The sequence below is a fragment of the Canis lupus genome, chromosome 18, assembly GCF_011100685.1.
Source record: "Canis lupus familiaris isolate Mischka breed German Shepherd chromosome 18, alternate assembly UU_Cfam_GSD_1.0, whole genome shotgun sequence".
Lineage (NCBI taxonomy): Eukaryota > Metazoa > Chordata > Mammalia > Carnivora > Canidae > Canis > Canis lupus.
In genome coordinates this window covers 38,389,068-38,461,156 of record NC_049239.1, presented here as the reverse complement: position 1 = coordinate 38,461,156, position 72,089 = coordinate 38,389,068, and the positions used below count along the sequence as shown (strand labels likewise).

The window sequence follows — 72,089 nt, the reverse complement described above, 5'->3', positions numbered from 1 at the left end:
TTCTGTGTTGTTTTCCATAAGTGTTGTTGGGAATCACACAGAAAGCCCTGTAGCAATGAGAAATAAAGGAACAGAGTCAAAAACAAAAAGGCAATTTAAGCCCAATTGAAATAGATACCTGGAGAGAGAGAGAAAGAGGAAGAGGAAGATGAAGAAGAAGAAGAAGAAGAAGAAGAAGAAGAAGAAGAAGAAGAAGAAGAAGAAGAAGAAGAAGAAAGAGGAAGAAGAAGGAGGAAGATGTAGGAGGAAGAAGAAGGAGGAAGAAGATGGAGGAGGAGGAGGAAGAGAAGAAGAAAGAGGATAGATGTGCATTTTGTCATTATAGCAGTGATTCTTCAAAATTACTTAAGTGTCTAATATGAGCTAGACAACAAAATTTAACGCAAGAATTATCTATATAGTTACACATTGCTGAAACTAAAGGATCTTTGTGGATTATCTCCCATCTTCTAAATTTTGTAAATTTGTAAACTGAGATGTGGAAAAAGGAATGTCTTGATCAAGATGGCAGGTCTGGAATCAAATATATCAGTCATTTCAGTAACATGAGCTTGTAAATATTGACACTTCTGTGTTGCTCATGTGCCAGGAATTGTTCTAGACACTAAGTGTGTATTCATTTATTTTTCTCAATGACCTCACAATACTGACTAGTAATTACCTTCATTTAAGTTATGAAGCACAGAAGCTGAAAAATATATCTAATTTATAAGAATGATTACTGCCAAGGCTAAGTTTTATACCCAAAGATTGGTTCTTTAGTCCACTGGTTTTAATTTTTAAAACATTGAAATTGACTCATTTTGCAATTACTCATTGTCTCCCTTATCCTAAACTCAGTGTTTGGGGCTTTATACTTAAGTAACTGAGGCATATAAGCAGAGTGGATGTAGGGGGGTAACTGGAGCAGTAGGGGCATATACAACCAGCAGAGGCAATTCAGAGAGCAAGGCACAGTGTCTGGTGTAGAGCTTGGGCTCTAGCAAGAGGTGTACATCAGCTTTATCGTTGACTACCCAAGGATCATTGTTCCAACCTCAGTACCTGGACCTGATTTTTTCCATATGCAGAATGAAGATTGTCATGAGATCTACCTCAAGTATTGTTGGGGGGAAATAAAAAGATAATGCATAGTAAACAGTGAGCAAAATTCTGGGTGCTTAGCATGGCATGATACAGGTTAGCTGTAGCATTATTTTTAGGATGGAATGATAGTCTTTATGTTTGTTGAGAAGAGTGGGTGGTGACATGCAGGGATTCAGGGGGGGTTGAGGTCTGAAGTCTTGTAGCCTCTCTTTGATTTCCTTGTTCTCACACACTTGGTCCACTGATTATTTGGTCCCTTCCACTGGTCCTCAGTCTATCTGTCCTCTGCCAGCCTGAGTGGCTGTTCTAGCCACTGCAAAGGAGCCATTCTTTTACTTAATTTCTTTCTTAAAATCCATATTTTAGTATGATTCAAAGAATGTCCATCTGCAACTCATTCTTCTTCTCATTACTATCATCTAACAGTTGAATCACCAGGATCAAGGGCTGAAAGGTCCTGGTTTGTTGGCTGCCTTTCACCTGTAGGTCTGTTTTGGTGGTGAGTTTCATGTTTAAAATTTTTTTATGTGATATGTTCTTGTGTAGGAAGAGTGTCTTACACTAAATTCTTATCTTTCAATAGTAACTCTGAACGTGAATGGGCTTAATGATCCCATCAAAAGGTGCAGGGTTTCAGACTGGATAAAAAAGCAAGACCCATCTATTTGCTGTCTACAAGAGACTCCTTTTATTTATTTTTTTTTTTGAGACTCCTTTTAGACCTAAGGACAGCTACAGACGGAAAATAAAAGGTTGGAGAACCATTTACCATTCAAATGATACCCAAAAGAAAGCAGAGGTAGCCATCCTTATATCAGATAAATTAGAGTTTATTGCAAAGACTGTATGTAGTAAGAGATGAAGAGGGACACTATACCATACTTAAAGGATCTAACAATCATGAATATTTATGCCCCTAATGTGGGAGCTGCCAAGTATATCAATCAATTAATAACTAAAGTAAAGACATGCTTAGATAATAATACAGTTATACTGGGAGACTTGAACATGGCACTTACTGCAATAGGCAGATCTTCTAAGCACAACATCTGTAAAGAAACAAGAGCTTTAAATGATACACTGGACTAGATGGATTTCACAGATATTTACAGAACTATTTTTTTATTTATTTTTTATTGGTGTTCAATTTACTAACATACAGAATAACCCCCAGTGCCCGTCTCCCATTCACTCCCACCCCCCGCCCTCCTCCCCTTCTACCACCCCTAGTTCGTTTCCCAGAGTTAGCAGTCTTTACGTTCTGTCTCCCTTTCTGATATTTCCCACACATTTCTTCTCCCTTCCCTTATATTCCCTTTCACTATTATTTATATTCCCCAAATGAATGAGAACATATAATGTTTGTCCTTCTCCGATTGACTTACTTCACTCAGCATAATACCCTCCAGGATATTTACAGAACTTAATATCCAAACACAACCGAATACACATTCTTCTCAAGCGCACATGGAACTTTCTCCAGAATAGATCATATACTGGGTCACAAAACAGGTCTTAACTGATACCAAAAGATTGGGATTGTCCCCTGCATATTTTCAGACCATAATGCTTTGAAACTAGAACTAAATCACAAGAAGAAATTTGGAAGGATTTCAAACACATGGAGGTTAAAGACCATCCTGCTAAAAGATGAAAGGGTCGACCAGGAAATTAAAGAATTAAAAAGATTCAAGGAAACTAATGAGAACATATAATGTTTGTCCTTCTCCGATTGACTCATTTCACTCAGCATAATACCCTCCAGTTCCATCCACGTGGAAGCAAATGGTGGGTATTTGTCATTTCTAATGGCTGAGGAAATACCAGAAAGGGAGACAGAACATAAAGACTCCTAACTCTGGGAAACGAACTACGGGTGGTGGAAGGGGAGGAGGGCGGGAGGTGGGATGAATGGGTGACGGGCACTGAGGGGGGCACTTGACAGGATGAGCACTGGGTGTTATTCTGTATGTTGGAAAATTGAACACCAATAAAAAATAAATTTATTATAAAAAAAGAAACTAATGAGAATGAAGATACAACCACTCAAAATCTTTGGGATATAACAAAATCAGTCCTGAGGGGGAAATACATCGCAATACAAGCATATGCCCAAAAGCTGGAAAGAACTCAAATACAAAAGCTAACCTTGTACCTAAAGGAACTGGAGAAGGAATAGCAAATAAAACCTTCACCCAGCAGAAGAAGAGAGTTAATAAAGATTCGAGCAGAACTCAATGAAATAGAGACCGAAGAACTGTGGAACAGATCAACAAAACCAGGAGTTGGTTCTTTGAAAGAATTAATAAGATAGATGAATCATTCGCTGGCCATACTAAAAAGAAAAAAGAAAATACTCTAATTAATAAAATCATGAATGAAAGAGGAGAGATCATCACCAATACCAAGGAAATAAAAACGATTTTAAAAACTTATTATGAGCAGGTATATGCTGATAAATTAGGCAATCTAGAAGAAATGGACACATTTCTGGAAAAAACCACAAACAACAAAAACTGGAACTGGAAGAAATAGAAAACCTGAACAGGCTGATAACCAGGGAAGAAATTGAAGCAGTCATCAAAAACCTCCCAAGACACAAAAGTCCAGGACCAGATGGCTTCCTAGGAGAATTCTATCAAACATTTAAAGAAGAAACAATAGCTATTCTACTAAAGCTGTTTGGAAAGATAGAAAGGGGAGGAATACTTACAAACTTGTTCTATGAGGCCAGCATCACCTTAATTCCAAAACCAGACAAAGACCCACCAAAAAGGAGAATTATAGACCAATATCCCTGATGAACACAGATGCAAACATTCTCAACAAGGTACTAGCTAATAGGATCCAACAGTACATTAACAGGATTATTCACTATGACCAAGTGGGATTTATCCCTGGGATGCAAGGCAGGTTCAACACTCAAAGCAATCAATGTGATAGACCATATCAACAATCGAAAAAACAAGAACCATATGATCCTCTCAATAGATGCAGAGAAAGCATTTGACAAAATACAGCATCCATTCCTGATCAAAACTCTTCAGAGTGTAGGGATAGACGGAACATTCCTCAGCATCTTAAAAGCCATCTACGAAAAGCCCACAGCAAATATCATTCTCAATGGGGAAACACTTGGAGCCTTTTCCCTAAGATCAGGAACATGACAGGGATGTCCACTCTCACCACTACTATTCGACATAGTACTAGAAGTCCTAGCCTCAGCCATCAGGCAACAAAAAGAAATAAAAGGCATTCAAATTGGCAAAGAAGAAGTCAAACTCTCCCTTTTTGCAGATGACATGATACTGTACCTAGAAAACCCAAAAGATTCACCCCACGATTGCTAGAACTCATACAACAATTTGGTAGTGTGGCAGGATACAAAATCAATGCCCAGAAATCAGTGGCATTTCTCTACACTAACAATGAGACTGAAGAAAGAGAAATTAAGGAGTCCATCCTATTTACAATTGCACCCAAAAGCATAAGATACCTAGGAATAAACCTAACCAAAGAGGTAAAGGATCTATACCCTAAAAACTATAGAACACTTCTGAAAGAAATTGAGGAAGACACAAAGAGATGGAAAAATATTCCATGCTCATGGATTGGCAGAATTAATATTGTGAAAATGTCAATGTTACCCAGGGCAATTTACACATTTAATGCAATCCCTATCAAAATACCATGGACTTTCTTCAGAGAGAGTTGGAACAAATCATCTTAAGATTTGTGTGGAATCAGAAAAGACAGGGGAATATTGAATAAGAAAGAGCCAGGGGAATATTGAAAAAGAAAACCAGAGCTGGGGGCATTACTATGCTGGATTTGAGGTTGTACTACAAATCTGTGGTCATCAAGACAGTGTGGTACTGGCACAAAAACAGACACATAGATCAATGGAACAGAATAGAGAATCCAGAAGTGCACCATCATCTTTATGGTCAACTAATATTAGACAAAGCAATAAACACTTTACACTGGAAAAAAAACAGTCTCTTCAATAAATGGTGCTGGGAAAATTGGACATCCACATGCATAATAATGAAACTAGACCATTCTCTTACACCATACACAAAGAAACTCAAAATGGATGAAAGATCTAAATGTGAGAGAAGAATCCATCAAAATCCTAGAGGAGAACACAAGCAACACCCTTTTTGAACTTGGCAACAACAACTTCTTGCAAGATACATCTATGAAGACAAGGGAAACAAAGCAAAAATGAATTATTTAGACTTCATCAAGATAAAAAGCTTCTGCACATCAAAAGAAACAGTCAACAAAACTAAAAGACAATCTACAGAATGGGATAAGATATTTGCAAATGACATATCAGATAAAGGGCTAGTTTCCAAGATCTATAAAGAACTTATTAAACTCAACAGCAAAGAAACAAACAATCCAATCATGAAATGGGCAAAAGACATGAACAGAAATCTCACAGAGGAAGACATAGACATGGCCAACAAGCACATGAGAAAATGCTCCGCATCACTGGTCATCAGGGAAATACAAATCAAAACCACAATGAGATACCACCTCACACCAGTGAGAATGGGGAAAATTAACAAGATAGGAAACAACAAATGTTGGAGAGGATGTGGAGAAAGGGAAACCCTCTTGCACCATTGGTGAGAATGTGCACTGGTACTAGAAAACTGGAAAACTGTGTGGAGGTTCCCCAAAGAGTTTAAAAAAAAACCTGGAACACTGTGTGGAGGTTCCCCCAAAGAGTTAAAAATAGACCTGCCCTACAACCCAGCAACTGCATTGCTGGGGATTTACCCCAAAGATACAGATGCAGTGAAATGACAGGATACCTGCACCCCAATGTTTATAGCAGCAATGTACACAATAGCAAAACTGTGGAAGGAGCCTCGGTGTCCATCGAAAGATGAATGGATAAAGAAGATGTGGTCTATGTATATAATGGAATATTCCTCAGCTATTAGAAACGACAAATACCCACCATTTGCTTCCACGTGAGTGGAACTGGAGGGTATTATGCTGAGTGAAATAAGTCAATCGGAGAAGGACAAACATTATATGGTCTCATTCATTTGGGGAATATAAAAAGTAGTGAAAGAGAATAAAGGGGAAAGGAGAAAAATGAGTGAAAATATCAGTGAGGGTGACAATACATGAGAGACCCCTAAGTCTGGGAAATGAACAAGGGGTAGTGGAAAGGGAGGTGGATGGGGGGTCGGGGTGACTGGGTGATGGGCATTGAGGGGGGCATTTGGCAGGATGAACACTGGGTGTTACACTATATGTTGGCAATTTGAACAATTAAATTTTTAAAAAGGAGGAAGAGTGTCTTAAATCTTTTTAGTTTTAATTTGAAGCCTTTAGAAGGACATCTATCTTCTGCTAATCATGCTCTACCACTGTCCTCCCACTTCTTCACATCTTCCCTCTATAAGCCCAGCCCCTAAAGTCATTAGGTTTGTCAACCTCTGAGAATTGTGACCACATTTAGAATGTGGCATGTTCTACAAACAGTAGAGCTATGTGAATATATATTTCTCTTTATGCGAATCTGTACATATATATTTATGCATGCCTAAAAACATTATTTCATTTCAATTCATGGTAATATTGTGACGGAAGAATTATTACTCCCCTGTTATTCCATTAAGAGAACTGAGGATTTAAGGAGTTATGTAAAGCCCTACAACCATAGGGCTCAGATAAAGAAGATTAGAGATTCAAATCCAATGCTGACCAAATAAGCCTCATAATCAGCATTTGTAGATGAGCTAGCAATGATAATAAAGATGATATTACATTATGGGAAAGATTACAATGGAGTATTGATCTGGTTAATTTAATCATAATGCTTTTGTAGTTTATAGAAAGGTCATTTCACTGTCTTCGATTTATCTCAACCTCCAGTAAGAGGACAGAGATAGCAAATAAGATGAATTTAAAATTTACTGAATAAGAGCATCACCCATCTTTTTTGTTTGGCTGATCTTTTTAAAGACAGAAGCATGATGATATTTCATAAGTATCACTCCCCACTGATGGAAGTTTTGATATTTAAAACCCAGCCTCAGCTCACTGCTTTAGAAATAATGTTTAACTCATCTATTTCTATACTCAAATATATAGTAGGTAGAGCTGCCCCACAGTTTTTGCATGAATTATACTTCTCACTAAAAGTCTATATGGATCATAGAAGCTTACCCTGCTGCTGGAAAAGAAGGGACTGGTAATCTTGAACAGTGAGTCTGAAATCAGACTTTCTCCATAAAATAATGCATATATACTGGTAGACATGCTCTCTATTAGGTATCAGTCAAATATTTCAAGACATCTAAAGCAGGTAATCATTAATCCTCCATTAATTGTTACTATGCTTTTGGAGGAGTCACTTGTCTTCTCTTTACTTGTAAAATAAAGAATAAAATGACCTCTCCCCCATCATTCACAGAATTGTGTCTGTGAGAAGCAAAGGAGGGAAGCTCTATAAAACACCTTGCTGAGGAGTTATCACTTGAAACTCCATCAATAGAATTTTTCATGTTGAGATGTTTTCCCTGCCCATGATCACAGGCTTGAAGCAAATTCTCAAGTCCAGGGTCAAGAAGGAAGGTCTGCATGTACTAACAACCATTAACAGTCAGAGGAATAAATGATGGCCAAAGGGGCTCAGCACATGGTCTGATCCCTCTTAAAATGTTGCCATGCTGAGTCATGTTGGGATTTCAAGGGCTAATTCATGGAGTCAGGAGGGAGTTATCTAGACAGGAGTTCTCTGCACATGTCTCCCACGAGGGCACCTGTAGCTCTCATCCATCTTCTCAGGGAGAAGCAATTAAACAGCCTGCAGGGATATAACAGGATGTGATCTGGGTACACATATTACTAGTTACTTCTTAATTTTTCATTTTAATTTCTAAATTTTTTTTAATTTTTAATTTTCCCCACTTTCTAATTAAAGTGAAATTTACAAACAATCACATCCTTAGTTTCTATTGTATCAATCTAAGAGTTTGGTCACATTGACAAGGTCATGTAACCACTAGCATGATCGTGATATAGAAGAGTTCTATCATCTAAACCAAACCCTCAAGCTTCTTTGTGGTCAACCCCTTCTCCCACCTGCCACCCCTGGCAACCACTACACTGCTTTTGTCCATGTAATTTTGTCTTTGCAAGAATGTCCTATAAATTGAATCCCAGTGTGTGTAGATTTGTGTCTAGATTCCTTCCCTTAGCATGGTGTGTCTAAGATTCATCCATATTGTTACCTCTATTAATTTCCCAGGACTGCCACAAAAAGTAACACAAAATGGGTGGCTACAATGGCAGAAATTTATTGTTTCACATTTCTGGTCCTAGGAGTCTGCGGTCAATGTGCTGATTGGTTGGTTCTGCTGGTGGCTTGTGAATTCTGTAAGGGAGACTTTGTTTCACATCTGTCTCTGAGCATCTGGGTGATGTGCTGGCATTCTTTGGCATTCAGGTTCTGCTACACCACCCTGACCATTATCTTCATTTTCACATGGTGTTCCCCCCTCATGCCTGTGTCTGTCTAAATTTCCCTTTTTAAAGGGACATGAGTCCTATTAGATTTGGGGCCGATCCTACCCCTATATGACCTCATTGTAAGGAGTTAAACCTGCAACAATCCTGTTTCCAAATAAGATCACATTCTGAAGTACTGAGGTTAGAACTTCAACAAATGAGACGGTGAACTGGACTTTGGACTTTTCATAAAAGGGTTTTGTTACTTACAGTGTTAAATCTGTGTTTCTATTGGGGAGCTTGGTTTGGACTTTCTCAATCTTGCTAATCTCACTTGGGATCATTTATTTGTTTATTTTGTTTATAAGTAGTATAGTTTTTAAAACTTAAGTATAGCTGACACACAATGTTACATTAATTTCACACGTATGACATAGTCATTAGACAAGTCTATATGTTATGTTGTGCTCACCACAATTGTAGCTACCTTCTGACCCCATACAACACTATTACAATATCCTTGACTGTATTCCTTATGCTGTGCATTTTATTCCTGTGACTTTTTCATTCCCTAAATAGAAGCCTTATCTCCTACTCTCTCACCTCTTTTGCCTATTTCTGCACACCCCTTCTCTTGGAAAGTATCAGTTTGTTCTTTGTATTTGTGTGTCTGTTTCTTCTTTTTATTTGTTTGCTTGTTCATTTGTTTTTTAGATTAAACATGTAAGTGAAATTATATGGTACTTATCTTTCTCTGATTGATTTAGTTCACTTTGCATGATATCCTCTAGGTCCATCTATGTCAAATGCAAGATCCCAACCTCTTTTATGGATGAGAAATATATATATATATATATATATATATATATATATATATATACACACACACACACACACACTACTTCTTATTTAATCATTTCTTTATTCATTTCTCTATCAGTGGATACCTGGTTTGCTTTCATATCTTGGCTGTTAAATAATGCTGCAACAAACTTTTAAAAATTTATTTATTTATTATTTTTATAAATTTATTTTTTATTGGTGTTCAATTTGCCAACATATAGAAAACACCCAGTGCTCATCCTGTCAAGTGCCCCCCTCAGTGCCCGTCACCCATTCACCCCCACCCCCCCCTCCTCCCCTTCCACCACCCCTAGTTCATTTCCCAGAGTTAGGAGTCTTTCATGTTTTGTCTTCCTTTCTGATATTTCCCACTCATTTTTACTCCTTTCCCCATTATCCCCTTTCACTATTTTTTATATTCCCCAAATGAATGAGACCATACAAACTTTTTTTTTATATGAAGTTCCATATTATTTTACACAGTGGCTGCACCAACTTACCTTCCCACTAACAATGTATGAGTGGTCCTTTTTCTCCATATTCTTGCCAATTCTTGTTATTTCATGTCTTTTTTATTTTAGTCATTATGACACGTGTCAGGTTATATTTCAGTGTGATTTTGGTTTTCTTTTTCCCAATGATGAGTGATATTGAAAATATTTTCATGTGTCTGTTGGCTATCTGTATGTCTTCTTTGGGAAAATGTCTATTCAAGTCTTCTGCCCATTTTCAAATCAAATTATTTGAAGTTTTTTTATGCCAGTATCATACTGTTTTGATTACTAGAATTTTGTAGTAAATTTTGAAATTTGGGATTGTGATACTTTCAGCTTTGTTTTTCTTTTCCAAAATTCTTTGACCATTTGGGGTCTTTTGTCGTTCCATACAAAGTTTACTATTTTGTTCTATATTTACTATTATTTGTTCTGTGAAAAATGCTTTTGGTATATTGATAGGAATTGCATTGAATCTGTAGATTATTTTGGGTAGTATGGATATTTTAACAATAGTTTTTTCAATCTATGAGCATGGAATATCTTTTCACTTGTTATTGTCATCTTCAATTTCTTTTATCAATGTTTTGCAGTTTTCATAGTACAGGTGTTTTACTTTCTTGGTTAAGTTTATTCCTAGGTAGTTTTAAAATGATTTTATTTATTTATTTTAGAGAGAGAGTGTGTGCATTGGGGGGCAGAGCAAGAGGGAGAAAGAGTCTAAGTAGACTCTGCACTGAGCACAGGGCCCAACACAGGGCTCAGTCTCACAACCCTGAGATCATGACCTGACCTGAAACCAAGAATCAGATGCTTAGCTGACTGCCCTAGCCAGGTGTCCCCCTAAATATTTTTTTTGGTGTAATTATAAATAGAATTAATTTCTTAATTTCTCTTTCTGCTACTTCATTATTAGTGTACAGAAATGCAATAAATTTCTGTGTATTAATTTTGTATTCTGCAACTTTATTGAATTCATTTATTACTTCTAATATTTTTAGTGGTGTCTTAAGGGTTTTCTATGTATAGTATCATGTCATCTACAAATAGTGACAGTTTAACTTCTTCTTTACCAATTTGGATGCCCTTTATTTCTTTTTCTTGTCTGATTACTGTGGCTAGAACTTCCAGAACTATGTTGAATACAAGTGGCAAGCATGACTCATTTTTTTAATTAGGACTCTTAGAAAAGTTATTCAACTAAAGAAATCAATGGGACTAGACTATAATTCAACTAATTATTCTAAATTATTTTATTAGACACTTCATAGATTCCATTTACCTCTGACAAATTTCTCACCATCATGAGTATGTGCCCACATGCCCATTTGGAGCATGTGCATGTGTTTCTGTCCATGGAATTCTTTGTGTTCCTGTTTAACATATATATTTGCATTGATATGTAGTAGAGGACATGCATGTGGAACAAATGAATAAATCAAAAGCCATTAGTAAGTATTTATAAGAACAGAATCCAAAACTTCTTATGAGTTCCCTGTGCCTTCATTGTCCAGGTATTGTATTTGTGGACATTTACTTTTTACTAGATAATAGATATTTAAAGGGATAAGGATATAATTTCAGGAATTAAGTGTAGAGTGGGACTTAAAATATGACTCACAGTATGGGTAAGTTCTGAGAGAACTGAAATTAGATTATTGCACAATCTCCAACATTAAAATCCCAATTCTAGAGACAACTTTAACTCTTACCCTTCTTGAATGCACTCTTGACTTTTTTTGTTCCTCAGACTTTTGAAAATAGAGTTCAGCATGGGAATAAATTTAGTGTAGAACATGAATGGGATTTTGTTTCAGTCCATGGAATGATGGACCTGGGCTGTAAGTTCATGAAAATGATTGTGGAGACTGCAGTGAAGTGGGAAGCACAAGTGGACACAGGTAGTTGTATAATATAGGAAGCCACACACTGTTGTGTAGTAGTCATAAGCCATTGATGCCAAGAGGAAATTTTCTAATGAGTCAAGGCTACAAAAGAACATCTGAGAAGCATACACATTGTATAGATGACCTTGTGCCCTATTAGGAACCCATCTGTCATTTTTGGGATAACTATTGAGAAGTCACAAAGGTCTATAAGGGACAGGTTATTGAGGAAAATGTATGTGGGAGTATAGAGATAAGAGCCCAACAGGCTCAGCATGATTATCTCTGGTTCCCAATCAGAGCAATGAGATAGATGAGGGGGAATATAATAAAGAGTAAAACCTGAAGTTCTGTGCCATTGAAAGGAGAGAAAATGAGTGAAAATATCAGTGAGGGTGACAAAACATGAGAGACACCTCACTCTGGGAAATGAACAAGGGGTAGTGGAAAGGGAGGTGGGTGGGGGTTTGGGGTGACTGGGTGATGGGCACTTAGGGGGACACTTAGCGGGATGAGCACTGGGTGTTATGCTATATGTTGGCCAATTGGACTCCAATAAAAAAATTTTTTTAAAAGTTTTGTGCCATTGGTTAGTCCTAGCAGGATGAATTGATTTGCCTCTGCACTATTTTTTCATAGATATGATTTGAGAATTATGAGATTTTCTGTAGTGAAGGAAAGTAAAGGAACAGAATAGTTAGTAAAAAAAAAAGTTTGCAGAAATGAAAACATAGAAGCATAATTTTTAGTATAGCAATAATTTGTTCTCCAAAACTCTCCAGATCTAAATCATGGGCATGACATTGCAATTTAAGGTATAATTTATCTATAAAGTAACAGATATTTAAAAAAATTTTAATTGTGGTAATAAATAGATTACTAACACCCAATAAGTGAAATATATATATGCAACAAAATATATACAATGTGTATATAATAAAACTACTAAATTCTGATGAATAAAATTTAAAAAAATCTCATAAATGAAGAGATATTCCATATTCAGGAATAGGGATACTCAATATTGTAAAAATATCAGTTCTTGCAACCTGACATATAGCTCTAATGTAATCCAAATCAAAATCTCAGCACACTAATTCTGAAGTTTATACAGAGATGCAAGAGACACAATATAGCTATCGCAATATAGAAGAAGAACAACATTGGAAAATTGATCCCATCTTACTTCAAGATTTTCTGTAAAGCTACAGTGATCAAGACAGTTGGTATTGGGGGAGAAAAAGACAAATAGTCAATGTAATGGACTAGAAAGCCCAGAAATAGACCTCTACTAATAAGGTCAATTGACCTTTGACAAAGGAACAAAAGGCAATCCAATGGAACAAAGATATTCTTTTCAACAAATGGTGCTGGAACAACTGGATATCCACATACAAAACTGAATCTAGAAACAGACCCTCTTATGCTCTTCACAAAAATCAAGTCAAAATAGGTCATAGACCAAAATGTAAAATGCAAAACTATAAAATTTCTAGAAGATAACATAGGAAAAATAGTTTGAATGACCCTGGGCATGAGGATAATAACTCAGTAGATCTAACATGTACAACACCAAGAGAGAACCCTAAGGTAAGCTATGGGATTTAGGTGATTCTTTTATCTTTTTGAAAACTATAATGTGAACATTATATATGTTGATTCTGCAAGATGAGTCAGTCAAGACAGAATATTAATTCATTTAGATCTTATCTCTATGTATCTCACAATAAAATGTGCCCCAAAAGTATAAACTCTCATTTAAAAGTACATGACTCTACTATTTAGAATCTTAAAACAATTATTCAATAAGAGAAATAATTATAATTAGGCATAACTTTGTATTTAATATCTCAATTAACTATTTAAATTATTTTTATTAAAAACTAGCCACACAACGTTTGCCTCTGACAAATTTCCCACTCCAGTGTGTATGTGCCTACATGGGGTACATGCATGTGTTTTGTTCATGGGCTTGTTTCAGCACCTGTTTAACATGTATGTTTTTGCATTAGTATGTAGCACAGAAAAAGTAAGTGAAACAAGTGAATAAATCAAATATCATTAGTCAAGTTTGACAAGTGGGTCCCCAGATTTCTAATGCTTCCTACTAGCCACCCTCATTCAGGTATTATATTTCTGAATAAGTTTTCTTTTAACCAGACAATAGATTTTTGAAGAGATTTTTGCCACAAATAGTAGCATGACTGTCTTCAGAAATTTAAATGCAATATGGGACTTAAAAAGTAACTCATTGCATGGGGAAAGTCTGAGTGAATTAAACAAGGTTATTATGCATACAGTAATGTTAGATTGCCAATCCTATTGAAAAAATTGCCTTTTCCACCACCTTCTTGAATGCACACTTGACCTCTTTGTTCCTCAGGCTATAGACCAGGGGATTCAGCATGGGGATGACCATAGAATAGAACACAGATGCGATTTTGTCTGTGTCCATGGAATGGCTGGAGCTGGGCTGTAAGTACATGAAGATGACTGTCCCATAGAAGATGGACACTGTAGTGAGGTGGGAAGCACAGGTGGATAAAGCTTTTTGATGCCCTTGAGCTGACTGCACCTTCAAGATGGTTATAAATATGAAAAGGTAGGAAATCAATATAACCAGAAGAGCAAAAAGGGCATTAAAACTTGACATAAAAACAAGAAACACCTCACTAATGTGTTTATCAGAACAAGAGAGAGCCATGACCGCTGGAACATCACAGAAAAAGTGATGGACTGGATTGGAATTACATAAAGACAGACTAAATATGTCCCCAACATGGAAGGAAGCATTCAGGAAACCACAGATGTAGGAGCCTATGGCCAGACGAGCACACACCCCTGTCGTCATGGTGGTGGTGTAATGGAGGGGTTTGCACACGGCCGCGTAGCGGTCATAGGCCATTGAGGCCAAGAGATAATTTTCCACAGTGGCAAAGGCTACAAAAAAGAACATCTGAGCAGCACATGCATTGTAGGAGATGACCTGGTCTCCCCTAAGTAACCCAGCCATGACCTTGGGAGTGACAGCTGTAGAGTAACCAAAGTCCACCAGAGACAGGTTACTGAGAAAAAAGTACATGGGAGTGTGGAGACGGGAGTCCAAGAGAATCAGCATCATCATGCCCAGGTTCCCAGCCAGAGTGATGAGGTAAATGAGAGTGAACATGATAAAGAGGGGGATCTGGAGCTCTGGGGCATTGGTTAGTCCCAGCAGGATGAACTGTGTGCCTTCTGTCCTATTATCCATCAGTGTTATTTGAGAATTATGAGATGTCCTGGAGCAATGATAAATAAAGGAGAAAAGTAACAATCAAAAAAGAAATTCTAGTGAAACTGAAATGTATAAATACCATGTACATTATTTCATTAATAATCTGTACTTCAAAATGATCCCTGTCTAATGTTAATGGCTTTACATGTAAACATGTGTGTGTTTGTATACAATGGATAGTGTTATTTTTATTTTACCATTAAAGGAATTAAGGTTTTGGGAAGTTCTGATATTTTACAATTATATTGCTAGTTTGGAGAAGATTCAAGTTTGAAACTCAATTTTGACTTATTCAGAATCTGTGTGGTTTAAGCCCCCTGGCAGACAGCATATTTAAAGGTGTCAGAGAGGGATGCCTGGGTGACTCAGTGGTTGAGCCTGCTTCTTTCTCTGCCTCTCTCTGTATCTCATGAATAAATAAATAAATAAAATCCTTTTAAAAATAAATAAAGATGCCAGAGATAAAATGGGTATGATTATAGGGCAAAGGTTAGACTGCAGTTAAATCTTGATAATTCATTTTATTCCCTTTGTAGTTTAAAGAAGAACCACTTCACACTTACTTCCCCTTTCTTTCTTTTACCTCCAATGAGAGATCAATGGATAGAGAATAAAACGAAATTATTATGTACTCAAGTAGAGTGTCATCTACCTTATTTTTTATGGGGAATCAGCAGGATATTTCACAAGTATCATTAAAACACCTATTAATGGAAGTTTTGACACTTATTCTCCATCCTCACCTTACTATTTTAGAAAAAAATGCTCAAAACAGCTATTTCTCTTCTCAAACCGCTCATTGTATGTATGGCTCTCCCACTCCTTTTGCATGAATTACATTTTTCACTAACAGTGTCTATGGAACATAGTGGCTTACCTTGCTCCTTAAGAAGGGTCAGTCAGTCCTGAATAGTGAGTGTGAAATGAGAAATTTCCATGAAATAACCCATAAATAACATAAAGAAGCTATATCTTAGGTAGTGGTCAAAAGGATCCAAGTTCTCTAAGGCAGGAGAAGATGGATGAAAACACACTAGCAAGGACCCAGGAACTTGGGCCCAAGCTCCAAATCTACCATTAATTCCTACTGTGCCCTAGGAGAAGTCACTGACTTTCTCCTTATTTGTAAGATAAACATAGTAAAAATACTTCTTCCGCGTATTTTACAGAATCATGTCTGTACATAGCAAATAAGGAAGTCTACAAAATAACTCAGTTAAGGGTTACCATTTTTGAAGCCACTTAACACCTTTATCTTGAAGTGAGTTCCTTGGCCATGGTTGCAGGCTCACAGCAATTCTTCAGGTACAGAGAAGGCCCAAGTGCAATGACAACTACTAACAACCAGATGGATGTATGATGATCATGGAGCCCAGTGTGCAATATAGTCTCTCTAACATGATGTGATGAGGACAGTTTTCACTATTTCAGAGGCTAATATAAGGGCACCCACAGTGAGTTACAGAGATATGGGGCTCAGGGGAATGCTCCCTCAAGAGCATCTACAGCTCCTCAACCCACCTTTCTACAGAAGAAGCAATTAAAGTACCTATGGGAACCTAGCTACATGTATTGAGTGGACATGATCACTTGTTGGTGTTTCTTTTTTCCCCTAAATGTGTGACTTAGCTACTATTCAGCCTACACAGGATCATATGGGAGCATTCTGCACTGTCTTTGAAATTTCTGTAATTCTAAAATAATAAAATTAAATAATTAGGGGCACCTGGGTGGCACAGTTGGTTGAGCGACTGACTTGATTTTGGCTCAGGTTGTGACCTCAGGGTCATAGGTTTGAGTCCTGCTTCAGGCTCTGTGCTCAGTGTGAGTCTGCTTGAGAATCCTTCTCCTTATGCCTCTCCCATTCACGCTTTCTCTCTCATTCTCAAGTAAATAAATAAAATATTTAAAAGGATAAAATTAAATAATTAAATTTCAAGAAGAGAAGCATCACTATAAAGACAGAGGGAGTCTTTTGATACATCACAGTGTTCCACAAATAGTAGCATGACGACCATCTTAGTACATTCAAGCAAAATCTTACAAGTAATAAGATGTCAAAGTCTATAATTAGAGAAAGACAAAAAAAATTGGGCCATGAGTGCACATTCCCAGAGGTAGCTTTAGGATAGAATTGGGATCCCTGAGGAGTAAATTAAATGCATAAAGATTGTGCATTGCTTTGGGATTTTGAAAGCATGTTGTGTTTATTACTGACAGATATTTTCTGGTTTATATTCTATATGGACATTTTGAATCATTTCAGTTGGGCATATAATCAGTGTGTATGAAGTAATTTTCCACATTAAATCAGACAGCAAACTGATTTAATATAATTAAATCAGACAGCAAACATTAATATAATTTCATATTAATGTATTTCTACAATTTACTAACTAGCACTTATCTGATGTTTACTTGGCAGTTTACAAGCTATTACTCCTGAGTGATATTAAAGGATTTGAGGATACCCAGCTGTTGAGATTTCCAGGAAATCAAGCCAAAAGTGAAGAGTGAAGGCACTGAGTGAGAACATAGATCACGGTATTTCAGCAAAGCAGAAAACAAGCTATAACTCTGGAAATGCTCTAGAAGTATGTCTAGACTGTTACTTCAAGGAATAAACTATAATCATCAAAGACTCAAAGATTTCACATATGGCACAACTGGACTCAACTTTCTTCATTCATTTGATTATTATTTATTGAGAATCTACAATGAATCACATACTCATTTAGGTATTGGTGATCATGTGGTGAATAAAACATGTGATCACACAGTTAAGTTTACTTAACTGTGTGATCACATACTTAACACACAGTTAAAGTTACTGTTCTTATGGTGTTACATTCTAGTTAGGAAGAGATAGTTAGATATCAAGGCAATAGGCAAAAAATATACAATTGGTGAGTGTTATAAGGACTACAAAGAAAAATACAGGGTGAGAAGTTGGTGGATGTGGGAAAGAGAAAGGGACTATTTGTTAAATTTTTAATTTAAATTTAATTAACATGTAGTGTGTTACTAATTTCAGGGGTAGGATTTAGTAATTCATCAGTTACATATAATACCCAGTGCTATCACATCATGTGCTCTCCTTAATGGCCTTCCCCCAGTTACCCCATTCCTCCACCACCCTCCAGCAACCCTTAGTTTGTTTTCTATGATTAAGAGTCTCTTATGGATTGCCTCCCTCTCTGTTTTTATCATATTTTTTCTTTCCCTTCCCCTATGTTCACCTGTTTTGTTTCTTAAATTGATTATTTTAAAAAAGTGGTCAGAGAAGGCCTCTGTTATAGGGTAACATTTAAGGAGACCATGAAGGGAGTAAGGGAAGACTCCATTTAGAGGGAACAGCAAATACAAAGACCCTGAGAGGGAAGCATACTTGAGTTGTCGAGACATAGCAAGGAAATCAATGTGAATGAAGCGGGGGAGAAACCTGAGGGAAAGATAAGAGATGACCTAATACCGCTAAAGTACAAAAAAAAAAAAAAAGGGGGGAAGCATTAACCATTTCAAAGCATTTTCTTTTTCTTTTTTTTTTAAGTTCTAACATTATCTGAGGGGTTTTCTTTTTTTTTAATTTTAAAAAGAAAGAGAGAGAGGCAGAGACACAGGCAGAGGGAGAAGCAGGCTCCCTGCAGGGAGCCTGACATGGGACTCGATCCCAGGACTCCAGGATCACAATGCCCTGAGCCAAAGGCAGCACTAAACCGCTGAGCCACCTGGGATGCCTTCAAAGCATTTTCAAATGGAAAAGTGTGCATTATTGATATTCTCTGTGCATTTTTAAAACATTACGAAAGTTTGAGGTTACATAATAATAGAAAATGCTTTTGTTTTCCTCCTTCTTTTTTGTATTCTAGACCTTTTGTCCTTTTGAAAATTGTACTGTGAACATGCTTCTACAAAATGACTCAGTTGAGACAAAACTATAACTCTGTTTAGGGGTGCCTGGGTGGCTCACTCAGTTAAGTGTCTGACTCATGGTTTCGACTCAGGTCATGATCCCGGGTCACGGGATCCAGCCCCAAGTCGGGATCCCTGCTCAGTGTGGAGTCTGTTTCTCCCTCTCCCTCTGTCCCTTCCCCTGCCTGTGCTCTCTCTCTTTCTGAAATAAACAAAATCTTTAAAAATAAATAAATAAATAAATAAATAAATAAATAAATAAATAAGGCAGTAAAGCATACACTTTTATTTAGAATTACCTTTTTCTTAAAAGAAAAACTACAGATATTCAGCTGAAGAAACAAATAATATTGGACATAAATTTATATTCTAACCTCAAAATTATTTTAAATCATTTCATTAAAAATTGCCTAAAATTTTCTTACCTCTAACAAATTTACCACTGCCATGTGCCTGTGCCCTCCTATCCACAGAGAACACTTGTATGTGTCTCTGTTCATGGACCTGTTTGTCCCACTAATCTACATGTATGTTTGCATAGGCAAGTGATAGAGGAAAAGCATGTAGAACAAGTGAATAAATCAAATACCATTCATAAGTTTTTTGAGAAGCAAGACCCATGCTTTTTATGGCTTGCCTTGAGCCACATTAGTTCAAGTATTATATTTTTGAACATATTTTGTTTTTATAAGACAGCAGATTTTTCAAGTGTTGAGTATATAACTTCAGGAATGAAATGTAGTGTAAGGCTTAAAATGTGAATGGGATGACATGAGAGAAATGAAACTAGATTATTAGGCATAATATAATATTAAAATCCCAATACTAGAGATGATTTTGCCTTCTCTGAAAATTTCTTGAAAGCACTCTTGACCTCTTTATTTCTCAGGCCGTAGACCACAGGGTTCAGCATGGAGATGGCCATGGTGTAGAACACGGATGCTATTTTGTCTGTGTCCATGGAATGGCTGGAGCTGGGCTGTAAGTACATGAAGATAATTGTCCCATAGAATATGGAGACTGCAGTGAGGTGAGAAGCACAGGTGGACAAAGCCTTTTGGAGCTCTTGAGGTGATTGCATCCTTAATATGGTTATAAATATGAATAGGTAAGATATGATTATAACCAGAAGAGCAAAAAAGACATTAAAACTTGACACATACACAAGAGCCACCTCACTAATGTATTTATCAGAGCAAGAGAGAGCCATGACTGCTGGAATATCACAGAAAAAGTGATGGACCAGGTTGGAATTACAGAAAGAAAGACTGAATGTGTTTCCAACATGAATGGAAGCATTCAGAAAACCACAGGTGTAGCAGCCTATGGCCAAACGAGCACACACACCTGTCGTCATGGTGGTGGTGTAATGGAGGGGTTTGCACACTGCTGTGTAGCGGTCATAAGCCATTGAAGATAAGAGGTAACTTTCCACTGTTGCAAAGGCTGCAAAAGAGAACTTTTGAGCAGCACATGCACTGCAGGAGATGACCTGGTCTCCTCTAAGTAACCCAGCCATGACCTTGGGAGTGACAGCTGTAGAGTAACCAAAGTCCACCAGAGACAGGTTACTGAGGAAAAAGTACATGGGAGTGTGGAGACGGGAGTCCAGAAGGATCAGGATGGTCATCCCCAGGTTCCTAAAACACTGATGAGGTAAACAAGGGTGAACACAGTAAAAAGTGAAATCTGAAGTTCTGGGGTACCAGTCAGACCCACCAGGATGAAATCCATCACTTCTGTATTATTCTCCATGGGAATTGCTAAATTCTCTGTTGTAACGAGAAAGAAAGGAACATTTGGTAAACAAAAAATAGATTGCCATGAAATTTAAATATATATATAACCTGTTTACTTCACCTTTTCGTTATGGCAATAATTTATTCTTCATGACTCTCTGATATACAGAATAGATTTGAACAAAATATTTAATAGATAAATGATCTACAGGTTACACACTGTTGAAACTAAAATATCCTTACAAGTCACACAGCCAACTTCTTACTTGTGCAAAAGAAAACATTTGCAGAAAGAGGTGATGGTTTATCCAAGGTCACATGCATTTCCCAAATCAGATCATCTGAGTCTATTGACAGTTTACATTTATACAGTGCTCTTTTCAAGTATTCACTCATGTTTTGATATGATTAATCCTCTCATCAAACCCACAAATGATAGTTTGTGCAAGTTTACACAAGTATTAACAGACAGAGTCAAGCTCTGGGCCCAGATAATATGATTTCCTAGACCTATGTTCTTAACTGAAATTATTGGGCTTATTTTAACTGAGTTCAACATGTATTCATTGTTCCATTAGACCAAAGTCAATGCATGTAGGTCCATAGTAGACTAGCTAAGATTATGTATATGTATATCTTACATATATATGATTTATATAATATATATGATTTTAAAAAAATGTTTATTTATTTGACAAAGAGAGAGGGAGAGCACAAGCAGAAAGAATGGTAGGCAGAGGGAGAGGAAGAAGTAGGCTCCCCATGGAGCAGGGACCCCAATGTGGGGCTCAATTCCAGGACCCTGAGATCATGACCTGAGCAGAAGCAGACACTTAACCTACTTAGCCATGCAGGCACCCAAAAGGGATTATTATAAAAGTTAAATGAGATAATGCATTTTTTTGTGGAAGTTCCTCAAAGAATTAAAAATAGAAGTGCCCTACCACCCAGCAATTGCACTGCTGGGGATTTACCCCAAAGATACTGATACAGTGAAATGCCAGAACACCTGCCCCCAGTGTTTATAGCAGCAATGTCCACAATAGCCAAACTATGGAAGGAGCCTCGGTGTCCATTGAAAGATGAATAGATAAAGAAGATGTGGTCTATGCATTCTCTTACACCATACACAAAGGTAAACTCAAAATGGATGAAAGATTTAAGTGTGAGACAAGAATCCATCCAACAAAATCCTAGAGGAGAACACAGGCAACACCCTTATGGAACTTGGCCACAGCCACTTCTTACAAGATACATCCATGAAGGCAAGAGAAACAAAAGCAAAAATGAATTATTGGGGCTTCATCAAGATAAAAAGCTTCTGCACAGCGAAAGAAACAGACAACAAAACTACAGAATGGGAGAAGATATTTGCAAATGACATATCAGATAAAGGGCTAGTATCCAATATCTATAAAGAACTTCTTAAACTCAACAGCAAAGAAACAAACAATCCAATCATGAAATGGGCAAAAGACATGAACAGAAATCTCACAAAGGAAGACATAGACATGGCCAACAAGCACATGAGAAAATGCTCTGCATCACTTGCCATCAGGGAAATACAAATCAAAACAACAATGAGATACTACCTCACACCAGTGAGAATGGGGAAAATTAGCAAGACAGGAAACCACAAATGTTGGAGAGGATGTGGAGAAAGATGAACCCTCTTGCACTGTTGGTGAGAATGTGCACTGGTGCAGCCACTCTGGAAAACTGTGTGAAGGTTCCTCAAACTGTTAAAAATAGATCTGCCCTAGGACCCAGTAGTTGCACTGCTGGAGATTAACCCCAAAGATACAGATGCAGTGAAATGCTGGGACACCTGAACCCCAATGTTTATAGCAGCAATGTCCACAATAGCCAAACTGTAGAAGGAGCCTCAGTGTCCATCAAAAGATGAATGGATAAAGAAGATGTGGTTTATGTATACAATGGAATATTACTCAGCCATTAGAAACGACAAATACCCACCATTTGCTTCCATGTGGGTGGAACTAGAGGGTATTATGCTGAGTGAAATAAGTCAATCGGAGAAAGACAAACATTATATGGTCTCATTCATTTGGGGAATATAAAAAATAGTGAAAGGGAATAAAGGGGAAAGGAGAGAAAATGAGCAAAAATATCAGTGAGGGTGACAAAACATGAGAGACCCCTAAGTCTGGGAAACGAACAAGGGGTAGTGGAAAGAGAGGTGGGTGGGGAGTTGGGGTGACTGGGTGATGGGCACTGAGAGGGACACTTGGCGGGATGAGCACTGGGTGTTATACTAAATCTTGGCAAATTGAACTCCAATAAAAAAATTAAAAATAAATAAAAATAAAATGATACATGCATATTTAAAAAACTACATAAAGTTCAATTATATACATTTCCAAGTGAATAATCTGATCAACTATTTTGCTTTTATGCGTTCTAGTCATAATTGTTTGCTTTCTATTGACTTATTATATTTTAAAACTCTTACTAAATTAAAAAAAATAAAATTTATTTCTAACCATTATGGGATGAGCACTGGGTGTTATTCTGTATGTTGGCAAATTGAACACCAATAACAAATAAATTCATTATTAAAAAATAATTATTTATAATAGTGAAAGGGAATATAAGGGAAGGGAGAAGAAATGTGTGGGAAATATCAGAAAGGGAGACATAACATAAAGACTGCTAACTCTGGGAAACGAACTAGGGGTGGTAGAAGGGGAGGAAGGCGGGGGGTGGGAGTGAATGGGTGACGGGCACTGGGGGTTATTCTGTATGTTAGTAAATTGTACACCAATAAAAAAAGTAATTAAAAAATAAAACAAAAAAGAAAATGTGGTCTATGTATAGAGTGGAATATTACTCATCCATTAGAAATGACAAATACCCAGCATTTTCTTCAATGTGGATGGACCTGGAGTGTATTATGCTGAGTGAAATAAGTCCATCAGAGAAGGACAAACGTTATATGGTCTCAATCATTTGGGGAATATAAAAAATAGTGAAAGGGAATAAAGGGGAAAAGAGAAAAATGAGTGAAAATATCAGTGAGGATGACAGAACATGAGAGACACCTAACTCTGGGAAATGAACAAGGGGTAGTGGAAAGGGAGGTGGGCAGGGGTTGGGATGACTGGGTGATGGGCACTGAGGGGGGCACTTGGCGGGATGAGTACTGGGTGATATGCTATTTGTTGGCAAATTGAACTCCAATTAAAAAAAAGATAATGCATTTTTTAAAAGTACAGTATGAGCGGGGGGTGCCTGAATGGCTCAGTCAGTTAAGTATTAGATTCTTGATTTCAGCTCTGGTCATGATCTCAGGGTTCTGAAATAGAGCCCTTTGAAGGGATCTGCCCTGGGTATGGAGTCTGCTTAAGACTGTCTCTCTTCATCTCTATTCCTACCCTCTCCCTCTCCTTCCCTTAAAAAAAATAAATAAAAGCACAAACTGGGTGTTCAGCACAATCCTGATGAATTAGTATGTTATTAGGATGGATTGTTTGTTTCTTTGGTGTTGAGTTTAATAAGTTCTTTATAGATCTTGGAAACTAGCCCTTTATCTGATACATCATTTGCAAATATCTTCTCCCATTCTGTAGGTTGTCTTTTAATTTTGTTGACTGTATCCTTTGCTGTGCAAAAGCTTCTTATCTTAATGAGGTCCCAATAGTTCATTTTTGCTTTTGTTTCTTTTGCCTTTATGGATGTCTTGCAAGAAGTTACTGTGGCCGAGTTCAGAAAGGGTGTTGCCTGTGTTCTCCTCTAGGATTTTGATGGAATCTTGTCTCACATTTAGATCTTTCATCCATTTTGAGTTTATCTTTGTGTATGGTGCAAGAGATTGGTCTAGTTTCATTCTTCTGCATGTGGATGTCCAATTTTCCCAGCAACATTTATTGAAGAGACTGTCTTCCAGTGGATGGTCTTTCCTCCTTTATCGAATATTAGTTGACCATAAAGTTCAGGGTCCACTTCTGGGTTCTCTATTCTGTTCCACTGATCTATGTGTCTGTTTTTGTGCCAGTACCACACTGTCTTGATGACCACAGCTTTGTAGTACAACCAGAAATGTGACATTGTGATGCCCCCAGCTATGGTTTTCTTTTTTAAAATTCCCCTGGCTATTCGGGGTCTTTTCTGATTCCACACAAATCTTAAAATAATTTGTTCTAACTCTCTGAAGAAAGTCCATGGTATTTTGATAGGGATGGCATTAAACGTGTAAATTGCCCTGGGTAACATTGAATAATGGTCTCTATCCTGGCTCAGGAAAGGTGAGGGTGAGATACAGGGCTTCAAGGTGTGTAGTGAGTCTGAAATCTGGCAACTCCATCGTTTACTGGCCTTTCCTCATGCATTGTGTTCATGTAGTCCACTCTGATCCCTCCTGTATTCCTCACTTTATGCTAGCCATTACATGAGAATCCAGGGTAATTCAGTCTATCTTGTTTAATTTTCCTGCTGGCCCATATTTGAAGGCATTTCCTTCTCTAAAATCACTCTTCCTCACTTTACTCTCATTCTCTAGTGCCATCACAGAGATTCAACTGAGGGTTGAAAAGTCATGGACCAAGGGTTTGATTCAAGCCTACCTATCTTTTGTGGTAAGAACAGATTTTTTAATTTTTAATTTGAATTCAGAGCTTTTGGTAGTATACCCATTCTCTGGTAACTACTTTTCTCTGCCTCCTGTCTACCTGTTTTTCCTTCTGGCCATTTTGCAACTTCATTTTCCATTCCTATCTCTAAAGGCATTTATGTTTATAAATTTTTGACATGCTTGATAATATAACCTATAACTTTTAGAACAAATAGAATATGCTGTGTTCTATGATCACTGATAAGGGAATTATATATTCAGATATTGATATGTTTCACTTAATCTTCATAACAACATTAAAATTTGGCACTGTTGTCACTATTTTACAGATAAGAAAGACAAAATTTACTTCCTAAAATTACATGTCTAATATGAAGCAGATTCAAGATTCAAATGTATCTATGATTAATTTTACAACCTATCCTCTTAATGACTGTTCTGCCAACTTTTCCAGATATGAAAAGGGTGAGATATGGGGGTAAAAAAATATTAAAGGAGTATTATGCTAAGCGAAATAGTCAGAGGAAGATATATACCATATCATTTCACCCATATGTGGAATTTAAGAAACAAAACAGAAGAACATAGGGGAAAGGAAGGAAAAATAAAACAAGATGAAAATTGAGAGGGAGGCAAATCATAAAAGACACTGAACTCTAGGAAATGAACAGAAGATTGCTTGAAGGGTGGGGATGAGGGGTTGGGGTAAGTGAATGATGAGCATTAAGCAGGGCACTTGATGTAATGAACACTGGGTGTTATATGCAATTGAAAAATCACTAAATTCTACCCTGAAACCAAAAATAAAATAAGATAAAAAGTTTAAAAAAGAATATTAAAGGGGAGTGCAGATTTAAATAATATTATGAAGATCCTTCTGGACTCTAAAGAACTGCCAATTCAAACTTTGCTCATGAGGATCCCCTATAATGACAGGGTAAGATACTAAATGGTAGGAAATTACCACCTGTTCAACCAGAGTGTCACCCATGCTATGTCTTTGCCCATCCTCTTTAGGAACATAACATAGTGTTTCATGAGTGCCATTGAACTTCCTTCTAAGGGAAGGATTTTATAATTGGACATAAAGTCCCAACTGATTCAGAAAAATGTTCATGACATCGTATTTTGAGCACAAATAACTCATAGCATCAGCTTCACTGCTCTTTTACATGTATTACACTTCTCACTAAAATTGTCTATGGAAGACAAAAGCTTACTTACCTGCCCCTTGAAGACATGTGCTGGATAACCTGAATTTTTAGTCATTAATCTGAAACTCTGCCAGGGAAGAATATATCAGTACAGTTGCAGAAGTTCCCTCTTGGGCAATAATCAAAAAGTGCTCTTAGAATTGTCACTTACCTCATACCAAATGTAGTTTCTTTGTTTGTGAAATAGAGAATTATTAACACATGGGCATAATTCACAGAACTGTGGCTGTGAATAGTGAATAAAAATGATATTTAAAAACCTCAGAAAAGGGTTACCATTCTAACTGCATTCAATATAATTTTCATCCTGGGGGTTTTCTGTCCATGATTGCAGACTTACAGAAAATCCACAATTTGATGGACGGCCAGCACATGTAGTAACAACTATTCACATTCACATGGGTAAATAAATTACTAACACAGCTTAGTATATAGTCTGTTCTTTTCAAAATGATGGCAAACAGAAAAACTACGTTGGGATTTTAAAAGATAATGATGAAAACCAGAAAGGAGTTTTAGCGGCCTGGATACCTCAGGGGAATGGGCCCCTGTGAAGACAGCTATGGGTCCTTCTCCTACTACTTAATGAAGAAGCAATTAAATTGCCTGCAAATATCTAGCTTTGTTGCGCAAACACACAGATGTATTCACATTATTTGTTGCCATTTCTTCCTTTTTTTCAGTTTAGGTATAAAATTTATTTACAGAAAATTTCATGCATTTTAGTGCATATCCCTAAGAGTTTGGACAAATATGTATGATGGTAAAACCACCAACACAATCAAAACAAAGAATAGTAGTCCCATTTGCCCCCTAAAATACCCTGTGTTCCTTTGCAGTTCCCCTGCCACCCTTGATCCTGGAACTGATTTTGTCCTTATGACTATTCCTATGGAAGAAATATCATCTAAATGAGGTCAAACTATCTAATTTTTTTGAGTCTGGCTGGTTTCATTCAGCATAATGCATATGTGAGATCCATCCATTTGTTGCATGTGTCAGTAATTTCATTTTCATGTAGCATTCCATTACATGGATCGAAGCACATTATTTATTTCTAGTTTGTATTGATTGCAGTTAAATCTGCCATAAACATTTGCATACAGAACTATGTATGAACGTGGGCTTGAATAAATACCTTGAGGTTAGATTGTAAACTGATATGGCAAGTTCATGTTTAACCTCGTAAGATATGGCCAAAGGTTTTTTTTTTTTTTTTTTTGAGTAATGAACCATTTTGCATTTCCATTGGTAGTGCACAATAATCTCCATTTCTGGGATCCCTGGGTGGCGCAGCGGTTTGGCGCCTGCCTTTGGCCCAGGGCGCGATCCTGGAGACCCGGGATCGAATCCCACATCGGGCTCCCAGTGCATGGAGCCTGCTTCTCCCTCTGCCTGTGTCTCTGCGCCCTCTCTCTCTCTCTGTGACTATCATAAATAAATTTAAAAAATTAAAAAAAATAATCTCCATTTCTTCACATCATTGTCAACCCTTAGTACAGTCTGTGCCAGGGTAGATTATTCCTGACAATGAAGAGCGAGTGAGAGTTCTATGGCCATGAGAAATTAGATTGCTTATGGAGCTAAGAGAAGTCCATTAGCCCCACAACAGCATTTGGCAGGACTACTGCAGAAGGATAAATCCCAGCTGCCAAGAGCTGTAATACTGTTTGGGGAAAATAAGGGACAAGTCAAACATTTAAAAGGGATATTTAGGAAATTAAACAGCCATGTGGGCTTTGAAAAGCTCTGCCATATTCCTGACTATGCACATGATCAACACTGTAAGCATGGAGGTAAAACAGAGCAGATGTCAATTACTCATCCCCAACTGATCTTTAAATTTTTTTTTTTTTATTTATTCATGATAGGCACACAGTGAGAGAGAGAGAGAGGCAGAGACACAGGCAGAGGGAGAAGCAGGCTCCATGCACCGGGAGCCTGACGTGGGATTCGATCCCGGATCTCCAGGATCGCGCCCTGGGCCAAAGGCAGGCGCCAAACCGCTGCGCCACCCAGGGATCCCCCCCAACTGATCTTATGATCCCACCCAAGAAGAAAGCAAAAGCCATGGAAGATTTCTCAACTTGCCCAAACTTTGACTATATTCCCCAAACCAGATACAGGACCTTCCATCAAAATGGGTCTAAGAGAGACTTCCGACACACCATTGGCTGACCACTGATACAGTGGCTACCCTTAACATCCCAGGCTTATAAATAAAAGCAAGGTTTTTTTAAAAAAAGAGTTGCAACTTTACTGGATGCACACAGCAGGGAAACAGACTCAAGATAGTTTGATCAATCAAAAATGAGTATCAAGCAACAGCTCCTGGGATGGCCAGAATTCAGAGTTTCTAGACTTTATTATCTGAAGTGTCCACGTTTTTAGCAAAACTAAAACTATGAGGCATGAAAATAAAAAGGAAAATACGACCCAAATAAAGGGAAAAGCAGTTATAGAAACTCCCTGAGGAAGTTCAGATATGTTCAAAGAACTGAAGAAAACAAGGAAAGGAAAATATGGTGCCAGTGATTCATTTAATAAAGAATATCAATAAATAGATGAAAGTTATATAATAAAGGAACAAGTAGCAATTTTGGAGTGACAATTTTAACTGCATCAAAATTTAATTCTTTTCTATATCAAGAAACACCATTAATAAAATACAAAAACAAATTTGGGAGAAAATGTTTACAAATCCAATATCTGATTTAGTTTATTTTGGGAATATAGAAACCTTACAAATCAATTATGAGAAACATTTCAATTAAAAAGTGGGGAAAGATCTGAGAAGACATTTTAACAAAGAAAGAATAAGACTGCTAATAATCACATGAAAATATAGAAAATATAATTAATCATAAATATTAAAACCCAAATGAGACACCAGTTCACATACAGTTGGATGGGTGCATTCAAATAAGTGAATGATCTTTGATCAGCTGAAGCGAAATGAGAGTCCTCATACATTCCTGGTAGTATTTGAGTTTGGGGTTACTGGAGAGGCTGGAGAATTGGGGCACATTTCTTCTATCGAGGTAGAATAAAATTTTCTGTGGTCTCATTATACAAAGAAAATAAATAACTACTAGAGGAAGGGAGTCTGTCTCAAGCATCAAGACAGTGTCACTCACAGGATAGATCTGTTTCTTGATGATAATGGAGTGAGGTGCTAGGGGACTGGGCTGAACACTTCTGAATACATTAAGGACATAAAGGCTTTTTAGAGTTCCAATAAAAATTCCTGGGAGGGAGAATCTGAAATTCCACTGGTTATAGTGAGTATAGAAGCTCAATTCTCAGTATATTGAAGGAATATATTTGTCCCCTCCACCCACTTCAAATGTGGGTCCTTTGACCCAACACCTTATGAACTAAGAAGAAAACTTCATTTAGCACATCCAATCTCATATGCACATCCAATATATAATATTGAAATAGAGTAAAGATAGTAAGGAAAACCCCAAACTCATTCATAAAAGTGAAGAAAGGCAGAAATGTCAATTCCAGAATTTTGCTGAGTTGCCATTAAAAGATCCCCTCAACTATGAGGACGGTGGATACTTTTTTAGATCTTGGTTTTTCTTTTTATGAAGATCTGTACTTGCTATTATTTTTCTTAAAACCTGGTTTAAATTTTTGGAAGTTGCTTTCTTACCCATTATTCTTTATTTACAACTCCTGAAGTGGTGCTGAAGGGTCTACTCTCCTTGAGGAAAATCATCTGTTTACTTTCACTCATGCAATTTTTAATTACCACAGATGACTTAAGACTTTTTTAAGGAAGGCATAGCCTTCCTACAGATGCAGTTCTTTAAAACACTTGGACATTTCTTATCAGTTTGCTCCCATATTTTAGTCACCACACCCTGCATTATTTTCTAGATGTAACTCCCTAAGATTGCTTTATTTATTTTTCTTCATACTCCCATACCTTTCTCTTTTAACTTAATAATATATGTGATTTTAAGGGACATATGCATCCCAATATTTATAGGAGGATTATCACAATAGTCAAATTATAGAAAAAGCACAAATATCCATAGACTGATGAATGGATAAAGAAGATGTGGTATGTGTATACAATGGAATATTACTCAACTATAAAAAGGATGAGATCTTGCCATTTGCAATGATGTGGATGGAGCTAGAGTGTATTTATGTAGCAAAATAAGTCAGAGAAAGATGAATACCATATGACTTCACTCATATATGGAGCTTAGGAAACAAAACAGATGAACATAGAGGAAAAAGAGAGGCAAACCATAAAACATTTTTTAACTATAGAGAATACACTGAGGGTTGTTGGAGCGGAGATAGGTGGGGGATGGGTAAAATAGGTAATGGACATTAAGGAGAGCACATGTGACGAGCAACTGGGTATTGTGTGTAAGTGATGAATCACTAAATTCTACCCTAAAACTGATATTAAACTGTATGTTAGCCAACTAGAATGTCAACAAAAACTTGAAACTGTTAAAAATAAATAAATAATGTCTGTGTGAATAACACATTGTTGGTAACACACTGCTAGATTATGGCTTAATATAATAAAATTTTTATTTGTTTCTGTGGTATCCAAGATTGGATTCTGACCAAAGGGTTGGGAGTGGGGAGGACATTAATGGGAAAAGTAGTGAAATTTAAATAAACTCTGGACTTCAGTTAACAGTAAGTACCAATGTTGGATTCCTTGTCTTTAAAAATGCAGCACAATAATATAAGATGATAAAATTTAACACTAATTAAAATAATAGTAGATGCAAAATTTTAAGGGAAAGTAGGTGAGTGATTTACACAGGAGTTCTTGGCTCTGTCTTTGAAATTTTTGTGTAAATCCTAAACAATTCCAGCAATAAAAATTTATGAAAAATAATTTTAGCGGTGAGCTCTCTAGACTGCATACTAAGGGCTCAACAGACCTTCTTTTCAGTGAAACAACAGCATAACAGGTGAAATTTGTTATTTAAAAAAAACCAACAATTTGAAATCCTTTAAACTTGTCTTAAGGACATAAAACAAATGGAGAAATATTTATTTGAGATCTGTTCAATCTTGCTAAGAACATCATCTGTGGCATTTAAGCCGTGATCCATGTCCATCACCTTCCTCAGCTCTGTGTGGTAGAAGTTCTATTCCAGAAAAGCATGTCTAAGAAGGCAGGGGGACTTTCTAGCTCCACATTCCAGTGTTTGCTACAGGATCACTTGATGAGGGACAGAACAACAGCATCTCTCATCCCCCCCAGGCACCTACTGCCGAAGCACTGTTCCCATTGCTCAAGGATGGGCTGGCAGGGGATGATATCTCCCATTCAGTTTGTGGGGTAAAGATGTTGCCCAACATATAGAAGGTTGGGAATTTGGGGACCCAGTGGCCTCTGCCTCAATTTTTTTGTTGGGCAGTGATTCTACATTGGGAGGGGCAAGTCAAGAAATCTAAGACTATGGTTTTCCCACCAGCACTTACTGTCAGGATACCAGTTTCCCCCCAGTTCTGGTACAGTGGCACAGAGTTTCTATCCAGGGGATTAGGCAGTCATAGAACTCCAAAAGCTTTGCCTGAAGTGACTGACTCTAGCTAGAGCACGTGAGAAGTTCATGTCTAAGAGTTATGGAAAACTCTTATGGAAAACTGTGGAGGATTCAGTGATGAGCAATTAAAAGGGTTTGGAAAATTTCATGATACTAGTAGCAAAAAGTAAAATGGTGGAGCAGCCAGTAGACTCAAAGAGAATGAGAGCAAGAGAGAGTCAAGAAGAATCATGGCTCAGTGGTTGGGCATCTGCCTTCGGGTTGGGCATGGTCCCAGGTCCTGGGATAGAGTCCCACTTCAGGCTCCCCATGGGGAGCCTACTTCTGTCTCTGCCTCTCTCTTTGTGTCTCTCATGAATAAAGAAATAAAATCTTTGGAAAAAAAGAAGAATCCTTCTAAAATTACCCCACGTCTGAGGGTCCTGAAGCTTCTATACATGCCCTACACTGCATCCACTGAACAGCCATAAAAGCAGAAAGTGGGGAAAATGTGGAAGCATGACTAAATCACACAGTGATCCATTAGCAAAGGGCCTTGAATCCTAAGCACACATGAGCAAAACATTTGACCAAACACTGGCTAAAAAATAAGCTACTGTAATCCAGGCATGACTCTAAAGAAGTACTCTTAAAAAAATAAAGTCATGCTTATCCCTGTTGGTCTGGAAAATGCTGTGCAATCCCATGGCCACACTGTCACAGGAGTCACAGGAAGGAAAACTTCTGAGGAACTAGTCTTTGGCTAAATGAGGGGCAAAATTATAATGTCCCTGAACTGTGAAAGCAGTATCCAACTCATACAAACATCCAATGGTAAAATTTGAAGATTGGTGTCTACCTGATTAAGAGGCTTTAAGGATAATTTTTGATGTGTAAATGGTGCATGAGGATCCAAGAGCAACCCATAGGAATGCAGGGTAAAAGATAAATAAGAAAAAAAAATTAGAGCCAGGACATCAGAGCTTGCATAGTTCAGGGAAAATACACTTTGCAGAATTAGTCCTGCCAAGCCACTGAGCATGTAAACAAAGGACCAGAGAGTAAGATAATCAGGATAGAGGATCAGAAAGTCAAAATCCACGCTTTCATAAAGAAGGACAGATTTAAAGATAAAAGTAACAAAATGCTCTTAAGAGAAGTCCAAAATCCAGTTCAATGTCTCATTTGTTGAAGTTCTAACATCAGTACTTCAGAATGTGATCTTATTTGGCAACAGGATAGTTGGAGGTTTAATTCCTTACAATGGGGTCATACTGGGGTAGGATGGGCCCCAAATCTAATAGGACTCACGTCCCTTTAAAAAGGGAAATTTGGGGATTCCTCGGTGGCAAAGCGGTTTGGCTCCTGCCTTTGGCCCAGGGCGCGATCCTGGAGACCCGGGATCGAATCCCACATCAGGCTCCCGGTGCATGGAGCCTGCTTCTCCCTCTGCCTATGTCTCTGCCTCTCTCTCTCTCTCTCTCTCTCTCTCTCTCTCTCTCTCTCTCTGTGACTATCATAAAAAAAAGGGGGAAATTTGGACAGACACAGGCATGAGGGGGGAACACCATGCGAAAATGAAGATAAAGGTCGGGGTGGTGTAGCAGAACCCTGAATGCCAAAGAATGCCAGCACATCACCCAGATGCTCAGAGACAGATGTGAAACAAAGTCTTCCTTACAGAATTCACAAGCCACCAGCAGAACCAACCAATCAACACATTGACCGCAGACTCCTAGGACCAAAAATGTGAAACAATAAATTTCTGCCATTGAAGCCACCCATTTTGTGTTACTTTTTTGTGGCAGTCCTGGGAAATTTTTTTTAATAATAAATTTATTTTTATTGGTGTTCAATTTGCCAACATACAGAATAACACCCAGTGTTCATCCCGTCAAGTGCCCGTCACCCATTCACCCCCACCCCCCGCCCTCCCCTTCCACCACCCCTAGTTCGTTTCCCAGAGTTAGGAGTCTTCACGTTCTGTCTCCCCTTCTGATATTTCCTACCCATTTCTTCTTCCTTCCCTTCTAGTCCCTTTCACTATTATTTATATTCCCCAAATGAATGAGACCATATAATGTTTGTCCTTCTCCGATTGACTTATTTCACTCAGCATAATACGCTCCAGTCCTGGGAAATTAATACAGGTAACAATATGGATGAATCTTAGACACACCATGCTAAGGGAAGGAATCTAGACACAAATCTACACACACTGGGATTCAATTTATAGGACATTCTTGCAAAGACAAAATTACATGGACAAAAGCAGTGTAGTGGTTGCCAGGGGTGGCAGGTGGGAGAAAGGGTTCACCACAAAGAAGCTTGAGGGTTTGGTTTAGATGATAGAACTCTTCTATATCACGATCATGCTAGTGGTTACATGACCTTGTAAATGTGACCAAACTCTTAGATTGATACAATAGAAACTAAGGATGTGATTGTTTGTAAATTTCACTTTAATTAGAAAATGGGGAAATTAAAAATTAAAAAAAATTAGAAATTAAAATGAAAAATTAAGAAGTAACAAGTGATATGTGCACCCAGATCATATCCTGTTAGGTCCCTGCAGGCTGTTTAATTGCTTCTCCCTAAGATGGATGAGAGCTACAGGTGCCCTTGTGGGGGACATGTGCAGAGAACTCCTGTCTAGATAACTCCCTCCTGATTACATGAATTAGTCCTTGAAATCCCAACATGACTCAGCATGACAACATTTTAAGAGGGATCAGACCATGTGCTGAGCCCCTTTGGCCATCATTTATTCCTTTGACTGTTAATGGTTGTTAGTACATGCAGACCTTCCTTCTTGACCCTGGACTTGAGAATTTGCTTCAAGCTTGTGGTCATGGGCAGGGAAAACATCTCAACATGAAAAATTCTATTAACTGACTTTAAAGTGATAACTCCTCAGCAAGGTGTTTTATAGAGCTTCCTTCCTTTGCTTCTCACATACACAATTCTGTGAATCATGTGGGAGATGTCATTTTATTCTTTATTTTACAAGTAAAGAGAAGACAAGTGACTCCTTCAAAAACATAGTAAGAATTAATGGTGGATTCAGGACATGGATCAGGTTTGATTCCCTGCTGGAATCTTTCCTCCACCTTTACCTGCCTTAGAGGTCTTGGAATATTTTGACTAGTACCTGATAGTGAACAACTCTAACAGTATATATGCATTATTCCATGGTGAAAAGTCTGATTCAGACTCACTCTTCAGGATTACCTGTTCCTTCTTTCCAGCAGCAAGGTAAGCTATATATATATTCTTTATTTAAATTCAATTTAGTTAAAGTATAGTGTATTATTAGTTACAGGGGTAAAATTTAGTGATTCATCAATTACATATAACACCCAGTGCTCATTACATCAATTGCCCTCCTTAATGTCCATCACCCAGGGACACCATCCCCCCACCCACTTCCGTTCAGTGACCCTGTTTGTTCCCTACAAACCCTCTTTGCTTAAGAGCCTCTTATGGTGTGTCTCCCTTTTTTTTTGGTCTCTATTTTTATCTTATTTTATTTTTCCTTCCCTTCCCCTATGTTCATCTGTTTTGTTTCTTAAATTCCATATGAGTGAAATCATATGGCACTTGTCTTTCTCTAACTGGCTTATTTTGCTTAGCATAACATCCTCTAGTTCCATCCATGTCTTTGCAAATATACACTTAGTGAGAAGTATAATTCATGCAAAATCCATGGGGCAGCTCCACCTACTATGAATTATTTGAGCACAGAGATGGATGAGTTGAACATTATTTCTAAAGCAATGAGCTGAGGCTGGGATTTAAATATCAAAACTTCCATCAGTAGGGAGTTTAGTAATACTTATGGAATATCATCATGCTGCTTTTTAAAGACTTAAAAAGATCAGCCAAACAAAAGAGATGAGTGATGCTCTTATTCACTAAGTTTTAAATTCAACTTACTTGCAATCTCTGTCCTCTCACTGGAGATTGAAAAACACAGAAGACAGTGAAATGACCTTTCTATAAACTACAAAAGTGTTATTATTAAGTTAACCAGATCCAAACTCCATGTAATCTTTCCCACAGAATGTCATTCTTACTATTATTACTAGCACATCTACAAATGATGATGATAAGGCTGATTTGGTCACAGCTGGATTTGAATTTTGAATCTTCCTCATCTGAGCTGTGTAATTGTAGAGCTTTATATATAACTCCTCAAATGCTCAGTTCTCTTAATGGTAACGTGGGATAATAATTCTATTTACGTCACAATATTACCATGAAGTGAAATGAAATACGAGTTTTCACATGCATAAATATATATGTACAGATATGCATAAAGGAAATATATATATAAATATATATTTATTTATATAAATATATATTTATATAAATAAATATATTTATTTTATATTTATATATACTTATTTATTTATATATATATATTAGGGACTGAGCTTATAAAGGGAAGATGGAAGAAGCAGAAGGACATTGGTAGAGAATGATTAGCAAAGGTAAATGTTTTTCTAAAGGCTTCAGATTCAAATTAGAAAGATTTAAGACACTTTCCTACACAAGAACATATCACATAAAAAGAATGTTAAATATGGAACTCACTACCAAAACAGACTTGCAGGCTAAAGGCAGCCAACAAATCAGGACTTTTCAACCCTTGATCCTGGTGATTCAACTGTGAGATGAGAGTAATGAGAGGAAGAATGAGTTGCAGAAGGACATTCTTTGCATCATACTAAAATATGGATTTTAAGAAAGAAATTAAGTAAAAGAATGGCTCCTTTGCAATGGCTAGAACAGTCACTCAAGCTGGCAGAGGACAGACAGACTGAAGACCAGTGGAGGGGACCAAATAATCAGTGGACCAAGTGTGTAAGAACAAGGAAATAAAAGAGAGGCTACAAGACTTCATACATAACTCAACCCCCTTGAATCCCTGTATGTCACCACCCACTTTTCTTAAACAAACATAAGGACTATCATTCCATCCTAAAAATAATGCTACAGCTAACCTGTATCAGGCCATGCTAACCACCCAGCATCTTGCTCTTTGTTTATTATGCATTATCTCTTTATTTCTCCCAACAATACTTGAGGTAGATCTCATGACAATCTTCTTCATTCTGTATATGGAAAAAAACTGGGTACTGAGGCTGGAACAATGATCCTTGGGTAGTCAACGATAAAGCTGATGTGCACCTCTTGCTAGAGCCCAAGCTCTACACCAGACACTGTGCCTTGCTCTCTGAATCGCCTCTGCTGGTTGTATATGCCCCTACTGCTCCAGTTACTCCCCAACATCCACTCTGCTTATATGCCTCAGTTACTTAAGTATAAAGCCCCAAACACTGAGTTTGGGACAATGGAGACACTGAGTAATTGTGAAATGAGCCAAATTCAATTTTTAAAATATTAAGTGTACTGAAGAAACACTCTTGGGTATAAAACCTGGCATTGGAAGTATAATGTCGTAAAACATAAATACATGACATAATCTCCATGCTTCATAAGTTAAATGGGAGTAATAGCCAGTCTATCATAGGGTTGTTGAAAAAATGAATGTATATACACATAGTGTTTAGAGTAGTTTCTGTCTAGAGCAACATACAAGTGTAAACATTTAATGAATCATGGAACTGAAATGTGAGATGCATTTGATTCCAGACCTGCCTTCTTGGTCAAGACATTCCTTTTGCTGTGCCTCAGCTTAAAAATTTACAAAATTTAGAAGATGGGAGATGATCCACAGAGATCTTTGTGTCAGCAATGTGAAACTATATAGATAATTCATGGATTAAATTTTGTGCCAAGCTCACACTTGAGTTCTGAATGATTTGAAGTAAGAATGATTGGTATACTGTGGCCAAGTTCAGAAAGGGTGTTGCCTGTGTTCTCCTCTAGGATTTTGATGGAATCTTGTCTCACATTTAGATCTTTCATTCATTTTGAGTTTATCTTTGTGTATGGTGCAAGGGAGTGGTCTAGTTTCATTCTTCTGCACGTGGATGTCCAATTTTCCCAGCACCATTTATTGAAGAGACTGTCTTTCTTCCAATGGATAGTCTTTCCTCCTTTATCGAATATTAGTTGACCATAAAGTTCAGGGTCCACTTCTGGGTTCTCTGTTCTGTTCCATTGATCTATGTGTCTGTTTTTGTGCCAGTACCACACTGTCTTGATGACCACAGCTTTGTAGTACAACCTGAAATCTGGCATTGTGATGCCTCCAGATATGGTTTTCTTTTTTAAAATTCCCCCGGCTATTCAGGGTCTTTTCTGATTCCACACAAATCTTAAAATAATTTGTTCTAACTCTCTGAAGAAAGTCCATTGTATTTTGATAGGGATTGCATTAAATGTGTAAATTGCCCTGGGTAACATTGACATTTTCACAATATTAATTCTGCCAATCCATGAGCATGGAATATTTTTCCATCTCTTTGTGTCTTCCTCAATTTCTTTCAGAAGTGTTCTATAGTTTTTAGGGTATAGATCCTTTACCTCTTTGGTTAGGTTTATTCCTAGGTATCTTATGCTTTTGGGTGCAATTGTAAATGGGATGGATTGACACCTTAATTTCTCTTTCTTCAGTCTCATTGTTAGTGTATAGAAATGCCATTGATTTCTGGGCACTGATTTTGTATCCTGCCACGCTACCAAACTGCTGTATGAGTTCTAGCAATCTTGGGGTGGAGGCTTTTGGGTTTTCTATGTAGAGTATCATGTCATCGGCAAAGAGGGAGAGTTTGACTTCTTCTTTGCCAATTTGAATGCCTTTAATGTGAACTGGTGCAGCCACTCTGGAAAACTGTGTGGAGGTTCCTCAAAGAGTTAAAAATAGACCTGCCCTAAGACCCAGCAATTGCACTGTTGGGGATTTACCCCAAAGATTCAGATGCAATGAAACACCAGGACACCTGCACCCCGATGTTTATAGCAGCAATGTCCACAAGAGCCAAACTGTGGAAGGAGCCTCGGTGTCCATCAAAAGATGAATGGATAAAGAAGATGTAGTTTATGTATACAATGGAACATTACTCAGCCATTAGAAACAACAAATACCCACCATTTGCTTCAACGTGGATGGAACTGGAGGGTATTATGCTGAGTGAAGTAAGTCAATCAGAGAAGGACAAACAGTGTATGTTCTCATTCATTTGGGGAATATAAATAATAGTGAAAGGGAATATAAGGGAAGGGAGAAGAAACGTGTGGGAAATATCAGAAAGGGAGACAGAACATAAAGACTCCTAACTCTGGGAAACGAACTAAGGGTGGTAGAAGGGGAAGAGGGCGGGGGGTGGGGGCGAGTGGGTGACGGGCACTGAGGGGGACACTTGACGGGATGAGCACTGGGTGTTATTCTGTATGTTGGTAAATTGAACACCAATAAAAAATTATTTTATTAAAAAAAATAAAAAAATAAAAGTTGAAACTGTATTGCCTAATTTCAAAATTATTTAAAATTTTTCTATAGTATATATATTATATATATTTAAATTGTTAGCATAATTTCACTGTTATTGAGGAATATACTGTTAAAAATCAAAATTCAACTGAGTAAATATTGAAGATCTTATTGACTTTATTCATTGAGTCATGCATGAATCAGTCAGCATCCCATTTAGCAGATAGAAAGGAGCTCCAAGGAATTATACAAAATGAAAGGCCTATAGGCAGAAAGGAGCAAAAACAAGAAAGTTATACTAGCAAAAAGTGGATTTGTTGTAGAAAGATAGCTTTCCTTTAGGGGAATTGCAGGGGTCTACCAGGTAGACTACTTCACTAGTGCTGATCAGGTAGCTCCTGACTGACTTGTCCAAGATTACACTTCTGGGGAGGTCAAAAATATAATTAAGGTAAAACTTGACTTGGTAACTTGGTTCTTAGCAGAAATGACTCCACTTTGGGCCTTTTGTTTTGTTTTTAACAGTATTGTTGATTTCAGTTGCTTGCAATGCATTGAGAAATTTGTTCTCATGAAAAATGTTCCATGTTCTATATTCACTTGAAAAAATATTTATGATATTGTATATAAATGTATATAATAAAGAATGATTGGTATAAGGAAATCATGCACATCTATCTATCATCTATCTATTTATCTATCTATCATCTTTTTATGTAGCTCTTTCAATTTCACTTCAATTGCTTGTTTGCTTTTTCTTCATTTATTTCTCATCCCTACAGGGCATCCTGTGATTCCCAACAGCGTCGATGGGGAACAACACAGAAGTGACTGAATTCATCCTGCTGGGACTAACTAATGCCCCGGAGCTCCAGATCCCCCTCTTTATCATGTTCACCCTCATTTACCTCATCACTCTGGCTGGGAACCTGGGCATGGTGGTGCTGATTCTCTTGGACTCCCGTCTCCACACTCCCATGTACTTTTTCCTTAGTAACCTGTCTCTGGTTGACTTTGGTTACTCTATAGCTGTCACTCCCAAAGTCATGGCTGGATTACTTATAAGAGATCAGGTCATCTCCTACAATGCATGTGCTGCTCAAATGTTCTTTTTTGTAGCCTTAGCCACTGTGGAAAATTTCCTATTGGCCTCAATGGCTTATGACCGCTACACAGCAGTGTGCAAACCCCTCCATTACACCACTACCATGACAACAAGTGTATGCGCTCATTTGGCCATAGGCTCCTACCTCTGTGGTTTTCTGAATGCCTCCATTCACATTCATGACACATTCAGTCTCTCTTTTTGCATGTCCAATCTAGTCCATCACTTTTTCTGTGATGTGCCAGTAGTCATGGCTCTCTCTTGCTCTGATAGATATGTCAGTGAGCTGGTTCTTGTTGTTGTAGCAAGCTTCAACATCTTTTTTGCTCTCCTCATTATCTTGATTTCCTATCTGTTCATATTTATCACCATCCTGAAGATGCACACAGCTGACGGATATCAGAAGGCTCTATCCACCTGCGCTTCCCACCTCACTGCAGTGTCCATCTTCTATGGGACAGTCATCTTCATGTACTTACAGCCCAACTCCAGCCATTCCATGGACACAGACAAAATCGTATCTGTGTTCTATTCTATGGTCATCCCCATGCTGAATCCCCTAGTCTATAGCTTGAGAAACAAGGAGGTTAAAAATGCATTCAAGAAGGTGGTTGAGAAGGCGAAATTGTCTGCAGGCTTTACCTCTTAATATTCATGATGGCCTGTGCCATTGTTCTCAGATATCCAACATGCAATGACCACCTTGATGATGCACTGCGCCTAAATTACTGAGGTGATACCATTTCTTGTTCAAAAATCTATCATCTTGAAGGGAAAATATATGTCCAAATATGTGATATCTGAAGGAGGATGGCCAAGGAGAACCTTAAGAATTTGGGGGCTCCGCTTGTAGTAAACTTTATTAATTATATATTAATTATTTTTCTACCATATGGCAATGCAAGTCTCCATGTAAAGCATGACATACACAAACCTGTGAATAGAAACATATGCAAGAATCTTATATGTGCACATACACACAGCAGTGGGGAGTTTGTTAAAGGAGTTGAATGTAGTATGACTAATTTTTAGTAAAAACGTTAAAATAACCATTTTAAATATTAGAATATTGATTTATATCTGACATTATTTATTTCCATAGTTGAAAATTTTTCAGAGTCCAAAATGAGGACTAAGAATACATTACCTTGATGAGCACAGAGAAATGTATAAAATTGTTGAACCAATATATTTTACACTTGGAACAAATATAACTAATGTTAATTATACTTGAATAAGAAAAAAATTGTTTTAAAATGGTGAAAAAAGTCCAAAATGAAGTAATACATGATATAATTTTTTTGAGAGAGAGAAAGAGAGAGAGGCAGAAGGGGAGAGTGAAAGAATCTTAAGCAGACTCCACACCCAGCTCGGGGCTCAATCTCATGATCCTGAGATCATGACCTGAGTCAGACACTTAACCAACTTAGCCATCCAGGTGCCCCAACATATCACAGAAGTTGTTTTTAAGATTTTATTTATTTATTCATGAGATAAGGAGAGAGAGAGAGAGAGAGAGAGAGAGAGAGAGACAGGCAGAGGGAGAAGCAGGCTCCATGCCAGGAGCCTGAAGTGGGACTCGATCCCAGGACTCCAGGATCCCGCTATGGGCCAAAGGCAAGCTCTAAACCGCTGAGCCACCCAGGGATCCCCATCACAGAAGTTTTTAAATAAATATATATGCCTTTTGTTAGCACATTTCATTCTGAGCTACAACATACAATATTTTAAAGGAATTAATATTCTGTCTTTAGTAAGTGTTTGTTAGAAACAGATTTGTCACATGGCAATTTTCAAAAGCAAGAAGGCCTGAAACAGAAAAGCAGACCTGTATAATAAGGAAGTTTTCCAAGTTTTCTGTTTATAATGATCCTTTCTTATATTTTGTGAAAAAATAAGAGCACTGAGTAATGATAATATTTTTTGAAAAAATAAGTGCATAGAGATGGCTAATGCTTCTCATTCAGGGGCAGTTTGGTTTCAGATGAGCTACATCATGTCTGGCTGCTTTCTTACTCCCTCCCTCCACATCACTCACACTGAGTTCCCTGCTTTTCAGAGACAATCCAAGCTCACTCCTGCCTCAGGTCTTTGTACTTGCTGCTGCCAATGCTCAGAAATATCTCTCATTTACCTCAGATCTTTGCTTAAATGTTACTGTATCACAGTCTTCCCACCCTCTATGGACACTGTTCCAAACTTGCTTTTTTCTTCATAGTTTTGATCAGTACTTAAATATTTCTATTTATTTGTTAGCTTGTTTATTCATTTACTTATCTACATAGCACATACACTACAGGAGAACAGTAAGTTTGTTTTCTTTATTAACAACTCTATCCCCAAACATAAATTATAGCCTGGTTCCTACTAATTTTTCAATAAACATTTGTTAAATTAATGAATAAATTAATTAATTGAGCTTTGAGTCCGGAAGTCAATTTATTTGAACCACTGATAATTATAGTTGGTTACCCATTATGTAATTCTTTTAAAAGAATTTGAGGACTTTTTGGGAGATGTGTCTGATTTCTTTCTATATTCTCTCACTCACTATTTGCATTTCCCTCTTTCATACAAATAACTTTTGGAAACCAAACTATCACATAAATCATATTAAACCATCTTAATTCTTTTAGGAATTTCTCGTTAAATGAAAAATAACACATGAAAGGGACTATACTCCACCTCCTAGGGGAAGGCTAAACATATTATTTAGGATTTTTCTACAAGAAGGACCCATTTATTTACTGACTTAGTTTCATGTTTATATCAGCACAGACTCACATACATCTGCTTTATACCTTGGGGTATAATGTAGTCCTACAATATTTACTTCGTTTTTCAAATTCTTCCATCTTGGGTTATTGGGAGCACTTTCCATTTTACTCTGGTTTCCTTCCTTCGAATTAAAAAAAAAAGATTTTATTTATTTATTCATGAGAGGCACACACATACACATACACAGAGGCAGAGACACAGACAGAGGGAGAGGGGGAAGCAAGCTCTATGCAGGGAGCCCGACATGGGACTCCATCCCAGGTCTCCAGGATCACGCTCTGAGGATCACGCCCTAGGCTGAAGGTGGTGCTAAACCACTAATCCACCCAGGCTGCCCTTACTCTGGTTTCCTTTTGATATGCCCAACCCTCTTGTTTTCTGAGCTCCTTCTTCCTTCCTGGAACCACAAGACGCTCCAGGCTCCTCTTGTGCTATTCCTGTCCCAATCCAGTAATCAGCTCTTTCTCCAAGAGCCCATCTCACTCTCACTTGGAACTCACATGACCCCAAATCCTCCAGCCTTCTTTCTTTTAACTGGTAAATCCAATAACAACCAGCTACAGGAGGCAGAGTACTTTCCTAAATGGTTCTGAGGTATCTTTGAGTTGGGATTGTGTGTGTATATAAGATTTCTTTTTGTCTCTCAGTTCCTGTTCCAAAGCTCTGCCTTTGCCCCACTTGTCTGTCACTTCAAGCACCACACTTCCTTCTGTGCCTCTTCTTTTCTTGTCTCTACACTGCTTTTTCTCCACGTGACATATACCACTCCTCCTCCTTCATTCTTCCAAAGAATCACTTACACAATAATCTTGTACTCAGACAAAATGGAGGAGAAGTGAACCCCAGATGATAAATTCCTGCAAATCGGAAATTTGATATAATGACACTCAGGTTCTTGATGCATAATCTACTGCCCAAACAACTCTTGTCAGTCATCTCTTAAAACCTTGGCTCCCCATCATGTTGTTATCCTCTCTCCTTCTCTCCTCTCAAAGTGAGTCTCAAAGCCCTATCTCACTAGCTGCTTTGAGAAAAGACAACACACATTTACTTCATCATGCTTGTTGGGAAAATCTTAGAAACTATGTAAAGCAAAGCATAATAATGGACTAGATGGTAGAGTATACATTTGATGAGATTTGTATTCCCACCATCCAATCAAAGCACTCAAAGTCACCTACCAACTTCCTAACACTATGGCCTATTGTCAGTACTTAATCTTGATATTACTTAACCTACCAGCAGCTCTGACACTTCCATTCCCTCGTGATGCATTTCTCATTGATTGGGTTGTAGGACACCACTCACTTTTGCTGGTTACTCATCTGTTGGACCTTTTATTGTGAAAGTTCCAACCCTTTGTCCTTGAAACACTTTTCTTCTTTCTAACTATATTCTCTTAGCTATTTTTCATTCTTATGTCTTAAATATCACCTATGTAATGAAAAATCCAAATTTATATATCAATTCCAGTGCCAAACCATTCCTTGTGGTATCCAAGAGTCATCTAAAGCTTTATACACTCCAATGTAATTCATGGCCTCTTGGTCTCTTCTCATCCCAAACCTCCTACTATCACACCTTTCATGCCTCACATAGTGATCATCTTATCCTTCTAGTTGCTTAGGGAGGTAGAATACCATTTTTCTCACACTCCACATCCAACATATCATCATTTCATGTCATCTCACTATTTGAAGCAGTAAAAAATAATCTGGACAACTTAGAAGGATATAATACTACCTATGATTTGGAAGAAACAAAAGCAAGCAATTAAATAAAATATAATTTCAGAGATTTGTTTAAGTCTATGAAGAACATAAGAGTGTATGAGATAAGAATCATTCTAAATGGTATGATCAAGAAAGGAGATCTTAAGATACAATATGAAACTTAGGGAAATGTATTCTACTAGGGCAAAACAAGCTAGAGACCCAGTTTTGGAGACATGTGTAGCCTTTCAGTTTCAGGTACAAGTTGGGTGGCAGAATACTAATTTTCCTTGATAAATCATTATTGTATTCTTCCAGAGTTTTGGGATTTCAGCTATGTACATTAAGCTTCAGCTAGGGCTTAAATTTTGAAATTAGCTTTGCAGGTTGGTTTTATGGTCTTATGACTGAATGCCGGCCAATGGAATGTACTCAGAACTAATGTGTACAGTGGAATACTACTCAGCCATAAAAAAGAATGAAATCTTACTATTTGCAATGATGTGGATGGAGCTCAAGTGTATTATGATGAGTGAAATAAGTCAGTCAGAGAAAGACAAATACTATATGATTTCACTCATGTGGAATTTAAGAAATAAAACAGATGATTAGATAGATATATGGGAAGGAGTAGAAGAAAGGAGAAAGGGAAATAAATCGTAAGAGACTCAATAATAGAGAACAAACTAAGGGTTGATGAAGAGAGGTGGGTGGGGAGTGGGCTAGATGGGTGATGGGGACTAAGGACTTGCGATGACACTGGGTGTTGTATGTAAGTGATGAGTCATTAAATTCTACTCCTGAAGCCAATATTGTACTGCATGGTAAATAATTAGAATTTAAATAAAAATTTGGAAAAAAAAGAAGTAATGTGCATAGTTACTACATCACTTTTTTCAACTCATCTCTTCTTCCTTTCCTCCAGATAGAATAGTTTTGATGAAGATAGACTTTCAACACCCTAGGAAATGGTAGAGAGAGATGAGGGGGACCTGACCCTGAATGACCAAGACACACCATGTCCAGATAGTTCATTTTCACCTTGCTACATTATCTTCCACTGTTTGAGAATAAATTGCTGTTGTACTTAACCCACCATACTTCGGCTTTCTTTCTTTATAAAATGAGCAGTTTAACCTCATTTCTAATTGTGGTAGATTAACTATGGGCACAAATTCTTTGCAGCTGTTTTCCTCAAGAGATGTGGTCCTTCTTCATGCTTGCATTGGGGCCAGCCCTTTGACTCCATTGGCTAGTATTTGTGATAGAAAAAAATGCTGTGTGACTTAGGAGTCTAGACTTCAAGAAATCCTTCAGTTTTACTTTCACATTGAAAATGCTAAGTGAGAAATCTGGTCCATCCTCTGGAGGATGGAAGACCATGTGAAAAAGATGTAGAGACTAACCAGAATCAACAGTTAGAAACGTGAATAGGGCCATCTTGAACCTTTCAGCCCAGCTGACTGTGCGGAAAATATACAACCTCATGAATGAGCCCGTGTGAAAGCAGCAAAGGAACTACCCCATCAACCACAGAACTGTGAGAACTGTTGCATTAGGCATTGTGATATTTTGCTACACAACAATAGATAGCTGGTTAACTATGCAGCTTTTATAATCTCTCTAATTGATCTATGGGCCAAACAGAATCTTTAGCTTCTTGGTGACTTTCCTAAAAGCATTATTCACCTCTTTATTCCTTAGACTGTAGACAATAGGGTTCAACATGGGGACTATTATGGTATAGAACACAGATGCCATTTGGTCATTGTCCATAGAATGACTAGAACTAGGTTGTAAGTACATGAACATGACAGTTCCATAGAAGATGGTTACAGCAGTGAGGTGTGAGGCACAGGTGGAGAAGGCTTTCTTCCTTCCCTCAGCTGAGCGCATCCTCAGGATGGCAATGAAGATGAACAGATAGGAGGTCAAGATAACTATAAGAGCAAAACAGACATTGAAAGCTGCTAAGATAAAGAGCACAATCTCATTTAGGTAGATGTCAGAGTGGGAAAGATCCAGGGTTGGGAGGATATCACAGAAAAAGGGATGGATCACATTGGAATGGCAGAAGGTGAATCCAGTGTGGATGGCAGATTCAACAAAGCCCCAGACAGCAGCCTACCAGTGTCTGAGCACATGCATTAACAGTCAGAGTGGTGTGTAATGTAAGAACTTTCACATCACTGCCTGCCCATCACAAGCATGACAGCTAGCAGGAAACAGTCTACACTGGCAAAAGCCACAAAGAAAAACATCTGAGAAGCACATCCATCACAGGAGACAACTTTATCCTCTGTGAGAAACCCAGCCATCACCTTGGAGTAACAACCTGGAAATAAGCACAGTCCACCAGGGAGCATACATCAAAACAAAAAGCTGAAATGGTCACATAAATGCAGAGAAATAATTTTTTAGGGCAAAATGAGTGAAGGATAGTAGGAGATACAGGTTTCCAGTTATAGAATGAATAAGTCACAAGGATGAAAGCTACAGCGCAGTGAGTAGAGTCAATGATAATGTAATATGGTTGATGGTGACACATGGCAGCTACACTTGTGGTGATCAGAGCCTAACTGTAGAGTTGTCAAATCACTATGTTGTTTGTCTGAAACTAATATTATGCAATAACCATACTTCAATAAAAAATAAAATAAGAGTTTTTTCATTGAAAACAAATAAACAAACAAAACTTTAGGCAAATATTTATCAGCTTTATTTGAAATCACCAAACACTAGAACCAACACAAATGTTCTTGAACTGAGAATAAGATAAATAATTGGTAATGACTGTACAGTGAAATACTACTCTGAAGGAAAAATATTCCACTCTGACACAGAAAGCAATACTAATTGAGTTTATACACTCAAAGAGTACTAATTCTATAATTATAGTTAAGTTCACACTCTTGAAAAGGCAAATTTATTGGGATGAAACAATTTATTGGTTGCCAGGGCAGCGGGTGGAAGAATGGGTTTGTCAGAAGAGGTTTGTATGAATTTTTGTAGGTGATAGTGCTTACTGGACATAAATTTGACAAAATCTTATAACCACTGGGATTGTGGATACTGTTATATGGAAATTATACTTAATTATAAGCTGATAAATATCACATGAAATAACAAGTAATACAAAAATGTGTGTGTTCAGTGAAATAACCAGCACAACTCCACAGGCTGTTTAATTGCCTCCAACCTGGGAAAGGGATGAGGTGCTAGAAATGTTCTCTCAGGGGAAATTCCCAGAGAGCTCTGTGTCTCTATAATTCTCTCCACATCCCCATGCATTAGCCATTGAAATCTCAGTATGACTCCACATGCCACCGTTGTAGAGAGACCAGTCTACATGCTGAACCCCTTTGGAGATCATTTACTCATTTGAATGTTAATATTTGCTACTGCACAGAGATCTTATCCCAGGATATGCTATGAGCCCCCAGTCATATTCAGGGGAAATTCCCCAAGATAAAAATTACATTGATTGACTTAAAAATGATAACTTCTTATGGAGATGTCTTACAGACCCTCCCTTGTTTGTTATTTACAGACACAAGTTTGTGAATTATAAAAGAAGTAATCTTATCATCTTTATTTTACAAATAAGGAGGGGGTTAGTGATGCCTCTAAGGACACAGAAAGAATGCATGGTACGTACAGAAATTGAACCATGTTAATGTTTCACTTAAGTCACTTCCATTTTCTCCTGCCTTAGAGACCTTGGAGCCTTATTATGACCATGTCCTGAGAGTAGTATTTATGCAGTATTCTACAGCTTTGATTCTGATTCAGATCCGTATTCAGAATTGGCCCTTCCTGCTCTTCCAGCAGACAGGTATGCATCCATATTCCCTACACATTTTTTAAAGATTTTATTTATTTATTCATGAGAGACAGAGAGAGAGAGAGAGGCATAGACACAGGCAGAGGGAGAAGCAGGCTCCATGCAGGGAGCCCGACGTGGGACTCAATCCTGGGCCTCCAGGATCACGCCCTGGGCTGAAGGCAACACTAAACCGCTGAGCCACTAGGGCTGCCCATCCCTACACATTTTTAATGAGAAGTGTAATCTTTACAAAAGTGGTGGGACAGCTTTATCTACTTTCAGTTCTTTGAGGACAGAAATAGATATTTCAAAGTTTTTCCAAAATACTGAGATTAGACTGGGGTATAAATGTTAAAATTTCCATCGGAAGGGAATTTACTGATACTTAAAGATCATCATCTTGCTTTTCTAAGGATAGGAACAAAATGCCATGGATGATTCTTTAATTAATCTAGTGGTGATTTCATCCTGTTCACTAAATGCCGGACTCTCATTAGATGTAAACAAACAGGCAAAACAAACAAAAAACCTGCAAGAGTGAAATAATCTCTTTTTACAAGATTTTATTTATTTATTTATTTATTTATTTATTTATTTATTTATCATGAGAGAGTGGGAAAAGGAGCAAACGGAAAGGGAGAGAGAGAATCTCAAGTAGATTCTGTGCTCATGCTGACCATGGAGTCAATGGGGGCTCGATCTCACGACTCTGAGATCATGACCTGAGCTGAAATCAGGAGTCAGAGGCTCAACCCACAGAGTCAGTGTCAGGCTCCAAAATTATCTTTAAACTATAAAAATACAAATATGGATCAACAAGATCCAAACGACATTTAAAATCTTCCCTTATAATCTCAAGCTTCATCATCTTCCCCTATAATCTCAATGAATTAAACTGTGAGTCTTGACTCCTTCCCAGGCTAGCTGCATAATTTTCAAGCATTACATAACTTCTCAAGTCCTCACACTCCACAGTGGTGAAGGAAGTATAGCAATACTCCCTACCGTGTACATTCACATATTAACATATAAAGCCTTTCTTATCACTTATAGAACATAGAATAAGCTCCAAGTGGATGTGTGTGTTAAGATTGACAAATGATGTCATCATGGGACAGGCTTGTACAGGGAAGTTGCCAAACTTAGGAGAAAGGTGTTAGTAGTTAGCAGAAAAGGCAAACCCTTCCGAAGCTTCAAATGAAGTGAACAGATTTGCAGCACTGTTCCTATGGAAGAACAGATTCAAATGAAATATTTTCTTTTTTCTAAAGATTTTATTTATTTATTCATGAGACACACACACACACACACACACACACACACACACACACACATACACACACCTTAGCAGAGACTAGGCAGAGGGAGAAGCAAGCTCCCTGCAGGGAACCCATGCATGATTCAATCCTAGGACCCCGGGATCATGCCCTGAGCCAGAGGCAGATGCTTAACAACTGAGCACCCAGGCATCCTTCAGATGAAATATTTTATAACATGGGCTTGCCACCCATATAGATCTGCAGGCTGAAGGGAAGATAGACATGGAACTGTCAACCCTTGATCTCTGATTCTGCTGTGAGATGGCAGTCATGAGAGAAGGAATAAGTTCTCCAGGGGGGGCTCCCATCCAGCTAATGTGTAGATTTCAAGGAAGAAATTAACCTAGAGAAGGCTTGGGGGCAGCTGATTGCTTGGGTGAAGTGAAAACAGACTAAGAAATCCCGGAGATCACAGACAACCTCCAAGGCCCTCATGTGTGAGAAAAGGCACATTGAAGAGACTCTTCAAGACTTCGTACTTCACACACGTCCGAAGCCCTGCAAGACACCACCCATTTTTCCCAGGGCAACATAAAGACAATCATCCCATCCTAACAATAATATTGTAGCTCATCAGACTGTGCTAATCAACCAGATATTATTGTTTTTTTTTAAAGATTTTATTTATTTAATCATGAGAGACACACACAGAGAGAGACTGGCAGAGGCACAGGCAGAGGGAGAAGCAGACTTCACGCAGGGAGCCCCAGGCGGAACTTGATTCCCGGTCTCAAGGATCACGCCCTGGGTGGAAGGCGGTGCTAAACCACTCAGCCACCTGGGCTGCCCAATTTTATTGTTTTTTAAGCAATATCTTATTTAATTCTCATAACAATACTATAATGTACATCTCATTACTGTCTTATTTTTCTAGACATGGAAATAGGAGGTTCAGATAAGTTAGCTTAGGACTAATGATTCCTCATTAGTAAATGGTAGTAGAGCTGATATGTACTTCATCCTGGATCCCAAGCTCTACACCCAGTACTGTGCCTTCCCCTCAGATGGTCTCTTCCCCTGGTGGCTGTCCTGGCTCTTATCCCTCCAGTATCCCTTCACATCCACTCTGTGTGTATCTCTTGGATACTTCACTGGGAAACCCCAAACAATGAATTCGGACCAATGGCAACAATAAGCAATTGTATTGAATTAACTTAAATTTGATTTAAATATAGTTTAGAAGATCACTTTAGGAACCACTCAGCATTGATTCAGATATTGGTTTGGATCCCAAGCATGGCTTCTCAATTAATAGTCATTTGAAATATAAAAAATTATTCAACCTCTGTGCATCATAGTTTATTTTCCCCCTAGCTTTTTTTTTTTGAGGATTTTAAGTCATCTGTACACCCAACATGGGGCTAAAACTCACAACCCCAAGAGGAGGTTCTACTGGTTGAGCCAGCCAGGCACTCCTCGCTGTGCATCATAATTTACATGAATGTAATAAATCAAACTCATAATGTTCTTGAAATGATGTAATGAATATACAGATCTACTTGTACTTACAATAGGATTTGGTCCCAAGAAACCCATTGTACATTGAAAATATAAGATGAGATTTCACTTACTACATCAGACCTGCTGAACATCATACCTTAGCCTCTCCTAATTAGCAACTTTCCAGCCCTTAGCATTAGTGAACAGTTGGGCAAAAATCATCTCACACAAATCCTACTTTATAATAAAGGGTTGAATACCTCATGAATTTGTTGAATACAGTACTGCAAGTGAAACACAGAATGACTGTGCTGGTACAGGATGGTTGTAAATGTATCAGCTGTTGACCCTCATGATCGCCTGGCTGACCTGGTGCTGAGGCTCACTGCCCCTGCCCAGCATCAGGAAAGATGACTGTACCAGCTATCACTAGCCCAGAAAAAGATCCACATCAAAATTTGAAGCATGATTTCTACTGCATGTGTATCACTTTTTCACTATGATAGAGTTGAAAAATCATTAAGTCAAATCATTGTTAAGTTGGGGACTGTCTGTACATCTACAGTGTTTACAGTATTTCCTGGCAAGTGAGCAACATGCAAGTATCTGCTTTTACTAGGATTTGGAAAAGTGAATCACCAGATGTATTCATTCTGGACAAGCTATCTTAATCAACTTATTTAATTTTTTCTATCTCACTTTACAAATTTATAACATTTTAGAAATGAGAAGATGCTCCATACTTCAGAGTCCACAGATTATAAACCTGTATGTAATTTTTGCACTAACTTTTGTGGTCAAGCTAACATTTTATCTGGAGAATCTTGAAATACAAGATTCGCTCTGATAAATAACACATACTGTATATACACTTTTCAATGTAAGTTTCTTTATCACTCATTTCTTTCTTCTCATTAGCCACAGAGCATCTGTGGTCCTCAACATTGATGGGTAACAGGACAGAAGTGACACAGTTCATCCTGCTGGGACTAACCAATGACCCAGAACTGCAGGTTCCTCTCTTCATAATGTTCACCTTCATCTACCTCATCACTCTGGTTGGGAATTTGGGGATTACCGTGCTGATTCTCTTGGACTCCCGTCTCCACACTCCCATGTACTTTTTCCTCCGTAACCTGTCTCTGGCAGACTTTGGTTACTCTACAGCTGTCACACCCACAGTCATGGCTGGGTTACTTCTAGGAGACCAGGTCATCTCCTACAGTGCATGTGCTGCTCAGATGTTCATTTTTGCTGTCTTTGCCACTGTGGAAAATTATCTCTTGGCCTCAATGGCCTATGACCGCTACGCAGCAGTGTGCAAACCCCTCCATTACACCACCACTATGACGACAGGTGTGTGTGCTTGTCTGGCCATAGGCTGCTATGTCTGTGGTTTCCTGAATGCCTCTATCCACATTGGAGGCACATTTAGTCTCTCTTTCTGTATGAACAATGAAGTCCATCACTTTTTCTGTGATATCCCAGCAGTCATGGTTCTTTCTTGCTCTGATAGACACGTCAGTGAGCTGGCTCTTGTTTATGCAACCACTTTTAACATCATTTTTGCTCTCCTGGTTATCTTTGTATCCTACATATTCATATTTATCACCATCCTGAAGATGCACTCTTCTTCAGTATACCTAAAGGCTATATCCACCTGTGCTTCCCACCTCACTGCAGTGTCCATCTTCTATGGAGCAGTCATCTTCATGTACACACAGCCCAGCTCCAGCCATTCCATGGACACAGACAAAATGGCATCCGTGTTCTACACCATGGTCATCCCCATGCTGAACCCTGTGGTCTACAGCCTGAGAAACAAGGAGGTCAAGAATGCATTCATGAAAATTGTTTTAGAGTCAAAGTTGTCTTTAGGATTGTGATTTTTAACATTTTACAATGAATATTAATCTAGTTACATCTAGCCAGAGTGCAAATAAGTTCCTGAAGTGATATTCTAACTTATTCAAATGTCTCTCATCCTGAAAGAAAGCAAACATTATGTGTAGAAAATAAACCTAAACAAGAATGGCTAAGATGTCTTGGGATTAATTGCCAAAAACTTTATTGAGGATATGCATTTATTCATTTATTTAACATGCATTTTGCTTTTTCTACCACATCAATGCAGAAACACTTAAAATAGGGGTGGAATTGGACCATGAACGGAAGTGCATGCATGTGCCCATGAGGATACTTACACACTGGAGTAGGCAAATTCCCAATATTAAATAGAATGTTGCCAGTTTTTAATAATCATAATTTAAATATTTTAATTCATGTATTAGAATAGAAATTTATGTCCCATAATTGTCACCTCTTTAGTTGAATTCTGCTCTAAGAGTCCTAACTTCAGAATGAAAATAATATACTATCAAAGGTTGGGACACCTGGGTGGCTCAGTGGTTGAGCATCTGCCTTTGATTCAGGGCATGATCCCCATCCAGGGATCAAGTCCCACATCAGGCTCCCTGTGAGGAACTTGTTTCTCCCTCTGTCTATGTCTCTGCTTCTCTCTGTGTCTCTCAGGAATAAGTAAATATAATCCTTAAAAATATGTATATACTATCAAATGAAAGTATCTAATTTGGGGGACTCATTTTATTGGGAGATACATACATATAGTATCCTATGTGAATTAATATTTCTGCCTTAATTGAAACATTACATAGAACTACCATGCTCATATTACAATATTCAAAAGGCAAAGCACAGCTAGAGGGTGAGAAAAATGGAAGAAGACTAAAAGTATTTTTCAATTTCTTCAAATATTTCTAGCAATTCTCACACTACTAAAAACTTCACTGAAAACCGATAATGTACATTTTGCTTCTAGAAATATGTTGGAATGATTAATGCTCGTATTTCATGTTTCCTTTGCTGATTTAAATTATTTTTTGGAAACTCCCTATTCTTCTTACCCTACTTCATTCACGTGATTTTCTTTCTATTTCTTCATGATCTAACAACTTTAAAGATGGTCCTGCCTAAGGCCATTTGTACTTGCTTTTCCTGCTATAGAACATTCTCTTACTCTATTAAGGTCATTGCTTAAATATTACTCTATTAATATTTTTCCTGACCACCTTCATAAACTAGTCCCCTTTTACTCACCAGGTACACTATTCTTCCACTCCGTGACATTCTTCATACCTTTATAAATCCTCATCTCTTGTATACTTATTTGTCTTCTTGTCCTGATTCAGACCCATCAACTAGAATTTAAACTGTATGAGGGCAATGGATTATTTGTTTTGTTTACAACATAATTCTTAGTACCTAAATGTCTGTTTCATAATAGATTCTCAATAAATGAATGAAGTATTTAAGCTTTGAGTACAACTGTATTGATATGCTAAATCTTTTAACTGTTGATAATTATTGTATATCACACACAACATAAACCACTTATGTATTTATTTTAATATAAACCTCTTAGATAGATGTATGGTGCATTTCAAGAAGCAAAGCTGATTTTCTGCTTTGCTGAAATATTTTTATCTACATTTTCACTGAGTGCTTGCACTCTACTGTTTGGACACAGGGATTTCCTGGATCTCATAATCAAGTGAATCATCTGAAACAATCTCATAATTTTTACTCAGCAGTGATGTCGCATTAAATGGCAAGGAATACATCAAACAAATGCTAGTTAGTAATTATAAAAATACTTTAAATATCATATTATTTAAGGGTTAGTATCTGATTATGTTTGAAAATTACTTCTTATGTATGAAATATAATTAACTGAAGTAATTCTGAGTATCTATGTAGAATATAAACATGGCAATAATCTGTCACTAATAATGGAAATGCACATTCAATTTACTAGTATAATGCACAACTTTTATGCTTTTAAGTTTGATTCTCAGAGAGCTCTATCCTATACAAACCTACCTACAGGAATGAGTAACCTCATCTAATTTGTTATCTCTAGATAATAGAAGGCTTTTACTATTTCAATATTTGTCAGATTGCACTTGAATATGCAAATATTCTCATGCTGCTATTTGAGGGCAGTGTAGAATAACACAAATATTCTTCTTTTGCTTTTTATGGTGATGTTTCTCCTATTGCAAACATTTCCAATTATTATTTTAATTATTTAATCTTAGAACTATTTGAGAGTTATACAAAATTTTCAAAATAGTGCAGAATATACAATCTAAATCTGTGGCCATCTGGAAAATGGTCTGCAAAGAGATCTACATCCTAATTCCTGGAACCTTCCAAGGTTACCTTATGTGGCCTAAAAAGCCTATGCAGATGTGATTAATTTAAGGATTTTATCCCAGATTTTCTGGGAGGACCATAAAGGAAATTCCACATATATTTACAAGAGAGAGTTCAAGAGACATGACCATAGATAAAAGAGGACTAGACAATGTGATCTTGAAAACAGACTGGAGCGATGTGACCACAAACCATGGGTAACAGCAGCCACAGGAAGATTGTGAGGCAAGAAATGGATTTCCCTTTAGATCCTATGGAGGGAAGATGGCTCCTTTGACACACTGTTCAGGAAAACTGTTTTTGGACTTCTGGATTCTAGACTGTGAAACAATGAATATGTATTGTTTAAGCTTCCAAGTTTTTGATTATTTGTAATAGCAACCATAGACAACTGATACAATCTTGCCTGGTTTCCTCTACAGAATAATCTTATATTACCTGGGACATCTATAAGACTAGGAAATCATATTGGCATCATATTATTTTCTAAACTTCAGATTTTATTCAGATTTCATTAATATAATCATTTTCCTCATCTTGTATTTAGTTGTCATACTTCCTTAATCTTGGCCTGTGACAAGCTCTCTGTCTGTCCCTGTTTATGATGACCTTGACAGCTTCAAGGAGTACTGGTCAGGTATCTCACAGAATGTCCTTCAGTAGTGTTTTGCTGATGTTTTCTCATAGTCTATTCTATTCTTTCAGATTTTCTACATAGACAACCATGTAACCTGTGAACAAAGATAGTTTTCATTTCTTCCTTCCCAAAGTTTCCATATTGTGCGATTCCATTTCTATAACACACAGTCGGAAAAAAAACAAAAACAAACAAAAAACAAAAAACACCAACAGTGCAAGAGGGTTCCCTTTTCTCCGCATCCTCTCCAACATTTGTGGTTTCCTGCCTTGTTAATTTTCCCCATTCTCACTGGTGTGAGGTGGTATCTCATTGTGGTTTTGGTTTGTATTTCCCTGATGGCAAGTGATGCAGAGCATTTTCTCATGTGTTTGTTGGCCATGTCTATGTCTTCCTCTGTGAGATTTCTCTTCATGTCTTTTGCCCATTTCATGATTGGATTGTTTGTTTCTTTGCTGTTGAGTTTAATAAATTCTTTATAGATCTTGGAAACTACGCCTTTATCTGATACGTCATTTGCAAATATCTTCTCCCATTCTGTAGGTTGTCTTTTAGTTTTGTTGACTGTATCCTTTGCTGTGCAGAAGATTCTTATCTTGATGAAGTCCCAATAGTTCATTTTTGCTTTTGTTTCTTTTGCCTTCGTGTATGTATCTTGCAAGAAGTTCCTGTGGCCGAATTCAAAAGGGGTGTTGCCTGTGTTCTTCTCTAGGATTTTGATGGATTCTTGTCTCACATTTAGATCTTTCATCCATTTTGAGTTTATCTTTGTGTATGGTGAAAGAGAGTGGTCTAGTTTCATTCTTCTGCATGTGGGTGTCCAATTTTCCCAGCACCATTTATTGAAGAGACTGTCTTTTTTTCCAGTGGCTAGTGTTTCCTGTTTTGTCGAATATTAGTTGACCATAAAGTTGAGGGTCCACTTCTGAATTCTCTATTCTGTTCCATTGATCTATGTGAACTGGTGCAGCCACTCTGGAAAACTGAGTGGTGGTTCCTCAAAGAGTTAAAAATAGATCTTCCCTAGACCCAGCAATTGCACTGCTGGGGATTTACCCCAAAGATACAGATGCAATGAAACGCTGGGACACCTGCACCCCGATGTTTATAGCAGCAATGTCCACAATAGCCAAACTGTGGAAGGAGCCTCCGTGTCCATCAAAAGATGAATGGATAAAGAAGATGTGGTTTATGTATACAATGGAATATTACTCAGCCATTAGAAATGACAAATACCCACCATTTGCTTCAACGTGGATGGAACTGGAGGGTATTATGCTGAGTGAAATAAGTCAATAGGAGAAGGACAAACATCATATGTTCTCATTCATTTAGGGAATATAAATAATAGTGAAAGGGAATAGAAGGGAAGGAAGAAGAAATGGGTAGGAAATATCAGAAAGGGAGACACAACATGAAGACTCCTAACTCTGGGAAATGAACTAGGGGTGGTGGAAGGGGAGGAGGGTGGGGGGTGGGGGTGAATGGGTGATGGGCACTGAGGGGGGCACTTGATGGGATGAGCCCTGGGTGTTATTCTGTATGTTGGCAAATTGAACACCAATAAAAAATAAATTTATTATTAAAAAACAACAACAACAACAAAAACCTCAGTGATTTCCAAGGTTTGGAGAAGTAGGAGTGGTTGTCTAAAAAGGAATAGAAATGGAAATTCTAAGATGATAATGTATTCTTTATGGTAACTTGCTGATGAACACGACTCTGCGTTTGTTAAAACCCATAGAACAATATGTAGCAAAGAGCAAAATTTAATATATATAAATTGAAAGAAACAGCCAGGAGCAGAGAAGAATCCCAGGAGTGAACACAGACTATGAAAAAAATCTCGGAGCAGCCCGGGTGGCTCGGCAGTTTAGCCCCACCTTTGCCCGGGGGTGTGCTCCTGGAGACCCCGGATCAAGTCCCGTGTTGGGCTCCCTGCATGGAGCCCGCTTCTTGCATTTCTCCCAACATTATCTATAGACTCATTGGAGTCTCAAATGAAATATCACTAAGTTATTTTGTGAATATCAACAAATTGATTCTAATTTGTACAGAGACCCAGAATAGCTAACACAATATTGAAGGGAAAGAACAAAGTTAGAAGATTGACACTACTCAACTTCAAGACTTATTATAAAATTGCAATAATCAAGACAGTGAGGTATAGCACCATTAGTTACAATAGCTAAATTATGGAAGCAGTCCAAGTATCCATCTATAGATAAATGGATAAAGAAGATGTGGTGTATATACATACAATGGAATATTATTCAGCCATAGAAAAGAATGAAATCTTGCCTTTTGTAACAATAATGAAGCTAGAGAGTATAATGCTAAGTGAAATAACTCAGTCAGAGAAAAACAAATACCATATGATCTCACTCATATGTGGAATTTAAGAAACAAAACAAACGAGCAAAGGAAAAAAGAGGGAGAAACCAAGAAACGGACTCTTAGCTATAGAGAACAAATTGATGGTTATCAGAGGTGAGGTGGAGGAGTGAAATAGGTGATGGGGGTTAAACAGTACACTTATTAATAAGAGAAAAAAAGACAGGTGTTGGCAAAATAATAGACCAATAGATCAGTGGAACAAAATAGAGAGCTAGAAATAGATTTACAAAAATATACTCAACTGATTTTTGATAAAGGAGCAAAGACAATCCAATGGAGCAAAGATAATCTTTTTAACAAATGATGCTGGAATAAATGGACATCTTCATGCAAAAAAACATGAATGTACACACAAATCTTACATGAAAATTAACTCAAATGTGGGATCCCTGGGTGGCTCAGCAGTTTGGTTCCTGCCTTCGGAGGCATTATCCTGGAGTCCCGAGATTGAGTCCCACATCGGGCTCCTTGCATGGAGCCAGCTTCTCCCTCTGCCTGTGTCTCTGCCTCTCTCTCTCTCTTTTCTCTCTCTCTCATGAATAAATGAATAAGATCTTTAAAAAAATTAACTCAAATGGATCATAGACCTGAATGTAAAATACAAAATTATAAAACTCCTGGAAGATAACACAGGAGAAGGCCTAGATGACCTTGGGTTTGACAGTGACTTTTAAAGATATGATACCAAAGGCACAATCCATGAAAGAAATAGTTGATTAACTGGATTTCATAAAAATTAAAAACGTCTACTTTATGAAAGAATCTTCAAGGAAATGAGAAGACAAGCCACAGACTAGGAGAAATATTTGCAAAAACTACATCTGATAAAGAACTGTCACCCACGTATACAAAGAACTCTTAAAACTCAACAATAAGTAAATAAACAAGCCAATTAAAAAAGAAATAAAAATCTTAACAGATTTCATCAAAGAGAATATACAGAAGACAAGCATATGCAAAGATGATCGACAGCATATTTCACAAAGGATTGTAAGTTAAAAAAAAAAGAAAAGAATGTGTGTATGGTGATGGATATTCCCTAGATCTTTAGCGGTAATCATTTTGCGATGTATACAAATACTGAATCATTAGGTTGTATGCCTGAAACTAATGTTGCATGTGAATTATTCCTCAATAAAAAAATCAGTGGGATACTACCACACACCCATTAGAATGGCCCAAATCTGTAACTCTGACAACACCAGGGATGAAGAGGAGGTGGAGCAACAGAAACTCTTATTCACAGGTGGGAAAGTAAAATGGTAAAACTACTTTGGAAGAGAGTGTGGCAGTTCCTTACAAAACTAAACATACTTAAACCATATAATCCTGGAAGTTACCCAAAGGAGCTGAAAACTTACATCTACTCAAAATCTGCACATGGATATTTATAAATGCTTTATTCATTTTTAAAAATATTTTATTTATTTATTCACGAGAGACAGAGAGAGAGGCAGAGACATAGGCAGAGGGAGAAGCAGGCTCCCTGCAGGGAGCCCAATTCAGGACTGGACCCTGGACTGGGATTATGCCCTGAGCCAAAGGCAGATGCTCAATCACTGAGCCACCCAGGCATCTACATAAAGCTTTATTAATAATAGCTAAATCCTGGAAGTAACCAATTTGTCCATCAGTAGATAAATGGATTAATAACTGTGGTCCATCCAGACAATGAAATATTAGGACTAAAAAATGAGTTATCAAGCCCTGAAATGACATAGAGATTATTTAAGTATTTATTATTACATAAAATAAGTCAATCTGAAAGGTTTTAGTGGAAAATACAAAACTGTGGATGTAGTGGACAGCCAAGTGGTTGCCAGGGGTTGAGAAAGGAGAGATATAAATTGGTGGAGGACAGAGGATTCTTAGGGCAGTGAAAATGCTCTCTGTATGATACTAAAATGATGGCTGCAATTCATTATACATTTTTCCAAATTCATAGAATGTACAACACCAAGAGAACACTAAGGTAAACTATGGACTTTGGCTAATTATGATGTATCAGCATAAGTGCATCAATTGTAAACGCACCATTCTGTGGAGGGGAAGGTTGATAATGGCATTGACTACGCATGTGCGGGGATGGAGGCATATAGGAACTCACTGTATCTTCTCAATTTTGCTGTGAACTTAAAATTGCACCTAAAAGGGTATATAAAATATACAAACAGGAGAAGTATAAAATAGAATAAAACATAAATATTCTTTAGAATAAAATATGATGGAATATTACTCAGCCATCAGAAGAGACAAATACCCACCACTTCCTTTGACATGATGGAACTGGAGGGTATTACACTGAGTGAAATAAGTCAATTGGAGAAGGACAATCATCGTATGGTTTCACTCAGGTGGGGAATATAAGAAATAGTGAAAGGGATTATAAGGGAAAGGAGAGGAATTGAGTGGGAAAAATTAGAGAAGGAGACAAACCATAAGAGACTCCTAACTCTTGGAAACAAACAAAGGGTTGCCGAAGGGGAGGTGGGTGCGGGGATGAAGTAAATGGGTGATAGGCAATGAGGAGGGCACTTGATGGGATGAGCACTGGGTGTTAAACTATATGTTGGCAAATTGAATTTAAATAAAAAAGATGTAAAAAAAAGAATAAAATACAACAAAAGTCATATATATGATACAAGAAATCTTATCAGTTAATGTATTGGAGAAATATTAGATGAGACAAAATTGAATTCAAATTTAGCATATCAAAGTCAGAACTTAAAAATATTCAAAATATAATACTCTCTACCTCTATCTATATCTATCCATCTATCTATACCACTTTTTTATCCATTCATCAGTCAGTGAGAGAGTATTATGTTAAGTGAAATAAGTCAGAGAAAGACAAAAACCATCTGATTTCACTCATGTGGAATTTAAGAAACAAAATAAATGAGCAAAGCAATAAAGAGAAGTGAGGGAGGAGAGAGAGAGAGCGATACAGAGAGAGAGAGAGAGAGAGAGAGAGAGAACAGGCTGATGGTTACCAGAGGGGAGGAAGGTGGGGGGAGGGTGAAATAGATGATGAGGATTAAAGAGGATACTCATTGTGATGAGCACTGGCTAATGTATGGGAATGTTGAATCACTAAATTGTACACCTGAAACTATTATTGTACTGAATGGAAATGTAAAGGAGAAAACCACAATAAAAATATGGTAGATAAAAACCAGGGGGGCACCTGGGTGGTTCAGTGGTTGAGCATTTGCCTTTGGCTCCAGGTGTGTTCCTGGGATGGAGTTCTACATCATGATCCCCACAGGGAGCCTGGTTCTCCTGCTACTTATGTCTCTGTCTGCCTGTCTCTCTCTCTGTATCTCTCATGAATAAATAGATAAAATCTTTTAAAAAACTAATTTTCAGAAATGGGGATAAAAGATACATCAGAAAGAAAATAGTCGACTGTATTACAATGGTGATACATGGTAGCTTCACTTGTGGTGAGCATAGTATAATGTAGACAGTTGTCAAATCACTATGTTGTACACCTGACACTAATTGACATTGTGTGTCAATTATACTTCAAGAAAAAGAAATACATTTCAAATATCAAAAATCAAAATAATTGCAAATGAATTAAACAAAAGTACTCTTGATGTATGTAAAAGTCACCTTAATTTTTAAGGTGATAGATAGGAGAGAAAAGACAGCAAGATTGCAAATATATGTATGTGCTATGCAGCATAAAAAAATATGTTTCTACACACAGTTTAATTGTTTCTTCCTTATGTAAGTACAATGAAAAAAAGTGCCCTCATTAGAGGTTCTGTCCCCAGACAGTTCATGCCTGTATAATTTTCTCCTTGTGCTTGTACATTAGGCACTGAAATCTCATCATGATTCTGCATGATGTTAATTAAAAGGACTCGATGCTGACCAGATATTGACCAGAGCCCATCTGGTTATCATGTATTGAACTGAAAGCTAACTCCAACCTTGTTGGAGACACCAGCTTCTGCCCAAACTGGGTATTTGCAGTGAGTCTGCAATGACAAGCAGGGAAGACAACCTGAAACAAAAAATTGATTCACATTGAAAAGTTAAGCCCTCACTAAGGTCTTTTGTGCATCCACCCTCATTTGCTAGTTTCAGATACTATTCTGGAAAGTCTGTGGGACAGATAATTTTATATCTCTTTATTAAAAATAAGAAATTGAGATCAGAAGAAAGGTAAATCATTTTCTGAATACTTCAAAAAATCCATGGTAGATGCACTACTTAGATGCAGGCTTCCTAGGAAGCCCCATGTTAATGATCCTTTCTCCATGTCTTCATGCTTCAGGGAACTCGGAACATCTTGACCAGGACATGAGACAGAATTTCTCCTACATTATTTATAACATTCTTTTAGGGCTGAATTTCTGACTGCAGGCTCACAATTCAGCACTCTTTGCCTTCTTTTCAAGAGCAGGGTAAGCTTCTAGATTTAATCTTCCCTTGCAGTGAAAAATGTAATTGATGCAGAAGCAGTGGGGTGGCTCCATCTTCTGTGAGTTTGGGGGCTGGTATCTGGTTGTTTGAATACTATTTCTGCACATTGGCATAAGTACAGGAGTCAGGGCAAAACATTGGTAATCAGCGAAGTGCAGAGGAATATTTTTGAAATTCCATGCTGCTTTTCTTAAGAGGATAGGACAAACCTGTGATAGATGGTACTCAGAGTAGGTGGTGAATTCCTACTGTTTACTTGTATTGACTTGTCACTGAAGAGATAGCTAACCAAACAGGGTGAGATGATACTTCTTTAGATTCCCTACAACCTACCCTAACCAAACAGGGTGAGATGATACTTCTTTAGATTCCCTACAACCTACCCTGTTATTACCTGTTCAACTAGAAAACTTGACAATGCAATGATTAAAGATATAGGCATTAAGATCAGTTAGACATGGGTCTGTATCTTAAATATCTCCTAGTAGGTATAGAATTTTAAGAAGGCACATAACTTCTCAAATCCTCATTTTCTTAGCAGTAAATTAGTTATATGTATATGCGTGTGTACATACCCAATTTATTTCCCTTCCTCTTCTGCTCTATTAATCTATGATCATGACCAGGATCATTATCATCATCATTAGTATCATATATTATCCATGCATTTGTCTCTTGATCTATGAGACCAGCTACATGTAAGCAGGAATTTTAATGTTACTAACCTCAAGAGAGCTCTTAGTCATCATAGAACATAACAATTGATATAGGTGTGATATCATAACACTATATTACGTGGATGAGGTGTTGAAAAATACAAGTACTTTGAGATGAAGATGTGTAAAAAAGTGTGTTTAGGAGCCAGGAGGAAGATGATAGATAATAGTGGTTACCAAAGAATGCATATCTTTCACAAAGCCTCAACTAAAAGTGCAAGGATTTGTGCCTTTTCATTAATATATTAGTGTCAACCCCCATGCCATGAATTTTCACCCCTCAATATCTGTGATCCAGCTCAGTGTTGATTGGAATGATAGTAAGAATGAGTCCAGGACAGAGGAGTAAAATGTGGATCTCAAGAAAGAAATTAAGAAAAAGAAAACTTGAAGATCCCTGAATTCTCACACAAAGTGATTGACACAGCCATGAGCACAGAGTGAGAAATAGGAGGGAAACAAAATATCTGCATAGATAGCATGTACAAAGAGGTAAATCAAAGGTTAAGGACATGAGACTTAAAACCCATCCCCTTACTGCCACCTGACTTTCCTAAACCAACAGAGACCATTGTTCTATGCTAATAATATTACAGCTAGTACTCTTCAAGATTGTACTTGGCATCCTCATTGTGCTCTTTTTATACATTATTTCTTTAAATTCTTACAATAATGCCTTGAGGTAGGTTACAACAACACTTATATTTTGCATGTTGGTGGATAGAGACTTAGAGAAGTTAGGACCAACATCTCCCAGTTGTAAGTGGTAGGGGTGATATGTGATTGCATACACATGCTTCTCAAAGTCCAAGCCTTTACACCCAATGCTATACCTTCTGTTCAGAATTGGATTTGTTTGATTGCATATGCCTCTAATGCTGCACTTAGTCCACTGTTAGTCCACTGCATCTACTATGTGTTTATTTGTAAATTATGTAACTATGCTACTCCATGCATTAAGTTCTGTACAATAGAGACAAGTAAGTGTAAATTGAATGAAATTAGAATCAATCAAATTCATTAACAACACTTAGATTGGGAACTATTCTGACTGGGTCTAAAGCTTGGCTTTGTCCATTAATATCTAACTAACCTTAAATAAATTACTTGATCTCTCAGTTGCCAAAGTGCTAGATATACATGTATGAGAGGAACAACTAATCAATCTAACAGGATTGATGAGAGGACTAAATGAATATATACATATAGAGTACCTGGCATATGAGTGCTATAGAAGTATAAGACTTAAAATATATGATATAGGATATGGATTCATTCTAGGCATGTGAACTTGCAGAACTTGTTAGCCTTTCCTGCAACTCGGTTTACTCATATATAAAATCTAGAAGTTGGGAAGATTATCTATAAGGACACTTCCTACCCAAAAGCTTATTACTCTAGAGATAAGTTGTCACTAAATTGTGTTGCCATGATATGCTTTAGAAATGGAGAATTTTGAAGAACAAGTTATTACTCTAATAAAATAATGCTTGTACATTTCAATTTCTGTGCCATTGGTTTCTGTTCATCAGTGTTGTTCCTTTTCTTTGCCACAGAGCATCTTGTGATGTGCAAATCACATTCATGAAAAATAACACAGAGGTGAAAGAATTCACCTGCTGGGACTAACCAATGCCCAAGAACTGCAGGGTCCTCTCTCTCTCTTTTTTTTTTTATGATAGTCATACAGAGAGAGAGAGAGAGAGAGGCAGAGACATAGGCAGAGGGAGTAGCAGGCTCCATGCACTGGGAGCCTGACATGGGATTCGATCCCGGGTCTCCAGGATCGTGCCCTGGGCCAAAGGCAGGCGCTAAACCGCTGCGCCACCCAGGGATCCTCGGGTCCTCTCTTTCTAATGTTTACCCTCATGTACCTCATCATTGTGGTTGGGAACCTGGGGATGACCATGCTGATCCTGCTGGACTCCCGTCTGTATATTCCCATGTACCTCTTCCTCAGTAACCTGTCTCCGGTGGACTTTCGTTACTCCTCCACAATCACTCCCAAGGTAATGGCTGGATTACTTATAGGAGACCAGGTCTTCTCCTGCAGTGCATGTGCTGCCCAGATGTTCTTTTTTGTACTCTTTGTGGCAGTGGAAAGTTACCTCTTAGCTTCAATGGCCTATGAACTCTATGCAGCTGTAATGGCCTTGCATTACACCACCACCATGGCGACAGTGTGTGTGCTCATCTGGCCATAGACTCTTATGCCTTTGCCTTTCTAACTCCTGTTATTGACATTGGAGACACGTTCTATTTCTCTTTCTGTATGTTCAAGGTAGTCCATCACTTTTTCTGTGATATCCCAGCAGCTATGACTCTAACTTGCTCAGATAGAGATATTAACAAGCTGATTCTTGTTATTTCAAGCTTTAATATCTTTTCTGCACTTTTTATCTTGATTTCCTACGTGTTCATATTTATCACTGTTTTGAAGATACAATCAGGTGAGGGATACCAGAAGTCTTTATCTACCTGTGCTTCTCACCTTGTCACAGTTTCCTTATTTTATGGGACAGTCATCATCATGTACTTACAGCCAAGTTCTCATCATTCCATGGACACAGACAAAATCGCATCTGTGTTCTATACTATGGTCACCCCCATGCTGAACCAAGTGGTATACAGCTTGAGGAACAAAGAGATCAAGAATGCTTTCAAGAAGGTGGTTGAAAAGGTAAAATATTCTCTAGGTATAGTTGTTTAGTGATCTAGAACCACCAAAAGTTATTTCATCCCACTTATATTTACTCCATGCGGTAACTCAATGTTCATGGCCAAATAGGTTATTAAAACATAAAACTTAATCAAATGTCATTTATGTATTTAATTTTGTAGCAGATCCAAGTATCCAAAATGCAAAAAAATATAATTTTTAATCAAAGCATTTTATGAATAAAGCTTTGTTACTATTGTGTTAGACATAGTTTTTTCCCCATGATTTACTTCAGTAATGGTAAGGAAAAAAAGCATTTAAGAGATTGGACAAGCTATTAAAGAAAACAGTGGATGATGAAGCTTTCCTCAAAAAGAAAAATCAGGGTCTCATAAAGAAATAATTCCCATCACCAGGATTGAGGGGCCTTGGTAATGTTGATTCCATAAGATTTCTAACCTGAAATCTTATGTCTTCCATAGTTGTCTGTTCTGAATGGTGGCTCTTTTACCCCAATTATCTTTACTAAGGCCCAACATTATTTATTGGTTATGAATGTGAAACAAATGATGTTTTCTTTTTAGTGCATAAATTGCTAGGTAACAAGGAGCCACACATGGACTGGGTGAAGAAATCCATTTAACCTGTACAGTAGCCTGGACATTGTACTTCTAAAATGATTAGTTCAGATTTGGATTGTCTCTTTGGTGGAGGTAGATAATAAAATTCTTTATGGGAGGAAGATTAAGATGGATATTTGATGATCATAAGCATTACAATGGAAAAGACTGATTAGTTATTTTCCAGACTATGTTTACTCCTGGAAAAATCCATAGACTCTATTTGTCTGCCTATCATGTAGTTAACTGTAACCATATGCTGTGTTCTTGTCCATAGTTGTGAGTACAGGTCATACATGCCACTTCCACGTCTGCACCATGAAATTCCTTGTGTGATGTGCCATTCATTCTTTTTTTTGGTCACCAGCTAGGTAGAGAGGATACAGACCATAGGAAATGACAAAACTACTAAATGGAAAGAACCTGAGGGTCAGCTGAATCTCTGAAGAAGCTCCCACAGAACAACTAATGAAACAATATGCAAGCAAGAAAAATATTTATGGCTGTACTTCTGCCATTTGGGAGTTACAGTCAACAGCTATGAGTTATATTGGTTTGTTTTTATAAGTTTAACTGTAGTACTGAATTACAAGCTTTTGAGACCAAAGATGTTATCTTATTTAGGTATGTATTCTCAGAATCTAGACTAATGTCTATTCCACAGAACTCAAGAGTATCTAATGAAATGTAATCCTGTGTAGGAACAAACTTAAACAGAAAAAATCCCACAAATATTGATCTGTAACATCTTTTCCTTCATAATACTGATCAAAATATCATATATTCATTTTGTATGTTTACTCCTTTTGTTTGATTTTCCCCATTAAAATGAAAGGGCTAAGCATCCTGGCACAATTTCTAGGCTGATGACTAACAAAGACTCAGGCCTAGAGCAGAGCTGAAGCTCAGTAAAAGATTTTAAGTGATGAATAGCTGCATGATATGAGGAACCCACGAGAAAAACTCGTCTGTTTGTAAAAAAAACAAAAAAAACAAAAAAACACTAGATTATGCTGCAGCAACACATTAAATTGAGAACTCACAGTTGAACACAAGATCATAAAGATTTTATAGCAGTTTCCTATGGCTGCTATAACAGCACACTCCAGAGCCTTCAAACAACACATGTTTATTTTCTCACAGTTCTGGAGGCCAGTTGTTGGAAGCCAGTTTCACTGGGAAGGAACAAAAGTATCAATCTTCAACATGTCCAGGGGGTACTCTGTCCCATGTAGATCTCATCTCAGGTGGCTTCCAGCATTCCTGGTTTTATTCCCATCAGTCAATCTCTGCCTTTGTGGTCACATTAGTTTCTCTTCCTTTATTTAAATAATAAATTTATTTTTTATTGGTGTTCAATTTGCCAACATACAGAATAACACCCAATGCTCATCCTGTCAAGTGCCCCCCTCAGTGCCCATCACCCATTCATCCCCACCCCCCGCCCTCCTCCCCTTCCACCACCCCTAGTTCATTTCCCAGAGTTAGGAGTCTTCATGTTCTGTCTCCCTTTCTGATATTTCCTATCCATTTCTTCTCCCTTCCCTTCTATTCCCTTTCACTATTATTTATATTCCCCAAATGAATGAGACCATATAATGTTTGTCCTTCTCCGATTGATTTATTTCACTCAGCATAATACCTTCCAGTTCCATCCACGTTTCTCTTCCTATATTCCATTGTATATATGTACTACATATTTTCATTCATTCTCAATTTATTGGCATTTGGATATTTTTCACCTATTGGCAATTGTTAATAATGCAGTATATCTATTTGTATTCATGCAAGTATTGTTTGAGGACCTGTTTTCATTCTTTGGTGATATTACTAGGAACAGAATGGCTGGTTCTAATGGTAATTACATGTTTAACTTTTGGAGACCATCAAACTGTTTTCAATAGCACCTGTTCAATTTTACATTGCCACCAGTAATGTACAAGGGTTCCAATTTTTCCACATTCTTGCTACAACTTGTTAGTTCCATTTTCTTTTATAATAGCCATCCTAATATATGTGAAATGGTATCCATGGTTTTGATTTATTTTTCCCAAATGCCTAATGATTTTGACCATACTTCCATGTGCTTACTGGTTTTTAGTAAATCTTCAGAAAAACATCTGTTCAAGAACTTTGCCCATTTTTCAACTGGGCTGTTGGGGGTTTTTTGTTTTGTGTTCTTTATATATTCTCCCTATTATGCCCTTATCATAAATGTGATTTGCTAATATTTTCTCCCATTTTGTAGGTTTCCTTTTCACTTTCTTGAAGATGTACTCTGATATACAAAGGTTTGAAGTGCAATTTATCTCTTTTTTTTCATTTGTTGGTTGTGTTTGGTGTAATCCATGACAGACCATTGTCAGATCCCAGGTCTGGACTTTTCCCCACGTTTTATGATGGTTTTATGTTTTTAGCTCTCATATTTCAGTCATCAGCCATTTTGAGTTCGTTTTTATATGTGATGTGAGGAAGGAGACTAACTTCATTCTTTTGCATTTGGGTATCTAGTTATCCCAACACCATTTGTTGATTACTTCTTTTCCCATTATGTGGACTTGGCACCTTTTGTCAAAAATCAATTAGCAATAGATATATGGGTTTATGTCTCCTCTCAATTGAATTCAATTGATTTATGTCTCTATCCTTAAGGCAATATCAAATTGCTTTGATTATTTCAGGTTTGTATTACATTTTGAAATCAAGAAATGTGAGTCCTCCTACTTTGTTTTTCCTTCTCAATATTGTTTGGCTATTGATGGTCCCTTGAATTCTATTTGAATTTTAGTAGTAGGTTTTCTATTTCTATAATAGAAATATGATAGGAATTGTATTAATCTTGTATATCATTTTGCAAAATACTGCCAGTAAACAATAGCATAACTCCCAATCCATGAACACAGAATGTCTTTCCATTTATTTAGGCCACCTTGAATTTCAGCAATTTATTTTGTAGTTTCAGTGTACAGCCCTTTCACCCCTTGGTTAAATTTATTCTGTATTTAACATAGGATACTGTTATAAGTGGAATTTTTTCCTTAATTTTCTCTAGAATTGTTTATTGCTAGTTTATGCAAGCACAACTTATTTTTGATTGGTGAATAAGTTTATTAGCTAACAGGTTCTTGTACATTCTTTAGGATCTTCTCTATATAAGATGATATCATCTGAAAATCATATGATTTTTCTTCTTTCTTTCCATTTATATGCCTTGTAATTCTCACTTGCTTGTGTAATTACTCTAGATAGAACTTTCTTTGAATAAAAGTGGTGAAAGCAGGCACACTTGTCTAGTATGTGGTCTTACAGGGAAGGATTTCACTCTTTCACATTCAAGTATGATATTATCTGTGGGGTTTTCATTAGTGCTCTTTATAAGTTTGAGAGAGACACTTGTATTCTTAGATTTCTGGTTCCTGATGATTAGTTGTGTTGACCACATTTTCATGTAGCCCATTTTTCTAATATCTCTGGGAAAATATCACTTAGGTCCTTTACCCATTTTTATTGATAATTGGTTTTCTTCCTGCCATGTTGTGTGAGTTCTTCATATATTGACATATGAAATCATCAGATATGTGGTTTGCAAATATTTTGTCCCATTCTGTAGGTTCCCTTTTCATTTTGTTGATTCTTTTATTCTGCAGAAAGATGTGGACAAGGACAAACATTTCAGATGATGGAGAGAGAAATGTAAAAAGTAGTAATAATCTTGATATCAATCTTCTCATCAGGAAGAATTAGAAGTTAGCAGACAAAAAGAGATTAAAGAAAAAGAGGTTAAAAAGGAAAGAAAAAGAAGTTAGTAGACAGTGGACTGATAACTTCAAAAGGCTGAGGGAAAAAAACAAAACAAAACAAAAAGCAAAAAGCTGAGGGAAAAAATATCAGTCCAGATTTTTATACCTAGATGAACTACCATTTGAGTTTTTTGTTTTTGTTGTTGTTGTTGTTGTTGTTGTTGTTGTTTTTACCATTTGAGTTTAATGGCAAAATCAGACATTAGCATATATACAAAAATCGGAAATCAGTATACTGAAAATGTTTCAGGAGAAGGAAGAGATGAAATTTGTCTTAAGAAATTTGGAACAAAAAAAAAAGAAATTTGGAACATGGAATAGAGCATGTTTTGTTCCTTTTTCTTTCTCTTTTGGACTAGTTTAACTTCAGGAAGATACTTCTTTCTGTCATGCTCTATTTGTATGATAAAGACAATGAGATAGCATTGCTAAGGAACTACCTATAATGTTGGGCTGCATATGAAGTTAGGTTCCCCAGAAGCAGATCCACAGTCAGTGATTTGAGTTCAAGTAGCTTATTTGGGACTTAATGGACAGAAAGCACTGATAAAGTAGTGGGAAAGTGAGTCAGGGAAGGATGCCAATACAGAGTTATATTAGTCAATAGGTGATACCTGTGGAAGGGACTTGATCTACTAGAAACCACTGGAATACTGTAAACAACATGCCTCAGACCTATATCATCTGAAAGATAATGAATCAAGTATTTATCACTCTGTTTCTATTTGTCACTTATTGATCATTGACACCAGAAAAATTAAGTGTTCCACAATGAGCTGAGCATGCCCTTACAGTAAAATAAGCCTTTAGTCTAACAGATACAGACTTTTTTCATAAAAAGCATTGGACTGAACATAGACAAAGAGTGCCAAAGGGATATGGATAGAGCACCAATAACATCTGCTACAAAAGAGCATTTAGGACAGAAAAGAAGTCTATCTGCCAACAGATCAGAATCAAATTTTTAAATT

General features: G+C 37.4%; 3 protein-coding genes and 4 pseudogenes across 3 annotated transcripts; 3 read left to right on the top strand and 4 right to left on the bottom strand.

Moving 5' to 3' along the window:
- Nucleotides 1-12, bottom strand: part of OR5B132P (olfactory receptor family 5 subfamily B member 132, pseudogene) — an 897-nt pseudogene extending 885 nt beyond the window's left edge.
- OR5B2 (olfactory receptor family 5 subfamily B member 2) lies at nt 14,094-15,038 on the bottom strand. The gene is given in 1 exon segment (NM_001389168.1): nt 14,094-15,038. A coding segment is annotated over 1 exon segment (945 nt).
- OR5B29P (olfactory receptor family 5 subfamily B member 29, pseudogene) lies at nt 19,786-20,729 on the bottom strand (annotated as a pseudogene).
- OR5B2B (olfactory receptor family 5 subfamily B member 2B) lies at nt 40,246-41,190 on the top strand. The gene is given in 1 exon segment (NM_001388585.1): nt 40,246-41,190. A coding segment is annotated over 1 exon segment (945 nt).
- On the bottom strand, nt 46,667-47,393 carry OR5B133P (olfactory receptor family 5 subfamily B member 133, pseudogene; annotated as a pseudogene).
- Nucleotides 52,564-53,502, top strand: OR5B3B (olfactory receptor family 5 subfamily B member 3B). The gene is given in 1 exon segment (NM_001389185.1): nt 52,564-53,502. A coding segment is annotated over 1 exon segment (939 nt).
- Nucleotides 65,896-66,749, top strand: OR5B131P (olfactory receptor family 5 subfamily B member 131, pseudogene; annotated as a pseudogene).